Source organism: Crocodylus siamensis, chromosome 8 (genome assembly GCF_052110815.1).
Source record: "Crocodylus siamensis isolate JL-2025a chromosome 8, ASM5211081v1, whole genome shotgun sequence".
Lineage (NCBI taxonomy): Eukaryota > Metazoa > Chordata > Crocodylia > Crocodylidae > Crocodylus > Crocodylus siamensis.
The window spans coordinates 37141545-37213633 of NC_143402.1; the positions used below are offsets into that span (position 1 = coordinate 37141545).

A 72089-nucleotide genomic window follows, 5' to 3' on the forward strand; every position below is an offset into this window, starting at 1 on the left:
CTTTACCCACCATTACTGCACAATGCCAATGGCGCATGGGTCATTTCCAACCCTATGTCACTATACCAGTGTTGCTATTGCACAGGAGCAGCAGCATTACAGTTAGTGCTTGCTGATGCTATGTCACTATAATGACAGCTGTAACATATTACTACAGTGTCTTGTGTAAATGTACCCAGTTTGTATAAATATGAGACTTTCCTAGCAAAGCATCCTGAAAAAAGTAACAGCTCTCTCAAACAGCTAATTCAGTTCTCCATTTTCAAAATGTTAAAATTCAAAGTGGATTCCATGGACAACTGGTTCACTCTTTTTCACCCTTTTCACCCTTTTCTCTTCCTTGCCCTTTGTCTTCCTTCCTAGCTCATCACCCTTTTCTCTTCCTGGACATGTGCTAGACTGGCAGTCATATTTTTACGCACCTATATCCCCACAGTACTTGTGTGTCTTTAAACTGGTCTACCAAAACATAGATGACAGGTTTTTACAGAAAAATATCAGGAAAGTAACAGTTTTCCTCTGGATAAACTAGAAGGGTTAGTCCTGGCACTCTCATAGCCAATAGAAATATTGGCACTGATTACAATAGCCCAATATTTTACCCATTGTTTCAATAGAATACAGCAATGTGAGTAAGCATAGAAATAATAGATGTTACAGAAATAATAACAAATTAGGGTATCTTGTTCCCAAAAGCTTGTCTAGAATCTTTCCCACTTGTATAGTTGATCCGCTATAGGATATTGCCACAAGCATCACCTTGTCTCTCACAAAGTGTTATAAATACCATGATTCTATTAGATTACTAGTGATTTGCTACCTTACATTTGTTCTGGTGTGAAAAACACCTCATATTTTAAAGAACTAGGCATAGTCCTAACTCTTATCCCTTTCATTGAGGCAATTAGATTACTTCCTAATGGGCGTGTCTACATGAGACACGTTACTGTGCATTAGTCTAATTTGCTGCAAGGTACAGAAGTGTGTCTACACATACATGCCCTTACTGCATAATAAAAATGGCTAGTCATGATTAAACTTTATACCTGCAAATGCAGGTATCAAATTTAGTTGTGATTAGTTAATGCTGTGTATATGCAGAAGGATCATCATAAGCAGGGCTTCATAATTTCATAGCTGGTAAGGTCAGAAGGGACCTGAGCAGATCATCAAGTCTGACCTCCTGCCATGGGCAGGAAAGAATGCTGGGGTCAAATGACCCTGGCTAGGTGTCTATCTAGCCTCCATTTGAAGACCTCCAGGGTAGGAGCGAGAAATACTTCTCTTGGAACTTAGTTCCAGATCCTAGCTGCCCTGACTGTGAAGTAATGCCTCCTGACATCTAACCTGAATCTACTTATGGCCGTTATTCTGTGTTACTCCCAGTAGTACTTGGGGGAACAGGGACTCTCCCATTGCCTGATGGCCCCCCTTGGTCAGCTTATAGATGGCCACTAGATCCCATCTCAACCTTCTCTTGTGGAGGCTGAACAGGTTAGAGTCCTCTAGCCTCCCCTCATAGGGCCTGTCTTGCTACCCCCTGCGAGTGGCCCTCCTCTGGACCCTCTCAATACTGTCCACATCCCTCCTGAAGTGCAGTGCCCACACCTGGACTCAGTACTCCAACTGTGGCCTGACCAATGTCACATAGAGGGGGAGGATCACCTCCTTGGACCTGCTTCTGATGTATCTATGATACATGACAACGTCCAGTTAGCCTTCCTGACCACGTCCCCACATTGTTGGCCCATATTCATCTTGGAGTCAATAATGACAGACAACTCCCAATCTGAGGTTCGGCAGAACACAGTGTCTGGTGCAGAGCATCTTATCTCTGAATGGCCTCCACCCAAGGCCCCATAGGGTCACTGGGTCCCACCTGCCACCCTGAAGCAGACCCCAGTCTGTGCCTGGGAGGAGGTCCTGCAGCACCTTCTGCCCACCAGACCCCCTGGGCTGGCTCCTGACCCAGACCTGCTACCATCCACCTGGGCCCAGCCCAACCACTCTCCCCCACATCATGTGCCTGAGGACCAGGTCATGTGTAAGGCCATTGCCTGCTGGGGTCATCATGGCTCCCAGACCCAGGAGGGAATGTCCCAAGGCTGGGATGCTGGGCACCTGCCCAAGCTCTCCCCTCTGTAGGAATAAATTTAGTCAGCTTCTGACCTATTTGACTAGAAAAACAGACAGAGACCAGAGGTGCTGATACCGTTTATTTCAGTTACATGTTTTGAGATAAGGAATCCTGCATGCCTTGGGTTATCCTTAGGTTATCTTGATATATTGCCCTGTGTACAGATAGTTTGTTTAAGTAAACTTCCTAAATTTCTGTGTAATTTACTATTGTTTTGTGTCTCCAAGGTCATATTTTTTTTCCTCTTTCTCTGTCTTAAGTACAAATATGCTTGTAAACTTAGAAAGTGCAAGAAATCCTTTGAAACAGATAAGTGGGTGATTCCCCTTGCTGTGTGGAATTCTCCCTGTGATGACAGTATAGCCCTAAATAAAGAAAAGCTGACTCTGTCAGTTCTGATTCAACCACAATGCGAAGTTTGATTTCTTCCACAATTTGGTGCTGTGACTTGGACAGAGACGCCTGGAGTGATCAGTTGAGACACAGACATCCCTTCACTGAAGCCCTGGCACCAAACAAGGTAAGAGACTTTTTGAAATCTCTACTGGGGCTTTTCAGTGAGAAGCTGTCTCTGTGTCTTCCTGATTCACTGCTTGAGGCTCACCCTATCCAAACTTTTTTTCTGCCAGAACTGTCAGACCCACTGTGTAAGTAGTAGTAACTGTGAGTAGAAAGAGTTAAGGTTAAAGACTCTGTGTTGCTGTTGTCAATGAAAGTATTTCCCCATGTGAACTGAGTTAAGATCTGTAAAGAACTATGAGATATCTCTGAGGCCAGAAGTAGAAACCTTGTCCAGCCACCCCGAAGACAACAGATTTGTTCTGTGTGCTCTTCAAAAGCAAGGGTGCAAGGTGAAAACTCTTAGAGTGTGAGTGTTTTCCACAATAAGCGTTGACCAGGGCTGAGACTAAAGACATGCTCTTGAACCTTGTGCCTCAATGCAGAAATTCCCTTTTGTGACTTGAGAGTGTGAATTGAGAAATATGAGCCACTGACCAGGTCTGAGACCCCAAGGCTGTCAGGAAGGGCAGTTTTGAATACAAGGGGGCCCAACTGGAACCACGTGAACCAGTGAACAGGTTTACCTTTTTCCCACCCTCATAATGAGCTGTGTCTAACCGTGAGTAACTGCATTGTGTGCTGTTATTGCAGTGGAGTCTTGTCTTTGGACATTAGCCACAGCATCTCTGTGTCACTAGCAAATCTCACAACCTGACCGGACACCCTGAATAAGCCTTTCCTGTATGAAAGATGTGCATGAATTGAGTTTAAAGATATGGGGAGTGGAGAGTCTAAAAGACATACTGGCTCTGCCAAAAGGGACTCCAGCATTGTACATTTGCACACACTATGGCCATAAAAGTTGTAAGTTTCTAGAGAAATGGAATTGGAATACCAGAGATGATTTTAGCCAGCAGTTTCCCCTGGAGGGAACATTTGATTTAAGTGAAATTGTTCATGTCCTCAGAGACCTTGAGTTAAGAAGTAGTAATATACCACAGCTAGTTCACCTCCTGAGCCTGTGTTCCCTGATCTTTCTGTGTTGCAAGAAGAAATCATAAAAGCTATCCCTCCATTTCTCTGGTCCCAGCATGTTAATGAAATAGGACAAATCCATACTGCCCAACCTGTAAAAATTAGATTAAACCCAGGTAAGCCTTTACCAAAAGTTGCTCAATACCCTTTATGTCCAGAAGCCAAAGAAGGGATAAGCTTTGTTATAATTGCCCTTTTAAAGTAAAGTATCATTGTCCCAACTAAGAGCCCTTGTAATACGCCTATTCTTCACATAAAAAAACCTGGAAAGAATACCTATCACTTTCTACAAGACCTTTGTGCAGTAAATTCTGCAGTTTTACCTACTTTTCCTGTTGTACCAAATCCAGCTACTATTTTCCTAATGCTTGTCATTTTTGTTAATTCGTGTTCTGCATTTTTCTCTATTCCTATCCAGCCTGATAGCCAGTTTCTCTTTGCATTTACCTATTAAGGACTTCATTATACCTGGACGTGATTGCCCCAGGGCTATACTGAACCCCCTTCTCTTTTTTCTGAAATTCTGAAGAAAGATCTAGATGACATAATATTTAAAGAAAATTCTGTGCTTGTGCAATATGTTGATCATTTGCTCTTGGCATCTACCTCACTTAAAGCCTGTAAAAACAAAGAAGGCTGCACATCCCTCACCTTGGGGACCGTTTGTAAATTTACAATTAGATTTTATTCAAATGCAGAAATGCTGTTCTTATGAATATGTTCTTGTTATTGTATGTATATTTTCTGGATGGGTAGAAGCCTACCCATGTGCAAAAGCTGACACCATCACTGTAAGCAAAAAGTTGCTTAGAGATTTTATTCCAAGGTTTGGTATTCCTTTATCCCTAAACTTTGATAGAGGAACTCATTTTACAGGACAGATAATGAAAGAAGTCTGCAAAATCCTGCAGATCAACAGAACTTTAATTGCCCATACCATCCGCAGGCCTTGGGCCAAGTAGAATGCCAAAATGGCATTCTGAAAAAATAAACTGGCCAAAATTTGTGCTGAGATTCACCTAAAATAGCCACATGGACTTCCCAAAGCCCTTATGAGTATGAGATCTACTGCCAGCTGAAAGACTGGGCTTAGACCACATGAAATTCTAATAGAAAGACCCATGTGGCTCCCTGCCTCACCACCTGTTGCCTCCCACTTTTGCGATATACATTCACTAGAAGATACCATTCTGGACTATTGTAGGGCACTAATTAAGTGTGTTAAGGCTTTTCATTCACAGGTGCAGGCAGCTTTCCCCAAAGAACCAGATGAGCCATGCCATTCTATCCTGCCTGGTGACTGGGTCCATATAAAAGTCCATCAACAAAAGTCATCACTGGAACTTCGCTGGAAAGGCACTCCTGACCACCAACACTGCAATTAAGTGTCAAGGACTCAAGACATGGATCCATGCTTCACACAGTAAGAAAACATCAGCCTGCAGAGACTGGTAGCGAGCCTAGCACCTACCAGCAGGAGAGCTCAAGACCAGTAGTGAGCCAAGTGCCTACTAGTGAAGAGGATTTGCCACTACAGAGCAAAGAGGATGTGCCCCAATGACACCACTATGCTCTTTGGGACAGGAAAAAGGCCTCTACCTAGTTCCTGGTTCCTGAAGTGGAGTTGGTTAGTCATGATTTGGGTAATTCTCAATATTTCTTTTTGAGCCATGTTATATGAAATTGACTCATCAGTTATAAGAAACTCTGTAAACCAAACTACACTTTGGCACTGACAAAGAAGATCATTTCATGAAAATATGTTCTTGTCTTTAGTTAATCAAATTTGGATAGATTTAAATGTCTCTCATTGTTGGAAATGTAGTCATGTCCCTATCTATTCTACCGGAGGAATACCCATGATACCAGTACCCTTGAATGCAACTCAGATGTTAGCGCCTTACTATTCAGATTTTCATAGAAATGAAACTTGGCAGAATGTAAGTTCCAACTGGTCTGACTATGTACGATTAGCATATGCCATGCCTGGAACATTCTCTTGGACCTGTAATAGATCTCATGTTGCAGTAGGGATCAGTAAGTGCGAGGTAGAATTTAAGATCAATGGTGCTTGGTTTTCTAATGGCTATAAATATCTAAGTTGTAAAAAAAAAAATTAGGGAATGTACGAGTAAATTTAGTTGGCTTCTGACCTATTTGACTAGAAAAACAGACAGAGACCAGAGGTGCTGATACTGTTTATTTCAGTTACGTGTTTTGAGATAAGGAATCCTGCATGCCTTGGGTTATCCTTAGGTTATCTTGATATATTGCCCTGTGTACAGATAGTTTGTTTAAGTAAACTTCCTAAATTTCTGTGTAATTTACTATTGTTTTGTGTCTCCAAGGTCATTTTTCCCCCTCTTTCTCTGTCTTAAGTATAAATATGCTTGTAAACTTAGAGAGTGTGAGAAATCCTTTGAAACAGACAAGTGGGTGATTCCCCTTGCTGTATGGAATTCTCCCTGTGATCACAGTATAGCCCTAAATAAAGAAAAGCTGGCTTTGCCAGTTGTGATTGAACCACAATGCAGAGTTTGATTTCTTCCACACCTCCTAACATTCCCCTCTACCCATGGCCCCTCACCCTGGAATAAAAAAAAAAAAGATATTGTAAATAGTTTTCCAATTGTAAATATATTTCAGTTTGTAGGCTGGTTTTTTATTGTTAGTAGGTGGGAAGGGTGGTGGAAGGGCTCTGTGATGAGAGTGATGGGGAAGGGGACTCGTGTGTTGCGGAGGAAGGCAGCTGTGTTTCTTGGGGAGGGAGGGAGGAAGGATGAGTGCAGATGTTGTTAGTGAAATAAAGTTTCTTGTTTTAAATGTGCATGTCCTGAGAATGGTGCTTGGGGTGGGCAAGGGGTAGGTGGTGCGTGGACGGTGGGGCAGGAGGATGGGGTTGGCCAGGGTCTCCTGCATCCAGTTACTGGTGGGTGCATGGCCAACAGGAGTGTAGGGTGCTGGTCATTGCTGGCTAGGGGAAGACTGCAGCAGCAGGTCTCTGGGCATCACTGGCAGGGGCAGGTGTGGAGCAACAGGGTGCTGGGTGTCACTTGCAGGGGAAAGGCTGGAGTAGTGAGGTGCTGAGTATCACTGGCAGGGGCAGGGGCAGGGACAGAGGCAAGGGGCAGGGGGAGGGGCTGGAGCAGCCATGGCATGGGAACAGGGCTCTCCCTAGGGCAGGGCCAAGAAGCCTGCCAATTTCAAGGAGCTAGATGCAGTGGTTTCTGGTAAACTACACCTCAAATCTTGAAGGAAAAACTCAAGTCGTGTGTGTGCTAAGCCACAGCAGGGTAAAAAGCCCCTGCTGAGACCACAAAGCTTTCCAAGTTTCAAGGGGATAGGTGCAGGGGTTTCTGGGAAAATGCACCTCAGGCTGCTGACAAGCAGAACTCATGACACTTGTGTGTGTTAAGACACAGCAGGGTAAAAACTGCATGCTGCTAGGCCCTGCTGTGGCCACAAGTTTGCAGATGTCAAGGAGACAGATGCAGGGGGTTATGGCTTCTGGGACCCTGCACCTCAGGCTGCTGACAGGCAAAACTTGTGATATGGGTGGGTGACACTGTGTGTGTGTTAAGGCGCACCTTCACTGTGGCTGGGACATCTACATGACCTATTAGTGTGCCCCAGTGAGACCTCCTCCTCTCCTATAGCCTCATCCTGGTCCACCACTTTAAATGCCAACAGGTAAGATAATAACTTAGTGAGCAGCAGCACAGTAGCACCAGCAGCATCTCAAGCAGCCTAATTGTCATAAAGCCTTTCTTTTTATAGAAGAATTGAATAGAGGTACTGGTGTTTTATTGCATATATATAAATGATGTGCTACTTGTGGTGTGTGACGAGTTATGTTGTGTTTTCATTTTTATATGTTTATTATTAGAAAAAACCTGAATAGTTAGAAAAATATATCTTAGCAAGCTTTTGGGTTAAAAAACCCTTTGTTGGGCTGAGTAAGCTCCTGCAGTTGGTGAGTCTGTGCTGTTCCAGGATGGAAAGAATAGTAAAGAAGCCAGAAACTGGTATGAAATGCAAACAAGAAAGCCAATAACTGAAAATGGAAATGGATGTGTAAGGGGTGAGGGACAGGCTGGGGTTGGGGGTGGGGGGAGGAGGATGTAGCAGCACAACTAAAAGTGCAGAGATACCCAGCGAGTTAGATGTAGTGTGTCAGAATTCCACTGTCTATATTGAGTTCATGTGTTTCTGTGCTTACTACCTAGGAGGCTGATGAAGTGAAATTCATAGGCCTAGCTCTGAAAAGTGGTTTGGAAATTTGAACAAGCACTGTACCTTGCTAATGTAACCTCATTACCGGAGATGAAGCCAAGTTCCTACAGCTCAAATCACAAAACCTGACCACAATCTGCAGTCCCCTCACAAACTGCACACCAGAATCTATCAAAGACAACAATACCCAACTATCTGTGGGGGCACATTTCTCACAACCCCCCTCAAAAAAACACTCTGTCTCCAGTCTCTCAGGCCTGAACCTGAGAGGGAACAATTTACAAACCACTTTTCATGAACTGCATCATCAGCCTCCTCAGTACAGAAAGTCATGGACTCAATACAGTGGAATTCTGACACAACACGACCTGCTGGACATCTGACTCCTGAGGTACCTCTGCACTTTTACCTGTTCTGCTACATCTCCCTTTCCCCCCACCCCACCCTGTCCCTCATTGACTGACACCTCCATTTCCATTTTCACTGACTGGCTTTCTTGCCTGTGTAGCATGTCAGCCTCTGGCTTCTTTACTATTTCTTCCATCCAGCAACAGTACACAGACAAACCAACTGCAGGTGCTTACTCAACCTAAGAAAGGGTTTTTCAACCCAAAAGCTGGCATTGCAGGCAGCTAAGCTGAGGTCAACTGGAGTCTCACAACTTCATTGCAACCAGCAAGCCTCAAAGACGTGACAGGTCTTGGCTTTCTCCAGCCAGGATTCTGTACATGCATGTGGTAGCTGGAGGTTATGGTGCCTCCTACATGCCTTTACCAGGGATCCTTGGTCCTGGCATTTATGGGGCTGCTGCACCACCAGCAGTCCCACCAGGCCTCCTTGACTCTGGCAGAGTACAGTTTTAGTGGTAATGCCCAGGACCTCGTGTCTCCCCCTTCCCCATAGCCCCAGTCCATACCTCCAATTTTGTCCTACCATGGGAGCTCAGAAGGGACATGTTCTTCCCCTGCTGGCTGGTGATGCAGTGAGTGCCCCCTCCAAATATGAGGGCAGGCAGTGACTGGTGTAAAAATATCAAACAGAAACGGATGCAGATGGGGTGAGGTAGGTGGCATTCATTCCATCTGTACCTGGAGCTTGAGAAACCCCAGCAGTTTGAGGTTCACCTTGAGGAACATGAGCTGCTCCACCAAACTGGATCCAAGCAGGTGCGGAGGGGTGTCACTATGTCCACAGTAGAGTTGAACACTCTATCACTCAGTACACTGGTCGGTGGACAGAACAGATGCTTGTGGACAACCGTGGCCAGATCTAGTCACATCTGGCTATGGCTTGCCCAGTAGGCCAAGCAGTCATACAACAGTGGCTCCACAATCTCAGCAAGATAGACAGGCACCAAGGCTTGAGTGCTACCTGCCTGATGGTGGGGTCTGGTGGCTCTGGACCCCACCATAGAAGCCATGCCCTTGGCACACCTTGGCAGCATCTGTGGTGTAGGAGGAAACTGATGGATGGCACGCTAGCATGGGACAGTGGATTCCCCTCTTCCATGTCCCCCCACATCCACTGTTCTGCCTCCCTGACTGTCGTCACCAGCACCTCCATCCACTGGTTCAGGGTTCGGCTGCTGCATATTCTACCCTTCACCCTTGAGTCACACATGGAGTGTACTGGACCACAAGAGATCAAGCCATTTCCTGATGCCCTCATTCAGCTACCTGACCAGTGCCTGGACATCTGTTGACAGTGGCTTGCCCCAGCCAGGAACATTGATCCCCTGGAAGCACTCGATTTGGCTCCGAAGTTCCCTTATGATGGGGATCACCTGGCTAAGGAGGGCATCTGTAGTGCTGAGGGTCTCAGCTCCTTCGAGGAAGGGCTTGAGGACCACCAAGATCTGGGAGATGGTATCCCACTCACTTTGCTTAATGGGGCCACTGATCCCAATTTCCCAAGCAAGGCCATCTCATGGATGGCCTTCTGTTGCTCCACCAGCCTCTTGAGCATCAGGAATGTGGAGTTCCACCGAGTCTCCACATCCTGCATTATTTTGTGCTGTGGGATGTTCAGTTCTGTTTGTTTGTCCTGCAGCATCTTGCCTTCCTTGATGCTCTGGTGGAAGTAGCCTGCCACTTTCCTGTATTTGGAAATGAGCTTGCTGGTGGTGCTGGCACTGTCACCAGCAGCCCTGTCCCCCTCCAAGGCATCCCTGACAATGAGGTGCAACTTGTGTGTGTGCTACAAAATGGATGCCAACAAAGTTGGCATCACAGACCACCTTAAGCTTATTGGCCCATTGTTGGTAACCATGAACCCAGGGGTGAACTTGCCTTGCCCAGTGAGCCACCCCTGCACCAAGAAGCTGATGGCCCTCATGATCTCTGTTGCTGTGTGGGACTCATCCATCACCTTGGCTTGAAGGAGAGCCCACCAATGTCCTGACTGGTCACACCAGTGCCCTGTGAGGGAGAGGTGGGTGTGCTCACCACCCCAGCTGCTCCAGACATCCAAGGTGAAGTGTAAGGCCACCTGCAGACCTGCCTTTCACAGCTTCTCCCTCAAGTACTCCCTGCATGCCTCCTACAGGGAAGGCACCACCATCCTGCTGAAGGTGGTGAGTGCAGGCATTTGGTAGGATGGGGCCACAAGTGCCATGAGCCACCCAAACCCTGGCCACTCAAATAAGGAGAAGGGCTGACCATCCATAGCAAACATCTCCCCAATGCTCTGGGTGATCTTGCTTGCCCTTGCAACATGTCACACTTTCTGTCTGTCTTTCCCCCACTGTTCCAGGGTGGCCTGCCTCTACTTTGGGTGGACGGGGGCTTTGGAGCAAGAAGGGATAGAGCACAGAGGAAAGGCAGGGGTGTGGTGCTCTATGTTAAAGAGCAATACGCATCCTCAACTATCAGGATGGGGTCAGAGGAAGGGAAGGCTGAAGTGCTCTGGGTCAGAATACAGGGGAGTAGTGGTAAAATGGTGGGGGTCTACTACAGAACTCCCAACCAAGGGGAAGAGCTGGACTGTGAATTCTTGGGTCAGCTTGAGGCACTTAAGTTAAGGGATATAGTTGACAAGGGTAATATAAATTACCTGGACATCTTCTGGGAGGAGCAGTCACCCAAGTCAGGACACTCATCAAGGTTCCTTGCCAAGATACAGGACCTCCAGTTAACCCAGGAGGTGCACAGTCCCACCAGAGGAAATGCCTTACTGGACCTGGTCCTGGCCACAGGTGATGACCTGGTGAGGGGGCTCCAGGTTCTTGACCACCTGGGCAACGGTGATTATCGCCTGCTGGAATTCACCATCCAACAGTCAAAAGCAGTAGCCCTTGACTTCAACAGGGTCAACTTCAAAGAGTTGAGGAGATTGGTAAGAGAGGCACTGGGGTCCTGGAGAGTAGGGGAACTGGGTGCCCAAGATGAGTGGTCATTCCTTAAGGAGATGATACTTAGAGCCCAAGGGGTGACAGTCCCAATGATGATCAAAGAAGGCAAGAGTTCTCAAAAGCCCTCCTGGCTCACCAGGGGCATTTGGGAATGCCTGATTGCCAAAAAGGAGGTGTACACCCAGTGGAAGGGAGGGGCTATCACCAAAGAGACGTATACCTTCATCACTCGGGTCTGTAGGGGGTCTGTTAGGAAAACTAAGGAAGATATGGAACTAGAGCTAGCATCAAGAACAACAAAAGGTCCTTTTTTAAATACATAGGAAGTATGAAGGCACTGGGAAATGCAGGATATGCTACGCAATCTGGTGGTTGAACCAGAGGAAAAAGCAGATCTTTTTAACTATTTCTTTGCGTCCATTATTCTGTGCAGGGCCCAGGACTCCCCCACCGAGATTTGAGATGGACTCGGGAGAGACTCTTCCAGGCCTACGGTCAGGGAGGACTGAGTTAGAGAACTTCTGGAAGGGCTGGACATGCTCAAATCAGCAGGTTCAGATGCTCTCTAGCCCAGGGTGTTGAGAGAATTGGCAGGGGTTATCATGGGGCCAGTGGCACAGCTTTACTAGCCCTCATGGTGCTCTGGCCAAGTGATAGATGACTGGAAGAGGTCCAAAGTGGTCCCCACCTTCAAATAAGGGAGGAGGGAGGACCCAGGCAGAAGTAGGCCCATTAGTCCTACTTCAATCCTGGGGAAGCTCTTTGAGAAGATTATCAAGGAGCACATCTGTGTAGGGCCAGCAGTGGGGATGATGCTCAGGAGCAACCAGCACGGTTTCATTAGGGGCAGGTCCTGTCAGACCAACCTGATTGCTTTCTAGGATCAGGTCACAAAATCACTGAATGCAGATGTCATGGTGGATGTAGTTTTTCTGAACTATAGGAAGGCCTTTAACACTGTATCCCACACCATTCTCATTAAAAAGCTAAGCAACTGTGGCATTGATGCCTACACAGTCAGAAGAATAGAAAATTGGCTCAGGGGCCACACAGAGAGTGGTGGTGGAAGGGTCATATTCAGCCTGGAGGGATGTGAGCAGTCAGTACCTCAGGGCTTGGTCCTTGGCCCTGCACTGTTCAATTTCTTTATTAGCAACTTGGACGCGGGTGTGAAAAGCACCCTGTTTAAATTTGTGGATGACGCAAAGATTAAGGGTGAGGTGGGCACACTAGAAGGGAGGGACAGGATACAGCTGGCCCTGGACAGTTTACAGGGGTGGGCAAATGAGAATAGGATGGGATTCAATACTGACAAGTGCAGGGTGTTGCACAGGGCAATAAGAACCAGCAGCATACCTATAGGCTCTTCTCAAAAGCACAGTGGCGAAAAGAGATCTTGGAGTCATTATCGATTCCAAGATGAACATGGGCTGCCAATGCTAAGGACACAGTCAGTAGGGCATACCGCATCTTGTTGTGCATCCTCAGATGCATCACAAGCAGGGCCAAGGTGATAATCCTCTCCCTCTGTGTGGCACTGGTCAGGCTGCACTTGGAGTACTGTGTCCAGTTCTGGGTGCTGCACGTCAGGAGGGATGTGGACAGCATTGAGAGGTTCCAAAGGAGAGCCACTCACATGATCCAGTGACAGAAGGGCAGACCCTATGAGGAGAGGTGATGGGCCCTTAACCTGTTCCACCTTCACAAGAGAAGGCTGAGGGGGGACCTGGTGGCCATCTATAAACTTACTAGGGGGGACCAGCGGGGATTGGGAGAGACCTTGCTCCCCCGAGCGCCTCCTGGAGTAACAAGGAACAATGGACATAAGTTGTTAGTGTGTAGGTTCAGAATAGACATTAGAAAGCACTAATTCACAGTCAGGGTGGCTAGGATCTAGAACCAACTTCCAAGGGAAGTGGTGCTGGCTCCTACCTTGGGGGTCTTTAAGAGGACACTTGACAATTACCTAGCTGGGGTCATTTGAGCCTAGTTTTCTCTCCTGCCCAAGGCAGGGGGTCAGACTAGAAGATATGTAAGGTCCCTTCTGACCCTACATCTATGAATCTGTGAAATTCAATAATGTATGTGTGGTGCAAAGAAGAACTGTATAAAAACAAATAGAAATGTGCCTTTCTTCCTATATAAATTCTATGATGTATGTATATGTGTGTGCTGCAAAATTTTAAATGTATAGAAAAAAATACAAATGTATTTGCCTTTCTGTATAAATTCTATAGTATGATCCTATCCAATATAATTATAACATTCAAAAAATAAATCAATGAATATAATAATAAAATAAAGGGTCTAAAAGAAAGAAACAGCCAAAGAGGTATTCTGAAATCCCTCTTGCTAGCTTAACCTAGACTAGAAAGTAGGAAATCCTTTAAAAGCCTTCATTGTCTGATGCTGTGCTGCTGGAACACACAGCTCATTATAACTGACACCAAGGAAGAAAGCAGGGCAGTTCAAACAATGCTGACTTTTATGTTGTTTTTCCATCCCTCCCCCAGAGCAGTGGGATTGGAAGGGATCTCAGGGAAGGAGGACAGTCACTGGCCAGCTACACAGTCAATATGAGAGCAGTCCTTCCCCCTCTTCCCCGTCCCTCTCCTTATTTTCTGTTTCCCTGCAGGTAAGCCCAGCTTCAGCTTCAAAACTCGAAATGTTTTGAAAATTCCAAAACATTTTGACTGCCCTCATTTCATTTTATGGCTCTTTTGAAGCCCTCTATTTCATTTCGATTTTGCTGTTTTGACCTGTTTTGCTGTTTTCAAAATGAATTGAAACAGCACGTCAAAATGAAACAGCTGGAAAAATTTTGCACAGCCCTAATAGATGCACCCAATGTCCCATATTTTCCATCTTTTGCTCAAATATTTCTAGGAACCAAACATTTCACAATGGCATGGCTTCAATTTTTTTCTTACTACCTCCCTTTTCAAATCCATTTTAAATAAATAAAGTAGCACAAAGCAAGGGATAGACAGATTAATTCTTAATTAAGATTTGTTCCCTATATTCTAACAGGCAGGCTGTAATATATGGTCAAATTAGGATTTATTTATTTTGAGTTGGAAAGTTTGCTCAGATATAAGTAAAAGATTTTCATATTATGTCTCAGATAGATTTACATCTTATAAATATGGGTTTATTTACTGAAACTAATAAATGTATAAGGAGTGAGTGAACAGGGGCAGCAAATAGGGCAGTTTGCATGCAGTTTGGTGGAAGCAAGAGGAGGAGGAGAAAGAAGTAAAGGAAGAAGACCAGATCCTGCTACTGGAAGGTAAGTGAGCCAGGGTTGTCTGTATGTTTGTGTTTGGCTTGGTGAGTGTTTGTTTGGTTGACTGTGTGTTTGGTCATATGTTCTGAGCAGGTGGTGATTGTTGCCAGCTGAATGATCATTGAGCAATTGCTGCCGGTGTCTGACAATATTTCTAACAAGGGGGTGGAACAAGTCCAGGCCCAGGAGAGTATAAAGGGAGACTCCCTGAAAGACCAAGGAGGGAGTGAACAGGACCAGAAAACAAGGGATCTTACAAGTGAGTTTGCAGGTCATTTTTCCACCGTCATCTTTGAAGAGAAGCCTTTAAGGTAAGTTATTTCTTTAATTAAGAGTAGCAAACCTAGATATTTAGTGTAAGTAGCTACAACTCAGCAGGTAGAGCAATACTTGGGTACCTTGTATAAACAGAGACCAGAAAAAGTGGGGAGTTTTCCAGGGAGTTTGCCCAGAAACATTCTCTCTCTCTCTCATCTTCCTTCACTGTAAGCTTGGTGAGAAGAAGCAGGGTAGCAGGGAAAAGGAAACCTTTCAAAGCCAGGGAGCAGCAGATAGGCCAACTTACAGGGGAGTTTACTAGGGAAGGTCTGTTTGAAGAGATGGGAAGGAAGAGGTAGACAGCAGATTTCATAGAAATAAGGGGCTGGAAGGGACCTCATGAGGTCATTGAGTCCAGCCCCCCTGACATATGTAGGAAGTCTGCTGGAGTCAAATGATCTCAGCAAGATATGCATCCAAATGCCTTTTGAATGAGTCCAGAGTAGGTGCTTGCACCATCTCTGGGGGAAGTCTTTTCCAGACCCTGGACACTTGGACTGTAAAGAAGTTTTTCCTTATGTCCAGTCTAAATTGGCCTTCCAGAAGTTAGACCAAGTTATCCCTTAGGGAGCCCTGGTGAACAGCTGTTCTCCCAGATCCCTTATACTTAAGAGACTCAGAAAGGCTGAAGGATGTTGTAATGCCAAAGCTACTTCCACTGCCAGCTCTTCCTCTGCTTGTACCCATGAGGTGTCTGTCTGGGACTGTTGAGTCTTCTGCACAGATCCTAGTTTGGCACTGCAGCTTGCAGGTTCATTCAAGTCATAGCTAGACAAGGAGAATGTATTCTGCAATGAGTGGTGCCTCCTGGTGTTGTCCCTCAGGTACATGGTGTCCTTCAGGTAGCAGGTTTCCCTGGTAGTGTCTCTCAGATAAGAGGTGGTGATAGAAGGGTAATAAAACACTGGAACATGTTACACAGAGAGCTGGTGGAAGCTCCATCCTATATAAATTTTTTTTCAGTACTGCTCCCCATTGAAAGCTCTGAAGAAAAGGTTTAATCAAAAGCAGCCTCAGCAGGCAGACCATGGAAGACACTATAAAGGTAGGTGGTATTTCTGGTGAGATTATCATAACCTGACTTCACTGTAAAATTACATCTTTGGACTTCCTAGGGAAAACTAACAACGAACTTATTTTCGTTACTGGGATTTAAACCTCCATCCCCTATGCAGTATTTTCTTTGTCCCAAACTCACCTACTCAGACTCTGTAAAGAGAAAATAAGTCCAGCTGTTCACTCTCTCCTGGCAATCCTTGAAACAAAAGGTGGTGTTGTGGTTCAGGCTGGAACTGTGTTGCTTTTGTTTCTAGCAAACTATTTTTTCTTTAAAAATGTATTTTAGTGCAGCAAAAAGTTTTCATGCATTCTGGTCACATTCACCAAGTAGCTTGGGCTGAAACAGTAAGACTTATTTCAGAAATTTAAATATCGTTTACTGTGGAATTTCCACATTCTTTTTCAGATTTTAGGGCAAATTCACAAAAGGCTCTGGGCAACTTTCACAAAAGTGAGGAAAAGCATACAATGCTGATGATTCTCTTGTGATCTATAGCTCAGGGTTCTCAGCCCTCAGCCAAGAAACAGATTGGACTTCTTATCTCTCAGGAGAGTGCCCTACCCATTGGGCTGTAGGGCATTCTGGATGAAGCTGTTTCAGGCTAGGGACAGAAATTTCACATAAACCAGTATAAGTGACTGGTTCAAATCCATAACACAACAGAAGCTCAGTGCACACAAGCTGCCTTCAAAATGGCCAAAACCATTTTAAGATAAACCTGGATGGACATTGTATCAGACCTAACTGATTTAGGTTACACTGAGTTATTGAACTGCTGTCCCAGGTCCCCTTCAGACCTCAGATTCAAGTTAACTCACAGTCCCTCAGTACCCCAAGATGGTTTGCACTTCCCCTGCAACCCCCCCTGCCCTCTCAGGGTGGGCAGCCTAGCCTTGACCCAAGCTGTCTGCTCCAGCCATGCAGGGAGTTGTGCCTTAGGAACCCCCCAGCTTCTGGCCTGGGCCACTGCAGGCACGTGTCTGCATTTCTTGAACCAAAAGCATGTATCCAAAGAGGTGATCCTCCCCCTCTATGTGGCACTGGTCAGGCCGCAACTGGAGTACTGTGTCCAGTTCTGGGCACCACACTTCAAGAGGGATGTTAACAGCATGGAGAGGGTCCAGAGGAGGCCACTCGCCTGATCAGGGGACAGCAGGGCAGGCCTTATGAGGAGAGGCTATGGGACCTGAACCTGTTCAGCCTCCAAAAGAGAAGGCTGAGGGGGGATCTCGTGGCCTGTTATAAACTAGTCAGGGGGGATCAGCAGGCATTGGGGGAGTCACTGTTCACCCATGTACTGCCAGGAGTGACCAGGAATAATGGTCACAAGCTGGCAGAGGGCAGGTTTAGGCTGGATATCAGGAAGCACTACTTCATGGTCAGGGCTGCTAGGATCTGGAACCAACTTCCAAGAGAGGTGGTCCTGGGTCCTACCCTGGGGGTTTTTAAGAGGAGGTTGGATGAACATTTTGCTGGGGTCATTTGACCCCAGTATTATTTCCTGCCATGGTGGGGGGTCGGACTAGATGATCTACTCGGGTCCCTTCCGACCCTAGAAATGATGAAACTATCTGTGCACTTGCTTATTGGTTCAATCTATGCAGCTTAGACAAACCTGCAAAGATTGAATCGATTCAGCCTCAGGCTTTTTGACTGTCTGTACTTAGTCTCTTGATATTTTCTGTTGAAAATGTTCCTCTTTGTATATCTAAATATTCATCGGGGCAGGGAATGGAACCAAGCTGCACTCTGCTAATGACTAATTGAATTCACGAAGTAGAACAGTTTCAATATGTAGATAAAGCTCTACTCTAGAATACCCTGCAGCCTAGTGGTTAAGGTGCTTTTATGAGAGACGGAAACCTATGTTCAAGCCCCAACTCACACCAAACTGGGGAAAGAAAGGATTTAAACCTAGATCTCCCACATTGCAGGTGAATACCCTAACCACTGGGTCGCAGACAAAGAACTATTATTTTGTGATTAGTTGCCAAGTTTCCTTGGCCACTGGTCCATGGTATACCTCTCCTATTTCCACGTTACACTTTTTTCCTGTGTCCACGTGACAAAAATTACCATTAAGCTAGCTAAATCTTGTCTGCGCATCCATGTTATCAGCTGATGTTAGCATTTTAGGGTTTTTTGTGGTAATTTAAAGCACCTATAACATGTTTTATTTTTAGCTTCTGAATTTCTTCCATGAGGGTTATTTTTATCTTTTTAAATTTGTATGTGAATCTGACTCATGCCCAAAAACATTATCCCTGCTTTCCAACTATTTCACCACCAGGTGCCCTTTGGGTTCAATTGTAAATCCATGGAAATCTATGGAAGTTCATCTAATTTCTCCTGCACTATTTCAGCCAGACAACAGGTGCTAATCTTGCAAATGTTTACTTATTATTTTATTGCTTATTTTAGATTAATGAAAGATGATAATTCCAAAACAATGTGTTCTGCCTTTTCACACGCACCTCACTTCTTGCTGTCCTTTTCCCTACTGTGCTGCTGCCACTTATCAGAGGTGGCCAGTCTCAGCTGCATTCCACCCAGACCCCAAACTTTTCTTCTCTGTACTCCTGCCCAGAGTCGGGGGGGGTACCCCAGCCCCAATGTTCCCCTCAACAGTGCCACTATCCCCCAGCCCCACTGTGCTGCCACTTACCACAGTGAGCCGGCCAGCCAGCCTCAGTCGCGTGTCACCTAGACTCCAAACTTTTTCTCTCCTTGCTCCTGCTGGCCAGCCAGCCTCAGCCACTGCTATTTAATTCCACCCCCACCACATGCACACTATTTTCCTGCTCCTCTTCCACCTCTCTTTTCATTTTTCTCAGCTTCAGGAAGCACACAGAACACCATATTGTGACCAAAAAAATTAATAACCAAAGTTAATTTAAATATTAACAAACAAATGATTTAATTTAATCATAGTGTTTTTTGTTGAGGTGTGTGCCACCACAGGTAGTTGGGTATTGTTGTCTTTGATAGATTCTGGTGTGCGTTTCGTGGGGATACTGAAGATAGTTGGCAGGTTTTGTGTTCTGAGCTTTAGGAAGTTGGTTTTCATTCTGGTGATGAGGTTAGATGCTTGTTTGAATGTACAAAGCACTTCAGAGCTGAGCCTATGAACTGCACTTCTTCAGCCTCACAGGTAGTAGGTACACAAACTCATGGACTCAATATACACAGTGGAATTCTGGCACTCTGCAACCTGCCAGACATCTGACTCCCCAGGTACCTCTGCAGTTTTACCTGTGCTGTTACACCCCGCCTCCCCTGACCCTCCCCAACCTAACCTTTCTGTCACCCCCATGATGCCTCCATTTCAATTTTCACTGACTGGCTTTCTTGTGTGAATTGCATGCCAGGCTAGGCTCTGGCTTCTTTACTATTCCTTCCATCCAGGACCAGGAGACGTACCAACTGCAGGTAACCTGAAAGGTTCCTAAGATATATTTCTCTAACTATTCCTGGGTTTTTTTCATAATAAACATATAAACATAAAAACACAAGATAAGCCACACATGACGAGTAACATATATCCAACACAACATCTTTACTTGCTGTCAATTCCTTTATAACAAGAAAGGCTCTGTGACAGTTCTGTTTGGCTTCCTTAAATAATGCTGGTGCTATTGGTTTTGAGTCGCCTACTTTATTTTCACTGCGGCACCGGGCCATGTTGTGCAGAGGCCCCAGCACCAGGAAGGGCACACCTGAACACACACAGTGTCACCCACCCATGTCATGAGTTTTGGCTGCCTGCAGAGGCCCTAGAACCCAGCATCCCCTGCACCTATTTCCTTGAGAGCTGGCAGGCTTTGTCACTGCAGCAGGGCCTAACAGGCCTGCAGCTTTCAACCTGCTGCACCTTAACACCAACAGTGTCACCCATGTCACGAATTTTGCATGTCCACAGCTTAGGTGCAGGGTGTTTGGGGAAACTGCACCTCATCTCCTTGAAACTTGGCAGGCTTTCTGGCCTCAGTACAGGTAGCAGACCTGCATTTTTTACCCAAATGTGGCTTAATACATGCAAGTGACAGGAGTTTTGCTCTCAAGCCTTTGGGGTGCAGTTTCCCTAAACACCCTGCACCTATCTCCTTGAAAGTTGGCAGGCTTTGTTGCCTCAGCAGGAGCTAGCAAGCAGATGCTAGGAAGCAGGGGCTATTTTGTCCCTCCTCTGGCTTAACACATACAAGTGACAGAAGTTTTGTCAAGATTTTGGGGTATAGTTTCCCCAAACCTCCTGCACCTATCTCCTTGAAGCATGGCAGGCTTTGTGGCCTCTGCAGGGGCTAGCAAGCCTGCGGTTTTGACCCTGCTGTGGCTTAACACATACACGACACATATTTTGCTCTCAAAATTGTGGGGTGAAGTTTCTCCAAACTCCCTGAATCTATCTCCTTGAAACTTAACATGCTTCATGCCCTAAGGAGGCGCTAACATTCCTCCAAGTTTCATTGAAATTAGGCAATAAATGACAACACTATAGCCTGTTTTGTCCTTCCCCATTATATCCTATGGGCGAAACATTGAAAAAGGCTTGACTCATGAAACTGTTCTGACAGAATGATACAGAACGGTTGTTTTGACTTGAACCAAAAGTCAAAACAGAACACTGTTGCATCAAACCATCAAAACACTGGTCAAAATGGAATGCTTCCATTTCGCACAGCCCTAGTAAATATCTTTATGTGCCCTTTTTTTGCATGAAAGTTTAATTGGTAGAGCCAGAAAGAGTCCTATCATCAACTTGATGGTGTCTGTCTGTGTGTTTAAATCTGAACACTATATCCAGTCAGTTCCAAGATTTCTGGAAATACTTTAGCATCAATGGTGATTACTTTGATGAAAACTGGAAGAGGGCCATGAGACACACAGGCCTCCTGGTCTCATTAGCAAATTCAGTATCTTCAATAACTCTCTAAGGGTCTGAATATATCACTCAGTTATGACACTAGGCAGTGCCATATTGAGATATATGATCATTGTGCACACGCTCTCTCCCAAACTGGAAGTAGTATAGCCATCTTAGTGCTAGAAAAGATCGTGTTGTATGCAGAAGCCCTATCTGAGGATGATTGGAGTAACCTAGCATGAAATAAAGGGGGAATGAGGGGCACATAGAGCCCATAGTGAGGTAGAGGAATGAGGGATGCTGTTACGGTGGAGAGTGGGAAGAGAATGAAGAAGAGAATTGCAAACTGGGAGGTACAAACCTCCTAAAGTGGGGGAAAAAAGTGAAGGATATGGAGGATATACTGAAATCTGTCTTATGGCCCAGAAGGAAATGGGAGAGCACATGCATTAGTGCTAAGGTGAGGAAAAAGATAAGGAGACAAAGGGAATCCCAGGCATGGAGACTGAATGGGCATCAGTGTCATATGGAAAAGGGAACGATTTCTGGCATAGAGTAAAGGAGTAGAAAAGGTGTTCAGAGAATCCCTTAAACAGATGGTGGTGGGAGTGTGGCACATGCAGATCACATGCAGAGGATGCAAGGAACACAAAGAGTTCTTATTTCTTGTAATGAGCATGGCTAGCAAAAGTTACAAAATATGCTGCACCTTAGCAGTAACTTCTTCTGGAAAAGACACACTGACAGGATAAGAGATGCTGAACTATTATAGGCAGTTTGCCCTAGTCTACATCAGGTTTATTTATCTCAACAGATGATTTATCAGTTAGTTCCATAATCTCATCAATACGTATAATAAATGAAGTATTTGGGGGTTTGTTAATGTTGAATAGGGTCATTAAAATTAGCTGAGAGCACAGACTATGGAAACAAGCCTATGGAGACAAGCAAGTTTTTCTTAGAATATGAAATTAGAAGTTAATTTCGTTATTCTCTGCTAGGACACAGATATGATGGATAAAATCAGAAGGCAGGGCAACAGCAGCTGTACTACAATCTCAACTCTCAGTAGTATTTACATTGCTTCCAGGAAGATTATTCTAAACTAAGTCAGTCTGGATAATTCATTAGGAAGAGGTCGATCTAGGTAATTAATTCTGTGCAGCTACAGGTTCCTTCTTGGAATCGTGCCATTTTGTTCTATATAAACTTGAATAAAGTCAGGTTTTTAGTTTTTAGTTCCAAACAGATGTCTAGCCTGTATTTGGAGAATTCTCCCTTGAATATTTTCCTCAGATTTCTTCCCAACTAGTCCAATTTTTTGGCCTAGAATTACAGAATTGCTATATTTGACCAGCTTTTTTGGAGACTCAATTTCCATTATCTTCTCTGTTACTTCACAGGAGAAAAATGTAAAGAGATATCTCCTTTTGTGATTAGTGCAACAGCTTGCTATGAAAATAAAGATGAAAAAAGCATCTTTCCTTTTACTTTTTTCCTTCTTATACCTGTCACCTACCTACAGTCGTCTGTCTAGGGTAATAGACAGATTACCTGGTTGCCTAGCAAATTCTGCCAAGGCAATTTCTTGGTATGCACACAAAAATGTCTCCTGCAACAGACATAATTTTGTCTGTCTTTTTCTGGAAGCTGAAGCCTCTCCCTCTGGACAAGTTCTGGAAACTCCTTCCCTCTTCTCTTCCACTAAGGGATTTTATATTTGTATAATAAATACAGGTTCTTTTTTTAGCTTTCAAGTGTATTTTGTTTTTGATGTCCCCTGCATTTCATCCTTGTATTAAAATACGTGAACGCAGTCTGATGAATACATGCTCTTAGGGAAGCTATATTTATTGCTTTCAAAACAATCTTTTTCTTTTTATGAAAGTGTGTTAGGAATGGGGGGGCAGGGCCCAACCAAACAAACCAAAAATCAAAGAACAATATTGTCAGGCTAACTTTTTTTAAACTGCAGTTTATCTCAATTTCAGGGTCCCATCTCATAGTGAGTGAGGTGGCAGAGTTGTCATCTTAATGTATCCAACTTCATTTTCTTCCTCCCTTCCCCTACCCCAGATCCCTCCAAAGGTGTGCTGTCACACTGCAGCAACCCTTCCATGCATATTTATGTACTAACTATCAAACATTTTGTAACCTCCTACCCTTGCAACTGTAGTTTACTAGAATGATGAAGTCATGAATGCTGAAAGAGATTTAATAAATTGGGACTTTATATTACAGTTTTCTGATGTTTGTGATTTATGACAAAAGAACTACTATGCAGGAAATAATTTCAGGTCTCCTCTTATCCCATCTCCCTCCTCCCCCGCCCTCCAACTTTAAAAGCTTTATTGAAAATACCTTGCAATGGTTGGCCTATCTATTTCCCTGTAGGGAAGTCTTTTGAACCTGGCCATAAATCCTATGCAAAGTGGTGGTTTTGGAGATGGAATCCTCTTTCTCACACAGGCACAGATGCTCACCTCTATGTAAATGTCTTGTTTTCTGCAAAACTCTGAGGAGTGCTGCTTTTAAATGACATTTTGCAAAGTCATAGAGCATATCTATACCAAAGAAAAGAATTAAAAATCCCTGACAACTAGGGTTTGTCAAAGATTAAAGTCTTTGATTTCAGATGCCGATGGCAAAAGGTCAGATGACAAAGGGTCAGAAGCTAACACAACAAACTCTGTGGTTGTAATTTATGCCTCTGTATTAACAGTGTTGCATATACACACCCCTGTCTGTGCCTCATTTCAAATTACTTGAGTTCCATACGAGAGGGAGAGAATCTGACCTTGACAGCCCAGCACAAAAGATAAACTATCTATAGAAACAAGATTAGCTGCCTTTAGTAAAGTTGTAGAATTAAATATGCTACACGCGCCATCCTGTGACCAAGCAGAACCAGTACCACCCAAGTAAAAATAACCCCCCTTTTTTATGAAACCTGAGCAAACAAAGAAAGCACAAGTGCCAACTCATTAATTATTTATAATTGGCGTATAGTAATTGGTCACCTGTGTCAGATAAAACTTTGAAAGAACTTCCGTCCAAAGCAGAGAACAGAGAACTGCGTATACACTCAAGAAGAACAGATCGTGCACCAATATTTCTCTCCGCCTACGTTATCTTTCTGGCGTATCCCCGTTTATCTCTCTATCTCTGGTGTTATCTTTCTTATCAAGAGCTCTCAGTAACCTGCAGACTGCAACGGCTTATATGAATCGCTCGGAAGCAACTGTCTTGCCCACCCTGTAAATGCTGGGTAACATGATATCTGCATGCTGTAACTGAATGAATAAATCAACTCTACTGCCTATGCTCTAGCCATCAAAAACGTAAGTAAAATAAATCTTTTGTGAAAACATCATGCTGTGTTTAAATTATCCTGACCCCTGCTCACCGTTATCACCCACCTGCCCGGTTATAAATCCCCTTCCTTGTGCCAAGCCGGTCGTGCCGACCCAGACTCGCAGGTCAAGGGTGCACCGGTGTATGGGGCGCGACAGGGTTAATGATATTTGTGTTCCTTGTTTGCATGAGCACCTTAAGGAAAATCATGACTGCCTACAATTATGAACTTTTAAACTTAAAATGAATCTAAATCACAAACAAATATATTTAGCAGCCAGATTCATATATGGATTTTTCCATCGTAAGTGGGAGTAAAAAAATTGGGCATTTTAACTGAGAGATGCAGGATAAATCTCAAAAGCATTGCTAGTGATTTGTTACTTTAAGCCAGGGTAGATCTTCTCATTCTAATAGAAGCAAATGAGTATTTCTACAAACACCTGTGTTTATTAAGGCAGGGCAGATTCTACAGGAGACATGGTGGGATTCCATCTATTGCTTGTCTAAGGGAGGATGGATTCCCCCCTTCCACAGGTTCAATTCTCATCCATTTACATTCCTGGTGGGGAGATTTTTTTCCCAGATTACTTTTCAAAATTCCTAATAACAACAGCATAGAAACATTTAGTACCTCATCTTATATTTGCAATCTTTTGAAACAATCCTTTTCATTTTCATTAGAAATTGCACTTAGAGATGGAGGCACAGTGATGGGTTCAGATTTTAAATAAATCATGTCCAGCTTTACCAATTTGTCTTTACTACATAGGAAATATGAACTGAAATTAGTGTTGCATGAAGAGAGAAATCCATCTCAAGGGGTGTTGGAAATGTTTTAGCATGAGAATTTCTAGGACTTAAAATTTTCCTTACATAAATCTGGCTATTCTTGTAAAGTTAATTATTCACATGTCCATGCTCAAACACTAAGAGATGGACATGATAGACTGAAGTTACTTAATATGAATTGGGACAGCACCACAATTTGATTCACTTTAAATTTATTTACATTGAAATAGCATCTAAAATATTCCCAGTGGCCACATTTACACATGCAACAGACTGCACAATTGTTACTGCATAGTCATTTAGTACTTGCTTATGCAGTAGCTCATTACTACTTTGCAGTAGTGTCACATCACAGTTAATGCCCAGCAATGCTACTGCATGGTAGCAATGAACTATCGCACAGTAGCTCATTGCTACTGCACTGTAGCATCTCATGTAGATGAGCCTAGTGCTTTCCAAAACTAAAGGGAGAAACAGTTCCTACCATAGAGAATGTACAATGAATTATGTGTTTGAAGGACAAGAATGCTTAACTGTTTTAAAGTATTACAAGTTCTATTCAGTGTGCCCATTTTGCTCTGCTTTCTTGCCACTTGACTGAAGGATGGTCACCTTCAAACTTTGCACCAGGATTTGTGTAACTGTAGAACATTTCTAGACTATACTTTACGATGAAGTATTACACTCTGAAGCCCAATGACTGGGCAAGTAAAAACTAAAATAATTTTTTCAAAATAACAGTTTTATAGGAACTATCCCTAATGTCTGTAGCAGCATTGTCTGTCTGAGTAAAATAAATTTTCATGCCTACAGTGTTTGTCTACACAGTTACTAAACCATGCGTGGTTGATACTTACAGTAGAAGACATTCATTTTTCTATAAAGTATTTTAGAGAGCTACTTTATTTGCACAGAATTAATTTTTTTATTAAGTTCATTTTCACTGATTCTGCTGACTGGGGTATTGAACTATTGTCTAGTTCCAAGTATATACTGAAGGAGAAATAGTCATAGCAAGAAAAGACTACTTCCAACAACTTTTGTTGTGGGAAACCAGCTCTTTTAAATCTGTATTATCAAGAGAGAGCACAAGTCTAAAACACACACACACACACACACACACACACACAAGGCCTTTATTGTGAAATTGAAATATCCTCAGGAATATTTTGTAAATTAAAATATTAACTCTTTTGTCATGGATGCTTGATGAAGATTAACTTCAACAATTTAGGAAATTACCTTCCAGCTAGCTTGGGGGTTGGAGGAAGGGTGTCAAAGGTTGGTTGGAAAAAGATGATTGCAGTAATTGATACAAAGATAATTTTTCTGGCAATATGGAATGCTAAAAAACTTCTAAGACTTTCAGTATGCTATATTGAAATGGAAATCACTGTCCCATTTCATTTTGGCTGAAACTGTTTGCAGCTGTTTTGGAATTTCGACGGTGTTTTGGTGTTTCGGCCATAGGCTATAATGTGAATTCACAAAACTGTCTGTAACTTTGTTATTTATTTCCTTATTCTGATTAAACTTGCAGGGATGGTAGCCCCTTCTAAGTCCACAAAGTCTGCCATGTTTAAAGGAGATAGGTATAGGGGGTTCTGGGAAACTATACCTCAAATTATTCAATGTGAAACTCGGGATGTGTGAAAGTGAAGGCAGAGCAGGATGCAAACTGAAGGGATGGTACCTCCTACTGAGGCCATGAAGCCTGCCAGGTTTCAAGGAGATAAGTGCAGGGGGTTCTTGGAAACTGCACCTCAGGCTGCTGGCAAGCATAACTCATGACATGTGGTTATGTCTGTTTGTTAAGGCATGCCCTCACTGATGCAGGGGCATCTACACAACATGGTAGTGTTCCCCAATGAGGTCACCTCCTCCCCTACAGCCTCAGTCCAGCCCACCACTTTAAATAACAACAGGTAAGCAGTGCACTGCAGCACAGTTGCACCAGCAGCATCTCAGGCAGCCAAACTGTCACAGAGCCTTTCTTTCTGTTCCTGCAGGACCTTCTTCTCCAGCACCTGCCAGAGAACTCTCTTTGCCAGCCCCATCCCTGGGGTTTAGATGTGCTCAGTGCCCTGCCTCCTTCCAATCAGATGACTAGGGACAGGTGCTAGGGGTGTAGATTGTAGCCATGTTGGTCTAAGGACATGGCACTGGCAGACAAGTTTCTTTGGGTCAATCTGATATCTTTTATTAGAACAACAAGGCTGAACTCCTCAACGAGTTCTTCGCCTCAGTGTTCCTAAGTGAGAGGCATGACAAGTCTCTCCCTGGGAGTGTAGGGAGGCAGCAGCAAGGCACCAGACTTCCATGCGTGGACCCTGAGGTGGTGCAGGGTCACTTGGAGGAACTGGATGCCTTTAAGTCGGCAGGCCCGGATGAGCTCCATCCGAGGGTACTGAAGGCACTGGCCGACATCATTGCAGAGCCACTGGCGGGAATATTTGAACGCTCGTGGCGCACGGGTCAAGTCCCGGAGGACTGGAAAAGGGCCAATGTGGTTCCCATTTTCAAGAAGGGGAGGAAGGAGGACCCGGGTAACTATAGGCCAGTCAGTCTCACCTCCATCCTTGGCAAAATCTTTGAGAAAATCATCAAGGCTCACATTTGTGAGAGCCCGGCAGGACAAATTATGCTGAGGGGAAACCAGCACGGGTTCGTGGCAGGTAGATCGTGCCTGACCAATCTAGTCTCTTTTTATGACCAGGTCACAAAACGCCTCGACGCAGGAGGAGGGGTGGATGTCGTATACTTGGACTTCAGGAAGGCCTTTGACACGGTATCCCACCCCATACTGGTGAACAAGTTAAGGGGCTGTGACTTGGATGACTGCACAGTCCGGTGGGTGGAGAATTGGCTGGAGGGTCGCACCCAGAGAGTTGTGGTGGATGGGTCGGTTTCGACCTGGAAGAGTGTGGGCAGTGGGGTCCCGCAGGGCTCGGTGCTTGGACCGATACTCTTTAATGTCTTCATCAGCGACTTGGACGAGGGGGTGAAATGTACTCTGTCCAAGTTTGCAGATGACACTAAGCTATGGGGCGAAGTGGACACGCCGGAGGGCAGGGAACAGCTGCAAGCAGACCTGGACAGGTTAGACAAGTGGGCAGAAAACAACAGAATGCAGTTCAACAAGGAGAAATGCAAAGTGCTGCATCTAGGGAGGAAAAATGTCCAGCACACCTACAGCCTAGGAAATGACCTGCTGGGTGGCACGGAAGTGGAAAGGGATCTTGGAGTCCTAGTAGACTCCAAGATGAACATGAGTCGGCAGTGTAACGAAACCATCAGAAAAGCCAATGGCACTTTATCGTGCATCAGCAGATGCATGACAAATAGGTCCAAGGAGGTGATACTTCCCCTCTATCGGGCGCTGGTCAGACCGCAGCTGGAGTACTGCATGCAATTCTGGGCGCCGCACTTCAAGAAAGATGCGGATAACCTGGAGAGGGTCCAGAGAAGGGCCACTCGTATGGTTAAGGGCCTGCAGGCCAAGCCCTATGAGGAGAGATTAGAGAAACTGGACCTTTTCAGCCTCCGCAAGAGAAGGTTGAGAGGCGACCTGGTGGCTGCCTATAAGTTCGTCAGGGGGGCACAGAAGGGAATTGGTGAGTATTTATTCACCAAGGCGCCCCCGGGGGTTACAAGAAATAATGGCCACAAGCTGAAGGAGAGCAGATTTAGATTAGATATTAGGAGGAACTTCTTCACAGTTCGAGTGGCCAAGCTCTGGAACGGGCTCCCAAGGGAGGTGGTGCTCTCCCCTACCCTGGGGGTATTCAAGAGAAGGTTGGATGTGTATCTAGCTGGGGTAATGTAGGCCCAGCACTCTTTCCTGCTTATGCAGGGGGTCGGACTCGATGATCTATTGAGGTCCCTTCCGACCCTAGCATCTATGAATCTATGAAACAAATAGTTGGAGAAATTCTTTGCAAGGTTTTGGGTTTAAAAACCCTTCACGAAGCTGAGGAAGTATCTAGTTGGTGTGTGTGTGCTGGATGGAAGGAATAGTGCTTTGCCTGAGTCTTCTCCTCCTCAGCAGGTAGAGGCACAACAACAGATGGAGCAGACTCAGGCAAAGCACTGCTTTCTTTTTGTTTCAGGGGAAAAAATAAAAAGAACTAATAACAGGATTTATGGGGAAGGGCAGGCAAGAGTAAATAAATAGGAAAGGATTAGTAAATGAAATGGCTACAACTTGGTAGCAAGGTACTACCAAGCTGCAAGCTTACAGAGTTATGCTGCAGTGCTCTCAGTCTCTGCTGCTCCCGCTGAGACAGACACAGCTGCAAAATGGCAGGCTCAGTTCCTACATTCCTCTCCCTCTTTCCCTGCAAGCCCACCTCCAAAACAGCTCTAAAACAGCTCTGAAACATCCAAAATGTTTTGGAAACATCTGAATCATTTAAAAAAATTCCGAAGCATTCTAAATGGCATGTTTCATTTTGGAACAGTTTTGGAGCCCTCTGTTTTGTTTTGGATTCAGTGTTTCAACCACTGAAATGTCCAAATCAAAAGTGAAATGAAACAAAATGTCCGCCAAAATTTCACACAGCCCTAATCTTTAATACTGCAGTATTTAAAGTTTCCAAGCATACTACCTATGTAAGCAGTTCCATAAGAAGCTAGTGAAAACAAAATGTATATTTTTCCACAGTAGGTCCTTATGTAATTTAAGTTGAAATTCAGCTATGTGGAGGGAGCCCACAAAGCCCATGGGACACTGAATCCCTGAAAAGTTTAAGGGCATCAGTAGCACATAGGCTTTGGGAAGGCTCTGTTTAGAGAGCTAATTTCACCCTTGGAGAGGTTTGTTGCTAGACTGTTCTTGTATGTTGCCCCTTCCTTGGACAGAGGTCAAGCTTCCATGCATCTGAGGGTCATCCTTTCAATATCCTGTTAGATCTGTATCTGCATCAACTGGTGACAGTCTCATAAGGAAGCTATTGATGCCACCAACAAGCACAGCTATGACTCATACATTTTATGTTGTGTTGTTGAAGAAAGTAAATTGGAAAGCAAAGACACTCTTCTAGCAACCCTGACTGAAGACTTAATTTTTGAGTTGTCTACAGAACTTCCATAATAAAAGAAATACAAGATAGGAAATAGTTCCAACATTTCTGGAACCCTCTTACAAGGAGATAACTGAAATTATCCTTTCAGAGGGTACAGATACAGGTCATTGGATAGACAGCCACATAAAATAGGTTTCTTAGAAACTACAAATGAAAGCAACAACTGAGAATGTGAAAGCATCTCTGCTGCAGTGTCTATGAGCTAGTGGATATAATATTTTTCTGTGTACTTAAATTATTTACAATAAGTTTGGCAGGCTTTAGACGTTTCTGTACAGAACATATGGCTAGTAATAAGTAATGCTATCTAAATACTAGGCCATAAAAGACAAGTTTTCTTAATCCCTAATCTCTTGAAGCCAAATGTAGCAATATATTTTTTAATACTGCCACACACAGTCAAGTTACTGCAGGCATCTTAATTCTTTAAGGTCACCTATTCATGCTGAGATATTGTTCTGAACACCCCATGAAGGGAAGTATGGCTTGCTTGTTTATTGAAAGAACAAACATAAGCTGTATGGATGAGGAGACATGTAATAGGCTGCAGTCTAAAATTTGCCATATGTGATTACTATAGTTTCTTAGATACCTGCTTGTAAAAACTTGATTACTGCTGCTGAGAGAAAAGATTAAACCACTGTGAGGTAGCACCTTGATTCAGAGACATGTATTCCCGTACTGCATGGAATGCTGAGCCAAGAATCTATCCTCTAGCAGGTATTATTGAAAGGATGAGGCTAATTTATGACCAAAATATGTTGTTTCTTGCTTTTCTTCTCTCATAAAGCAAATGTGATTTTTTTTTTTCCCCAAAGCACTATAATTAAGGCAAGATTTCCATTTCCAGTGTAAATTCACAATGATTCGGTGCTTGACGGGATTGACACATAAGAAAGAGTAAAAGAAATAAATTGCCTGATCAAGCAATGGATGTGACATAATAAGCAAATACAAGTAACTAAAAGGTGTAGATAGTAAAGAGAGAAGAATTGTTTGAAGTGGTACAACCTAGCAGCAATAAGATTAAATTGAAGAAAATAACCTTAAGTAGCATAGCAGGAAAAAAAATTCCTAACTGTCAATTCTAGTAAATGGTGAAGCTGACTCCCAAATGGAAAGGATGAAAGTTTTGTCTCATTATAACTAAAATTAAGCAGGGCAATCACTTCAGAAAAAAACTTCTGCATAGAATGTTGATGGATGGATAAGCAGTATGATAGGTCTTTTAATATTTTAGACTTTTCTACATTTAAAAATGCGTTTAAGAAGCTAGTTCTATTTTCGTGAGAAACGATAAGCTTTTTAGGAGAGGGGCAGTTATGTTTATGATTAAAATTGCCATCTAATTTGGATGTACTCTGGATGCTACTGGAAACGAGGGAAAAACTTGGGACAGCCATTTTGCACATAATATATTGTATCAGACTAAAACTTTTGTGGGATAAGTTTGTGGTTTGGTGGTGATATCTCAACCATCTATGTACCAGAGTTGGACATTCCAAGGAAATAATGAAGAAGTGAGGCTATATATACCATTGGTTCAATCATTTGTGACTGTGGCACAGAGCCTCAAACTATGCAACACCTACTGCAATGCCTGCTGTTTGAAGGGACAGGTACAATGAAAGAATGAACAAAGTATAATAAATGAGCACAAGCATGTGTAACAAAATGGTCAAATGTGGTGTAGAGACACGAGAAGAAGATGGGATGAAATTTCATATGGGCTTTTGTAGTAAGTGAATAAGACTTACCTTGAACCTGAAACCAATTTTTTTTTCATTCAGTACAGAACAGATTGGGCTCCAGTGAATAAGCATCTCCCTTATCATTGTTGGGAATGTTTGGAAATGATTATGGTGAGGAAACAACACCACCTTTAAGAGAGATATTACATTTCTCTTTTATTTTCTAGTAGTTTCTTTCCTGTGTTGTGTTACAGGATATTAAATACAGTTTGCCTCATCCATCTGCACCTATTTTAGTATGGTTATTTCCTTGTGGACTTTTGCATAATGAGAGAAATTGGACATGGGTACTAAAGGGTCATATTTCCTCAAATCTTACAGAACAAGAAGACTTCATAAAGAAGCATGGTACATATTTTTATTTTTAAGAAGTAATTAATGCAGTTCTCAGGATTTTAAAAAGTTGGCTTTGATTGGTATATCTTTGGAAAAATGCTATCTTAGGTCCTGCAATTGGATAGATGTACACTTTATTTGGTAGGTCTCACCTGCCTTATCCTCTGTTTTCTTTGAGGTAACTTGCTAAGGAGTCTAGTCATTTTCTGTTTTGGATCTCACACATGTAGAAATCAGGAGCAATTGGTCTAAGGAAGATGAGAATGATGTGCTCACTATATGAATCAGGGAGACAGCATAAAAGAGGCCATTAGCAAATGAGTGCATATGATTCTTTGAAGAATGAGGAGGTGTTATTGTCACACATGATTAAGACTGACAATTTATTCTACAATGTAAGGGATCGTACAGCTAAATTAGCTTGCTTATTATGTGCATAGTTGTTCTCTAGGGGATTGGAATTAAATTGTTAAGGATTACAGATGCATTGTTGGGGCAGGGGAGGGAAAGAATCCTAGAGGATATACATTTTGTTAACTTGGTAAAGCTAGGACAAATTGACACTAATTCAGTACTGTAGTTTCTGGTTAGATTATTTGGATCTAAAACTGTGTAATTTCCTGTTTGACAAGGTCTTTGCCAAGGATTCTTTTGAGAAAGACAGGGGTATAAATGTCTGATGGATTTAATTTCATAACTATAACCAGCTGCAGATAAATGCAGGTCATGTTAGAACCATTTGTTTTAGATGTAGATCTGTGTGGGGCATGTCTTTGGGAGAAGAGTAAGTCCCCACAAGGTACTGGTAAAGATGGACCAAATGGAATCATTTGGTGGGCTGGATCCAGCCTGGAGGCTGAATTTTGCCCATTCCTGGTAAAGATAACAGTATATTCATTGTGTCAGAATTGCCTGTCAAAATTGCCTGTTCCACTGCTAAACACATGAAGAAATAATTTTTAGTCAGAGGTTTTGTTTTGTTGTTGTTGTTGTTGTTTTTGTTTTTCCCCCCAGTTATAACAGTACCTTACTAGGAGGGGCAAAAACCCCTAAATAATTGGCATTGGACAGTGAATGTAAAATCTTGCATGAGTGAAAATGATAATAAAATGTGTTAAGTGCACTAAATATAAAAAATGGTCACTTTTGAATTTCATAAATGCACAACTATGTACATCTTTAGGGAGAACTATTTAAATTAATTAAATTTGTAAATTTTTTTAAATCAAATTTGTGGATAGGGTTAACCCAGTATTTCTTGTCAATAGGACAAATCAGACATTGTTTTTTTATAAATTAATTTTATAACATTTTAATTGCTATATTCTGTTGCTGAGGTGTTTTTCTTAATATTTCCTTCTTTTATGACTTAAAAAAAGAAGGTGAGTTTGTGGCCCAAGTATCAGCATGCCCAAACCAAAATGAAGTTTGAGAAATGATTAAATTAAGGCTTAAAATTATTAGCAAGGTTTCAAAATGTATCATACACCAATTTAAATTTATTAAATGATATAGGTTGTGTTAAAGATTTTTTTTTCTTCATAGACTAATATTCCAATAACTTTCATGTATATATTACTAAAAATGATTTTTTTCATACGTTTAGCAGTGGAACAGGCAATTCTGACAGGCAATTCTGACACAATGAATATACTGTTATCTTTACCAGGAATGGGCAAAATGCAGCCTCCAGGCTGGATCCAGCCCACCAAATGATTCCATTTGGTCCATAGTTGTTCCTCTGCAAGAGAATTGTATCCCATCCATGGCTGCCCTGGGTTTCCATGCCTCTCACCTTTCTCCCTTCCCTGTGCTGTAGCCAGCGGCAGCAGCAGTAGGTCTGGCTTTTGTAGCCATGGAGCCACTCCCCTCCCTGGCCTGGCGCAGACCACCCTGGCCTTGGTTCCAGCCCTCAGTGTATGTTCCAAGGCAAATAGTGCCGAGCATCTGGATAGGTGTGTGCCAACAAGGCTGTCTGTGTGCAGCTCTGAAACTGCAGGCATTGACAGATCAGATGGCCAAGCCCCTGGCAAGAATCAAAACTCAGGTATGGCTCTCCCCATTGGTGGAAGGGCAGGCTGTGGGGGAAAGAGAGCCAGGACCTAATGCAGTGCCACACTGTGCCCCCATGTGCAGCTTTAGGCTGTGGCACATGAGTGCAGCTAGAGCAGCTGGAGAGGCTCCTGCCTGACCCCAAGTTCCTTGCATGCAGCCAGATTGGTCAGGAGCTGTGGCCATCACTTCCAGCTGTGCCCACATGGCTGGAAGTGGTATGCAGGAATACAGGGACTTGGGGTAAGGAGGTGTTGCCAGCACAAGGTGCCCGAGGGAGGCAACAATTGGGTTCGTTGCCCGGTGTGCGTCGCGCCAAATAAACACGCTGGGAGAGAAGCAGACAGAGTTTATCTGAGCTCAAGTGAAAGGCACAGGGAGACTGTATTGTCTCAAATCCTGCACCCCTAGCCCTGCAACAGCGAGATCTTTATACCCCAGTCAGTTTCACTGTCAGTGATTTTCCCACCCGCTGGCCCCCCTCTCCCTCCTCCCTCCTCCTTTCTCTCTCCGAGCGGTGCCCTTGCATTCCACAGATAACAGTTTTAGCTCGCCTGCTTTCCAGAAGGACAGGAGATTTGCAGGCGCCAGAGAGAAAGGGTTGCAAAGGTTGGGTAAGGGGGGGCTTTGGCTCTTCTGAGCCTGGAGCAGAAGGACTTCCTCGACACTCATGGTCTTCCATCCCTCTGAGTTACCCAGGGTTATGCCCAGTGTCACCAACAGAAGGGTTCAGGAAATGCTGTGGGGAGCTCATGTGTGTGTATGCATGTGTGTGTCTGCAAATGAGTGTGTGCGCATGCATGCATGTGCACGTGTGTATGTGTATGGTTGTGAGCATGTGTGTATGCAGCCCTGAACAGCTCACCAAAACTTGTTAAGTGGCCCTCCAGCCCAAATAATTGCCCTCCTCTGTCTATACTCTTAGAACTTTCATACATTACAGATCTTGATCAGTGGATACTTGGAAACTCATACTCCTTACATCTATAGGCCTGTGCAAAACTGCAGATCCTTGGTTGTATTATTCTTTTAAAAAAGCAGAGGTAATAATATGTTGTTTGAATTATTTTTTCTAGTAATATTTCTTATGCTATTTAGTGTGCTGGAGATCAGTGGTTGTTATTATTTGGGAGTGGAAAAGCAAGGGAATCACTGGAGTGACCTACTTGAACTTCTTTTTCTGTCCATGGTGCTGGGTTTATTTTAATAGACCTTTCAGAAGTAACAACCTTGTAGCAAAACCCCAAGTTTTTCTTTTTTATATATATATATGATGCATTCCCTTCCCTTCACCACATATTTCTGACTTCTCTTTCTCTCCCTCTCTATTCCCTATAGACAAGCATAAGCGAGCTCAGACTTAGGATAAGCTTTAACATTTTTATTTTGGTAGCAAATTTTTGGTTTTAGATTTCCACTGTTTTATGTTGTATTATTATTAGGTTTGTATTGATTCTTACTGTTGTATATTGTATTATTATCATTTTCATATTGATTTTTATTGTTTCATATGGATATCGTATGGTTTAGGCCTGTGTTTGTGAGTGAACTAAAGTAATATCAAATTTCCATTTGTATGTCAAGTCTCCATCTTGTGTCCTCTGCCCAGGCATCCCCTGAGTCACATACCCCTGCCATGTAAATTGGTTCCCAGATGAATGAGAGTGATTGGGAATGATTGAAATACAATGGTAGTAGGCCTCTACTGAATGGCCTGTAATGACTGGGCCATCACCTTGCATTGATTCATCCAGGAACCATGGACATCACCCAGGAACAGAGACAAGAACCCAGCATTTGAAAGACAAAAGACCCTGCAGAACCAGCAACTCTACCATTTTACCCCACCATTACAGACACCCGAAACTACACATCCCTGCATGGAGCACACATGCTCAGTACACTAGGGGCTGACCCTTGCCTGGGCATGCCTCCTATCACTAGGGTCACATAAGACAGACCCAGTGGGATGCCTTCTCCATTTGGACCAGCACCATGCTACACCACCTATCCACCTAGAGGCCCTGCCAGCGACTCCCCTCTGGACAACACCTACTGGCCAAGGACCCCTTTCCAGCCTGCATAAGTAGCTATCAGCCCCCACCCCCTCTTCAACCAAGGACTTGGCCTCTGCTTCTCTTCCCTACATGGACTCCAGCCCTTCCACTGAGTCTCTTTCTCCTGCTGCCATTGTGAGTGCTTGTGTGTGTGTGTGTGAGAGAGAGAGACAGAGAGAGAGAAAGAGAGAGAACCAATAACTTCATGGGTCTGTGTAGTGTGTTTTCTGTGTAATAAAACTGTTATTTGGACCCCTAAATTGGGTTTTGCTTTGATTGGTTTGGCCCTGCTCCAATCTCTGCTTCTCACCCCTCTAACTTCTGTCCCATTTCTCCCTCTCCTACTTCTGGCTCACTGCCGCCTCCAACACTTGTCCTGAGCTCCTCTCTGCCTCCAAGCCCTCTGTTTCTTTGCCACTCTCTTATCCCCACTGCCTTTTCCTTTTCCTCTGAGCAACCAGGTTTCTGCCTCAGTTTCTTTCCTAGCTGTCTCCTTCTTGCTACCACTTATCTGCCCCCCCCCCCAATATCTCAGCTGTCTGCCTCAGTTTCCAGCCCTGGTTTACCTTAAGTAAACCCAATCCTCAGTTCCTCAGCCAGCTCCTCTGTAGTCTACTGGTTCTAATCCTGGTTCTAGCAACTTTAACTCTCTCTCTCACCTGAACCTTCCCCCAAGTATCCCAAGCATACACATATACACTGTACCATCCAAGTTAGGAACTTACCTATGTGTAGGTAGGTTGTGTGTATATATATGTATGTGGCATTTTGTGTATGATATACGAATTAATGATCTGTGTCTAACTTTTGGGGCATATAGTGTATGTGCTTGAATTTGTGATAGGTATGCATGTGCCTAGGCTGTTTTGGCTGTGTATATGCCTGAGCTGGTAGTGTGTGTGTGTGTGTATGCACCTAATTGATTTGTGTGTTTATATATGTGAAATTGTGTCACACCCTCCTGTCTAACAGTACAATATTGAGATCATGAAAGTTGGCCTGACCCCACAGGGCTACAACCCAGTCATTAGAAATACAATGCACTGAAAATATGCAAAATGGCTAAAGGCAGAAAAACAGTACAGTCTTGACAGGAACTGTGGCACCATTGATTTTAAAAAGCACATCACTTGGAGATGAGAATAGCCATTTTGAAGAATACAAATACTCTTTCACACCCAATTTTAATTCAAAACTCTGTGTGTCTAATCATTTACTATAATTATTGCTGGTTCCTAAAGCCACCTAATCAACTAGAATAAAACATGAAATTGTAGAAAAAAAAACAATCAGAAAACCTCCCATAAGTCTAAATAGTAAGGATAATCATTTCTTTCTACTTTAAGTTCTAGGACAAGACAGCAAGGAAGGTTAAACAACACATGTTTTTTCCTTGGAGCTCTGAGGAGATTGTTTGACTGTACTCAACAACCAGGCATACAGGGCTCAGCAGCTCTTATTTGAAAAAATGTGTGTGCATCTGTGGGTGTGTGCATGCATGCATGCATGCATGTGTGTTTTTGTGGTTAGGAACTGGAAAGAAAAAATGGAATGGGATAATGTCAGGAATTTTCTAATGCTGATCTACTTGTTTTATGGACATTCAGTATTTTAGGTTTGCAGTAACAAAGTGCTTTTCTTTAGCACAATAGACAAATCTGAAAAAAAGGCATAGGCATTCCCTTCCCACTGAACATCCTATAAGAAGCTGCTCCCACAGGGTTCACAGAACATATTATAAATTGCAGTACTACAGGTAATATACACTATTAATGTTTTATTGCTGCCCAAGGTTATGCTAATTGAACATCTTGTGACCAGTATTTCATATTTCTATCCCTTTAATTGTGTTAATTAAATAAAACTAGTCATGAAATTCTTTGGACCCTCTCCTTATGACAATCTCTTTCCACCTTTGGCCTGTAAAGCAGCTAAAGTCCTAATAGCAATGGATATGATATGTATGTGGAAGGGCAAAAGAAGGGGAGGAGTATGAAGGCATACAGTTTTAATGATAAATTACTTAAGAAATTACTTTGGTAATTCCCAAGACTCAAAATGTGAGAAAAGTATATCCTACTGTTAAATCAGATGAATTAGTTTGATATCAGTGAAGAAAAAAGAGAGGCAATGGGGTGTTCCTTTTATTAAATATTTATTCACATTTGCCAAATCTGTTACCTTTACGCACAATGAATAGTGCCTTGTTCCACTTATTACAGTAGGACTGCTTACACAGTAAGGTGCTAGTCAGGGTGTGCAAATGTGGCAAATCCTAACCCTCAGTTATCATTGAGATGTAATACCTTTTCTGTCATGAACAGGATTTACATCTTTATCTATTCCACTAGGCAGGTATCTTCTTGAATCTCATATTGCTGTCATTGATGACCTCTTTATTTCCCAGAGTGATATTTTATCACCACTAGACAGGACAGCCATTTAATTTCTGTGCCATCTAACTACACACTGTGTGCAGAGTACATTTTTGTACTACATGTGATGTAGTAACTGATAAAAAAGCCCTGTATTGCAATCAAAATAAAAGCTGTTAGATGTTTCATATGAGAGAGGTTAATGGATTTCAAGAAAGAAATGAACTGGAGTATTTTGTCATTCAATCATAGAGAGGTTTGATTTCTTTTATCAGGGTCAGTAATGACTGTAAGCACTTGCCCTTTCCTTATCATTATAATTTAAAATAAAATAAAATGCTGGGGACATTTCATATTAGCTGAGAAATAATAGGTTGACCACTGACTTGCAGATCCATGACCTATTTGCTCTGCATTTATTTCAAAAGAGTTAAATAAATATAAGAGATTGATTTTATCTGTTGTGAAGAAACCAGATTTATAGTGGAAGTAAGATAAGAGTTTGCCAGCATCACTAATCCTAAAGGGTTTGTGTGTCTGTCAGCATTTAGAGTGTTCTCAGAGGCTCTTTGGAATGACACAAATGGTTAAAGGAGTTTCTCTTGTTATCATCCCCAAAACTACTATAAATATTTTAATTTAAAAAATTGTAGCCAGGAAATTCTGACCTATAAAATTTAAACATTGGTCATTTTATGGAATTTTTTAAACATTGGAAGATGAGTCTTAATATTTTCATAAGCTGAAATACTCTGATATTTTCTTTCACTTTGCTATGACTCAGAAATTGCTGAGGGGCATTTAAGAAAAAAAGTAACAACAGAAACCACCAAACATTCTTTTCAGATATAGACTAGGTACAAACGTTCAAAAAGCCTGTGGCAGTTTTGATCTAAGTTATGCAGTTTTCTATAAGAAGTGTAGTTTAGATCAGTACATTTGCCCTTTGATGGCGGGGGAAAGGGAATCTTAGACTGGGTTACTTATAATGGTAAAAGTGTAAAGTCTGTACCTGGGCCTTTGGGTATAAAATTGCAATTCCAAAGGAAGGTTTTCCAACAGCTATGCATGTTTCAATAAATTTATAATGAAATAACTCATGAAATTGATGAACTACTGTAAATACTGTAATAAATATGCATTTACCACTGGCAATAAAACACTTCATTTCCAGGTTTTATATACAATTGTACATTGCTAGTAAAAGCACGTTCCTAATAAAGCTGAAGGTCTATCCTTCTGACCAACATATCAATGCATTTTCCAAGTTATGTATATTTAATTTTTATGCATAATTGTACCTTAAATAAACCTTGCTTGTATAGTTTATATTCCTTGCAAGGTGAATCTCATGCATATATTAGGTTTTATTTACTACTCTTTTTTTTCCCTAAATTGTATGGATGGATATTCAGAAAGATGTCTTTTTAAATTTTCTGACAAATGCCTTGAATTACAATGTTCATGTCAGATTATATCAATCTTACAAGGAAACAGAATAAGGTATCATAAAGAAAGCGAGCAATTAAATACCTTCAGTTATATCTCATGTTTGGTCACAATATCAAAACACAGTTCACATATGTGTTTGTTTTGGGGCTAGCAAGGAGATGGAACCAAAATGTTTTGAGAATAGTTTTAGACATGGTTCCCCTCATAAGATACAGTGTAGACGATGCTAAAGGGAGTAGGTTTCTTTCTTTTTTTTTAATTTCCTAGTTATAAAAAAAACAGGAGCTAGGAACCAGACATTTTAATTTTTATTCTTCACTTTGGCACTTATTTTTCTATGCCTCAATTACCCTATTTGTTAGACTAAGAACAGAAATTTAATGCAGCAAACAACCTAAAGGAAACTTTCCTATGTGTTCCTGAATTTATTAAGTTTTGCTTCCCTTTCATGATAGGCAACTGAATTTTATCAGTTCCTTGTGTGGCTGTTGAAGACCATTTTAGTGTAAAATGCCTAACATTTAAGGTGGTTTGAAACTTCATTTGTAAGAAGAAAGATAGAGTATTAAGCCCTATTGTAAACTGGCTTAAATTTTGTCTCCTCTGCTGACTTAAGTGTTTCCTTACTGGATGATATCAAACAACTATTGCAGTAAATACTTAGGGCCTCACTCACCCAAGGTTGGGACTCTATTGTGCTGGGAAATGTACAGACAAATAGTAACAAACAGTCCTTGTTTTGAAACTTCAGAGCTTAAATAAACATGACTTAGTTAATATTATACATCCATGGTAAAAAAAGAAATAGTAGCCAGGTCCTTCTTTTCCCTCCAGTTCAACGGGAGTTACTCAATGATAATTGATGGCTTTTCTTATTTCTGCTAACTAAGCTGTTACGGAAATATGTTCAGGTCTTTTATGGAATGTAATAAAAACACATAAGGGATAGTGAATAACATCATGAAAAGACCCCCTCATGGGTATAATAACAGATTGGGTTTATAAATATGGGTTTTGTAAATATTCATAAGTCCAACGGATCAATGGTTATCTCCAGGGTCAGCTGTATCTAAGGATACAATGCACAGACCCATATGGCAAATTTGTGTGCCAGTTGGTCAAAATTAATACAAATAAATCACAAGTACTTTTCATAATCCAACAATACAAAATTATAAGATTTATTTAATCTAAAAAATGAAAAAAAATATTTTTTCAATCAGTTATAGTAAATGACCAACATCATACAAACACTTGTTGTTAGGTGGATGTTTTTGTTTTTACTCTTTTTTTCCTTCTTAAACCCTAATATGTCTCTTCAGTGATTTCTGATTCATGACTAAGTGAAGAAAAGCCTGTGCACAAGCCTGGCAACAGAAAATGCATTTTCATACTTGCATGCGGTGTTTTCCCTTTTATACTCTGTGTTACTGATTAAAATAAAGATGACAATAGGTAACCCTAGGAAAATTGTGGTCTTGAAGCAAATCCGAGTTTCACAAAAAGGTACTCTGGGTTAGATTCAAACCATGCTAACATTGAATAGGACCATATCCTATTAGACAGTGTTACTTCTGAATGAATTAAACAATGGAATGTGAAAAGGTTAATTTTCAACCCTAATGGAAATATTGAATATATTGTGCTTAAAGTTTGTTTTTTTTAACAGTTGATACAGTTATACAGTATTTATATCTTTCCTAATAACATTTTCTTAACTGAAATAGGGAACCAAAATCAGGGAAACAAACACAAAACCAGGCACTAGGGCTCTCAAATTGCTAATCTCCAAGTACTCAATCAATCAACTAAATTCTATATTTGTTAAGAAGGTTAGCAATTCAGTGGACAAATGCTCTTCACTTGCTTCTGTCTTTTGTTAGCCTTGCTACTTTATTTATACATAATCCATTCCAGTCTTTTATGATTTCATGCCATCTCTTCCTTCGTCTTCAGGTGAACTGATCCCCAATTTTTCCTGTCCTTAATGTAAAGGAAGATGGAGCAGCCATCTGGATCTGATTCTATCCTGGAAATGCACTGTAGTGAATTCAAAAAACAAATAGTAAGAATTCTTCCCTTTACCTATCCCTACTTTCATGATAATAAAACAGACAGAACTGGCCTCCCTGTACAAACCATGACACAGCACACTTTGACTTTGTTTTCTTGAGTGCTTTAAGCACCATTTCCTTTCAGTCAAAGGTCACTGGAGTCATGTCCAGAGCTGGGGGATACAAAAGGTGCCATAAACCAGAATTCCTTCTATTTATAAATGGTAGAAAACACATGAAGGCAATATTTATGCTGTTGGAGACTGGAAGTACCACACAAAAAAAGGGGGAAAGGTGAATCCTTCAACATATTATTGGAAGTTTGTATGTAAAGAGTGACTTAATAGTAGATTGTGAAAGGTGGTTTAACAGGTTGGGAGACAGATGCTATAATCTAGCAATAGGAGACAGGTGGTGTAAACTAGATGAAGCACAGGCTGATGTTAATAACCAGCCTTCCAGATTAACAAATGAGACTGTATGAGACACTACTGGAAAAAAAGAACGGAAGTAAGGTCACTTGAGACAAAAAGTATAGGAAGGCTTTATGGATTTGACTATGATTTTGTAGACCTGTATTCAGTGCCTGGATTCAGTCAGATTTCTATTGATCAGGCTGATTAACCTTTCTATACCTTCATTGTCCCAGTAAATTGGGAAGTATAACCGTTTTCTATATTACAGGGATCTTGTGAAAAGAAATACTTTAATATTTTAGGTACTCAAAATGTAATAGGCACCATGTAGGTAACCAAGCATATTACAGGATGAGATTAAAATTTGGCTATAGTCTGCAGTCTTTACCCTCTAGTCCTTCCTTTGCAAAATGCTCTGATATAGTCTGATTTTATGAATCAGAAGAGATTCATAAGAGAGAGGTGGCATTGTTTAACTCAGTTTCACCTCTCTACTGATTATTTATTGAGAATCAGAATTAGGCCTTAATTCTGGGTTGGACTTTATGAATAACAGAGAATTTATTTTATTAGAAAATATGCAACAATTAGCACCTTTGTAAAAAACAAACAAACAAAAAAAGCTCATTAGCTGATACATGGTCCAAACACTCCTTTTCATCAAAATGACTGACCAAACTAGAACTCAGGATGTGATCACAGTAGCTAATTGGGAGGAAGCAACAGTGTGAAGATCCTACCATATCTTCATCGATGCTTCAAGAGCTGAGAACAGAAAAGCAACAGTTTTTAACAATGGAATCCTGAACATCAGCTGCAGAGGGGCCTCCGCAAAGAATCAGTCAGAATATGGTTTATATGAAACAGAAGAAAAAGGACAACTTCACAATACTGTACCTCAATTACTGGAGTTGGGACACTTCCTGAGCTCTGAGTCTGCTTACTTTTAACAAATTAAAATAATAAAAAAGTATAATCCAAGGGGAATTAGTAAAGAGAAGAAATAATGAAATTAAAAAGATGAAATGAATGAATGCAGGCAGAAATGGGTGACTTTCATTTTATTTTGTGTCTTTGAAACAATGACTTACTCCATGTGGAGAACACATAGTGCCTTATGGGATTTACTGGGACACATGAAGCTTGTAATAAAAGATAGGCATCTCATATGCTTTCTTGTTCAAAATACCCAAAGATGAAAGCTGGTAAAGAGAACTACAAACAGAGACAATGACTTTGTAAACCCTGGGATAAGATTTTTTTTTCTGTACCTTTTGACAAATGCAGCCACAAGAAAGTAGAGCTAAAAGGCATATTTACTAGGGCTGTGAAAAATTCTGCTAGCAGTTTCATTGTAATGTTGTTTTAAGCTCTAAACAGTGAAATTGAAATGAAACAAAGGGCTTCAAAATAGCCTCGAAATGAAATGAGGGCAGTCGAAACATTTTGAAAGGTTCAAAATGTTTCAAGTTTTGAAGCTGAAGTTAGGCTTGCCTGCAGGGAAATAGAAAGCAAGGAGAGGGAGGGACAAGAGTGGGGAAGGACACAGCGATGGTACACCTTAACATACATGCTGGAGAAGAAGCTCCTGCAGGAGAAGAAAGAAAGGCTCTGTCACACTTTGGAGGCCTGAGATGCTGCTGATGTGAATGTGCTAGTTCTCACTAAATTATTTTATTACTTGTTGTCATGTAAAGTGGTGGACCAAGCTGAGGCTGTAGGGGAAGAGGAGACCTCACTGGGGCATACTACCGTGTTGTGTAGAGGCCTCAGCACCAGTGAGGGTGTGCCTTAACACACACACAGTGTTACCCATGTCATGAGTTTTGGTTGTCAATAGCCTGAGGTGCAGTTTCCCAGAAACCCCTGCACCTATCTCCTTGAAAGCTCGCAGGCTTCATGATCTCATAAGGGGATACCATCTTGGCTGTTTTCATCCAAATGTGACAAGCAATGACAAATTTATAGGCAGTTTCATGCTTCCCCATTATAGCTTATGGGTGAAACGTCGAAAAAGTGTCAAAACAGCGAAACGGTTTTGATTAAACAAAACGGAACAGTGCTTTTGAAACAAAATGAAACTCATAATGATGCACTGTCCAGTCAAAATGGCAAAACAGAAGTCTAAATGAAACAGTGCTGTTTTGCACAGCCCTAATTTTTACATGTGCTCCAGGGATGGGGGGGTGGTATTTAGAGCAACTTCAAAAGTAGCTCTAATTAAAGGACCTACAGAATCTCATGTATCATCACCCATGCACTTCAAAATGGTAGTGGGGGCAATTTAACTATAAAATAGATAGATTTCCTTTCACAGTCTCTTAAATCTAGATAGATAGATTTCACTATCAAAGGAGCTTTAGTTAAAGCACCCTTGCTGACATTCTGAAGTAGAGGGACACTGATACATGAGACAGAGACTGCTGACTTGATTAATTGAGTCTCCTCCGATGTGCTGTAATTACAATGCATTAAAGCAGCCTCCCTGCATATCTACAGGCACCCAAAGAGAATTTCTGGTATTGTTGTGTCATTCTGCTTCTGGGATACCTTTCTGGGTTTCCACCATCTATCCTTTAAACTGCCAATCCCATTCACCCTCAGGCACAACCCTATGAGCGTGCCTGCAGTTTAATCAAATCTGCTGAAGCATGCTAATTAAGTTAATTCAATTAAACACCAGTGTAAATCCAGAGTAACTTCATGAATGTACATGGTGTTATGCTAGATTTACACCAATGAAGCAGAAATTATAATCTAATTTTGCGTACTTGGTTATAACAGAAGGACTAGAATCAGAATTCCTGGGCTCCGTTCCTTGGCCCATTACTAATTTGCTGTATGTCTTTTTGTCATATTTTACCAATTTAAATAATAATCCTTAAATTACTTTAAAGTTTTTTGGGGTTTGTCAAATGTGTTTTGAGATCCTTGGATGAGAGATGTACACTATGATTATATTTTGATCAGTATCAGCTGGGGAAACCCTGATTTCACTATTATTGTTTACATCTATATTCCTTCCCTTGTCTCTCCCTGCCCCACCCCAACCCCCATGCAAAAGGGAATCTATTTTCAGCACAGTAATTTATGACAAACAACAGGTGTTGTGGGTGATTCCAGGTTAGTGTTTGCCAGCAGGAAAATACATAATCCAGTGTCTGACTATAGGGACAGCCATTTTTTGCCATTAATGAAGTGTAAAGCCTTGGCTCACATGCTTCCAAACTGCCAAACTGCATTCTGTTATGCACACATGGGATTTTAGCCATTGTGCAGTCTCCAAACAAATGCATGTGCCTGTCCAAATGTATTGTTAAATTCTTCAAAAGGGAAAGAGCTTAATTTGGAAGCCTTGCCATTTCCCTGTAATTATGAAATAAGCAGGACAGACAAGGACCTGTGTAATTAAAGCCTTTGTTTATACAAAAAAAATCAAACGTGATTAATTTACATGTATTTCTGAGTTCAGTTTGTGGTTTTGGGAAATAAGGGATAAGGGATTAATTCTTAACCTATTCAGCAGTGCCATGACTGCCTGGTGGGTATCCTTGCAACAGTGTGAACTTCAATGTTTATTGAATGCTGAATGCTGTTTAAATAAATTGGGCATCCATGGGGGTACAGGTCAAGGAAGGAAGATATGATTTAAACACTGTAGGCGCTAATATTAGACTGTTAACCTGGCAGAGAATGGTATGGTTCTGGGGATTAGTAATAGGTCATACATGATATTACAGAAACTAGGGACAGAATATATAAATTAACACTTCTGATCTAGTTCCATGGCAATTGAGTCTTACTGGCCATATTCTTGATATTTTGACCAGTCCAATTTTAATTTTGAGAGGGTACTCCAAGTTCTAGATTGCTTCTCATTCTGTCACTTTAGCAACCTTCACCAGAACCCAGAGGGGCATGGAAAGACTATGTCAAGTGTCAGGATTGAGAGAGAAACCTTGCAATAACAGTGGTGATATTTTGTAAAGAGACACTATTAAAAAGGAAGCCTGCTGTGAGATAAAAAGGGGGAGGAAGTCAGGTAAAAGAAGCTAGGTTCATACAGTATGTTAGGGCACTTTAACACATAATTCCATTAAAAAGGATCTGCATAAGACCAGCTGCTGCTTAGAAAGAGTGGTGCATATACTAGCACGCATTTTTTTTACAACATAGGGCTAACCAGCCTGTCTAGCCATCTTGCTAAATCAATTGAAATTTGCCTGCATTTTTCATTTTTAATGAAATAGGAAATTATCCAGCCTACCTTATAATACAATATTGCAGCCAAATTCAAAGTGGTTGGCACTACATTACTGGCTTATATCATGACTGATTTTGTCTAATACCTTTTATTCAAAATACTACCATTTCTACATAACCCCTTCTACCATAACTGCATCATCTATTCAACTATGTTTTCCTTGAAAAGACAAACCACCAGCATTTAAGGGCTCAGTTTTCTTAATTTTCTCTTGCTTTTTATTATAGTGATATCTATACCTTCATTACTATTTTTGACACTTGTCCGTGATTACTCTATGGCTGTGTCTCCCAGATATGGAGGTGTGTGGGATGTCCCTCAGCTTAGATGGGCTCTCAGCAGTGTAAGTTTGCTTCTTGACAGTACAGGGGAGCCCAGGATTGACTCCCCTTGCACCAGCAGTAAGGCGCAGTGAGCCATAACGCACAGCCCCACAATCATGCATGGCACGTGTGGCATGGCAGAAGGCAAAGTTGTGTGGATTGCACATTACATCCCATCGCACTGTTAGTCTTTAAAAAAGCACAGAAAGAAACAAAGTATGTTAGTAGACATCTGTTCAGGCATTGGCAGAGAATTTGTAATTGGAAGTAAAGAGAAACTTAGTTCTCTCTCCCTACCTCTCCAGGAACAGTGAAGAGTCTAAAAAGTTAAAGGTTGTTAACAGCTGTGTAAAAAAAAGATCAGTGCTCAGAAATACTTTGAGTGACTCTAAGCAGGGAAAGAGGAGTAAGCTTATCAGCAGCATGTTTTGTTTTGGTTTTCTCTGCAAAGACATAGTTTAAAAGCTTCCTTTTTAAGGTAAGAAGAGTTTTCCTGAAGAAATTGTGTGTAGTGTGTAATTTGTCACCCACAGTCTTTCAGGGAAACTTTCTTAGTCCTAAAGTAGATCTTGCTGAGCTGTACAGCTGTAAGATAAAAAGATTTAATAGATTGAATAGTTTGCAAAGAGCAAGGGAAAAAGGGGCCACTAATAAGAACAAATTGTGAAGCCTGTAGCCCAGAAAGGATATAGTTAAGATCTGTTAAAGAAAAAGGAAAACTAAAAGTTAAGTAAAACCTAGAAAAATGTTAGAATTCTAGAGAGTTTCTAGAGAGTGAGAAAGAGGGGGAAAAAAGAAAAAAACTAATAAAGAGTCTGCAGAGCCTAAAAAACCAAGTGATCTGGCAGTCCAGAGAAGGGGCACAATCTCAACTGACCCGGAGGGGGGGGGGGCAAAAAAACCCAGAAGTCAGAAACTGTGCCCATAAAAAGTAACGAAGATCAAAGCAGGAGAGTAGAAAGTTTAATCCTAAGTATAACCTGAAACTGCCACCTTCTTAGGTGTTGTTGGTATAATATAGCTACCTGCAGCGGGGTAGGCTCTACAAAATGCTGCATAATAAACACCCTAGAAAATAGGCAGAGACAAATATAAAGTGCCTTAAATCCCTAGCTCCCACCTCCTTGTGAATTATTCTTCATTAACAAAAGACTAGGGGGAGCATACTTCAACAGAAAAACCCTTGGTGCAAGAAAAAAAGAAATGTGGCAGAAAATGCCCTCCACTTTAAGATAAAAACACTGCTGTAAAAGCAGCCTCTGCAAAGTGCAAGGAGGACACATTTTTAAATGAGTGCCAACCTGGCTATAAACCAAACAAAGCCAGACACAATGTATAAATAAACTAACAAAAAGGGGTGATCCCCTCCCTTTTTGTCCTTGTGTTTTACAGGATAGACCCACCATTGGAGCATCATAAAGTTTGCTGAAGACAAGAAAAAATCAAGCTTGACTGTGTTATGTTTAATAAATGTGTTTTATTATGTCTGTAAAATGCTATTATTATAAGTAACTGTGATGTCAGCTATGCTAAACTGTAAAATGTAAAGCAAAACTTTTTAATGAGGTATGAAATACCTGAAAAGTGGCTACAAAAATAATAAATCATGCAAAGCATCACCTCCATAACCTCACAAAGTTCAGCCATGCCAAAGATCAAGCAGGCTGACTAAATTGTTTGTTTTATTGTCATCCTTTTTTTCCCTTTCCCCCCTGTTTTTCTTTTGTTTGTGTTAAAATTCATGTATTTAATTTGGATAGTAGAAATAGTAATGTGGTTTTATTAATTCCCAGAATTTATGCAAAGATTTAGAACACAAAATAAAATGATAAAATCCTAAGAAATACCAGAGCCTTCCTGTGTAAACAGCATACCTAGGTTCCATGGCAAGTTAAAAAAATCCTAACCCTTCACATTTATCCAGACTTTTACAAGATAGAAAGGCACTAGTAGTGCTACAATAATAGCACAAGCATCCAATTAACATCCAGCTGCATATTCATGGCAATGCAAAAGCAAATGTATCCCTATGGTACCACCATCCCAGTTCCTGGCTCAGTCCCAGGCTAAAAAGCAAGTTGCCTAAGCACTCACTCAACCATTTCCAATGATGGGCAAAAAATGTCAGTCCTCTGTCCAAGTAACACAAAAGCACCATCTACCTTGCCAGGCCCGAGGGATGCATTGTGTGGAGACAGCGATGTCCTCTGGAGAATTGGCTGGGTTTTTCTTTTGCTGCCGATACTGATTCTTTGAGGGAGTGTTAGGGTAACTATACATGCATTTCTGGGGAAGCACTGGATCTGCAGTTGGAACAAGGCTTTAATCTGTGTCTCAGCAGAGCTGCTGGTCACAAGGCAGGATGATATGTTAAGACTAACCTTGCAAATGCTTAGGCAAGCAGTTTTCTAACAAGGTCATAGTGTTAGAGCCCATTGGGTAAGAAGAACAAGATGCATCCCACCAGCTATCATCAAAAGATAAAGCAGATACAAGACCTTGGAACTGAAGAAGAAGTCAGCGAAAAACCAGAAAGAACCACCAAGTGACCGGAGGAAACAGAGGTTCATGGCCTTACGCAAGCACTCTTAGCAGAGAGGCATGTAAATGAAGGAAATGCATAGGCAATTCCATGGTAATGAAGTAAACAGTAAACAGAGGCAGAGCTTGAGATGGGAGGAGAAATGGGTGGAACAAAAGGAGGGACAAAAGTGGAGTAAATGTTAATGAGTATGAACCAAGTTGTATACAATGTGAAAAGAACTAATGTTCATTGCTGCTCCCCATATTCATAGACTGGGTGTCTGTAACGGAGCTCATCCAAAGCTGTCTCCATTTTGAATAAAGCTGTTGCTAGCAATGTGTGCTGGTGTTTGCTCTCTGCTTGTTCTGGCTAATGAGTAACAGGATCCATGAGCAATTGGATCACTATCTCCCTACTCGTTGGGCACCGCATGGAGTTGGGGTCTAACACTCACCATTACCTGCAGGTGTATACCAAAGTGCTACAGTCCCCCCCTCTTCACCCCTGTTTACCTTGAGATTTATTTCAGCTTCACAAACATCACTAATGAGATTTAATGGTCTCTTTGGGTTCAGGCTTTTAATGAAATATTAGAACAGGAGAGTTTTGACTGGTTTTATGTTCTATTACTATGGCTTTGCAGTATTTAAGGGAACCAACACGTTTAGTAATGATCCTTGCTTAGAGGATTGGTATTTTTTGTGGAGTCAGTGGAGACTCTTTTATTTACTGCAGAGAGCTTTGGACCAGATCTTTAATATCTAGGTAAGACTATACATGTCAAAAGCTAAGTACATTTTAAAAACACTAATGCCAGGCTAAATTATTGCAGGTTAAGCTATTTATTGTCTCTCTTTTTTTTTCACTATATACTTCACTGCATTTAAAAAAATTGTTTTGAATACATATGTGTTAGACCCTGACTCCATGTGGCGCTCAATGACTAGGGAGATCATGATCCAATTGCTCAGAGAGCAAACATCTGCACCCATTGCTTGCAACAGCTTTATTCAAAATAGGGACTGCTTCAGGCCAGCTCCAACAAACCGGGGAGCTGTGCTGAACATTAGTTCTTTTAACATTTATACATCTTGGTTCATACTCATTAACATTTACTCCACCTTTGTCCCTCCTTTGTTCTACCCATATTCCCTCCTATCTCAAGCATATTCCCTCTGTTTACTATTTACTTCATTAGCATGCATTTTACTCATTTACGTGCCTTTTTGCTATTAGCACGTCTAAGACTTTGACCTCCGCTTCCTTCAATTACTTGCTATTTCTTGCTGATTCTTTCATCTCCAAGATCTTACTTCTGCCTTATCTCCTGATGATTTCCTTTGCATACGCAGACTCCCCACCTCACCCCCACCAGCTTCCTTGTCACTGGGTGTGCTGTCTGTCCCAGGGGAGCAGGCAGTGAAGGGTCAACCTACCTGCCCAGTCACTGCTGCTCTTGTCTGAGATAAGCCTGGCCCAGAGAACAGAAGTGGCAGTGGTGGCAGAAGCCAGGCAGGTAGGTTAATTCTTTCCTGCCTTCCTTCCAAGATACTAGTAAGTAGGGCTGTGCAAAGCTTCAGGTCATGATTTGATTCAGAGAAGATTTGGAGGTCAAATCTCCAAATATGAATTGAATTGTTAGAAGCTTAAAACTTTCTGAATTGATTCGGAGTCTCCAATTTGATTTGGAAAAGATTTGGAAAGGATCTGGTGATTCAGAGACTTGGAAGGTAGTCTTTGAGGGGAAACAGAAACTTAGAAAGAGGGAGGGAAAGCAGGGGGGAGGGGGAGCGGGGTGGAAGGACTGACATCTCTAACTGGCCTGTAAGTGTGATTTCTTCCTGAGTCCCCTTCCAATCACAGTGTCTGGGAGAGGGACATAGAAACAGCATAAAAGCTTCTGACTCCAGGCTTTCTGTGCCTTTTGTGAGCTGGTTCTGAGCAACAACGTCAGAAAGGTACTGGACTGGCTTGACTTCCTAGTCAGTCACCTGCTCCTTTTTGTTGTTAAAAAGGCTTGGATAGGATATAAATTAACTTAGTTTAGCTTAGAATCTCTATACTTTACTAATCTAATTCATTGCTTTCAAATTATTTGTTTGGGTTTTTTTCAATACTTTAAAAAAAGAAAGCTCAGTGTTTTCCCTGGCAGTGTGATCCATCACTGTGCAGGGAAACACACATTACATACACTCACACACATCCTAGAAGAAGTCAGATATTCATAGAAGAAGAAGAGATTGTATATAGTTATTAGATATGAATATTATTAGTTATAGTTAGTTTTAATAGGTTACAGAACTCAGAGTCCTAGAAGAGGGAGATATATTATTTTAGGTACACAACACAGAAAAAGAAAAAGAAGTAGTAGTCACACATTCACATTAATAGCACATCACAAAAGAAGATGGCATATATATTTATTAATCAATAATAATCATTATAGCAGATTCAACATACAACACAGAAAAAAGAAACACGCAACACAGAAGAAGAAAAAGAAGTCAGACATTCACATTAATAAACATAGCAGAGTCCAGTACACAGCACAGAAAAAGAATGAGTCTCACATTCATACTTTTAATTCATATATTACAGCACAGAAGACAGCATATTAGTTATTAATAATCAATCATAATCATAGCAGAACCCAGACACAACACAGAGTAAAGAAACCACACAAGACAGAAGAGATCAGACACACAGCACAGGAAAGATTAATATGAAGCATGCTGGAAAGGCAGGTGCCAGTTCTTCTGGCAAAGGGAGGGAGAAGAGCTAGAGGGAATATGGGGAGAGCTAAAGCTGTAAGTCCCCTACCACTGCCTCTCCAAACATAGACACATCCTCTTCCCGAGCAGCCATGAGGCTTCTGCTGCCAGTAGAAGCAAGGAGGTGGGAGCAGTACCTGACCTCCCTGAACCTGCACCACCTCCCGTAACCCCAGAAATAGACACCAGCAGCAGAATGACTGTCTCCTCCACCCCAATTTTGTCTCACAGCATGCGCCTTCCACTGCCAGAGGAAGAGCTGAATCTGGAACCAGGGGACCTAAGCACCTTGGCTCAAGCAATTCTGGGAACCAAGGAGGAATCAGAGTTTGTGCTCCACATAGTTCCCCTAGACCCAGGTCTCCTTCTCTGGAAAGCACCTCAGAGGAGGTTGAGGAGGTTGTGGAGTCTCAGGCAAGTGGCTCAGCTGAGTCAGCTCCTCCTGCTGTTGTGCCTCAGCCTTCTGAGGAGGTGGATAAGGCAGGATCCCCACCCTCAACCCAGAAGTGAGGGAGTAGCATAGTGTGGGAGCATTTTGAGGTAGTAGATGAGCCCAGGTTTGCCAGCACTGCTGAAGGCAGATGAGCAGGGGCAAGAAGGTGAAACACGTCACTGTGGCAAAAGTCCCAGTTTTTCTTCTTTTTTTCCCTTTAAAATTCATTCCCTCCCCTTCCCCAACCATTTCTGACTTTTCTTTCCCTCTCTATTCCCTATAGATAAGTACAAGTGAGTTAAGACATAGGATAAGATTCAGCATTTTATTTTGGTGGCAAGTTGTATTTGTTTTGTTTTTTCTCCTCCTTTATATTGTATAATTATTATGTTTATATTGATTGTTACTGTTCTATATTACTGTTTTATTGGTACTATATGATTTAGGCCTACATATGTAAGTTAACATAAGTCATGTCAAGTTTCCATTTTCTTTGTCACGTCTCTATCCTGTCCCCAGGCCTGGTTGTGTAACCTATGACTCATACATGCCCCTCCTATGTAACTTGGTTCCTGAATGAATGGGGATGAATGAGGGGGCTTGAGAGACAATGGCAGTATGTCTAAAAAGAGCTTCCTCTGAATGACCAAACTATCAACACCAATACCTGGACCAACAACCCAGTCCTTGGAACCACCCTCAGCATTCAAGAAACAAAAGATGAGGCAAGCCACCACTGTGCCAAAGCTGCACACACTCAGTAAGAACACCTAAAACCCTCTAGAACAGGATTGACATTGCCTGGACAGGCCCTCCCCATAGGAGATCATTGGTAGTCTGCCCCAATAAAAGGGGTAGTGAAGAGTGACTCCTTGGGACGCCCTCTCCATCTGGACCAGGACCATGCCACATCACCTATCCACCCAGAGGTCCTGCAGGATACACCCTTCTGGACAACACCTACTGAACTAAGAGCCCTTTCCAGCCTGGATAGGTAGCTATCACCCCCATCCCCTCTTCAACCAAGGACTTGGACTCTGTTTCTCTTCCCTACCTGGACTCCAACCCTTCCACTGAGTCTCTTTCTTCTGCTGCTTGTGTGTGTGTGTGAACCAATAACTTCATGGGGCTGAGCAGTGTGTTGTCTGTTCAATAACACAGTTATTTGGACCCCTGAGTTGGGTTTGCTTTACTACAATCTGGCCCTTACCAATCTCTGCTCCTCGCCCCCCTAACTTCTGTCTTATTTCTCCCTCTCCTGCTTCTGGCTTACTGTGACCTCCAAAACCTGTCCTGCAAACCCCCTTTTTCTTTGCCACTGTCTTATCCCCACTGTCTTTTCCCCTGAACTCACAGGTTTCTGCCTCTCTGTATTTCCTGGCTGTCTCCTCCTTGCCACCGGGCTTTTTCCCTTGAACCAGTGACCTCAAGTAACCCTGAGGCCACTTGCCCTTAAATAATCCCAAGCCTCAGTTCCTTAACCAACTTATCTCTAGTCCACAAGTTCTAATCCCTGTTCTAGCAACTTTCACTCCATACACTTTAACTCTTTCTCTCTCACCTTAACCTTCCCCCAAGTATCCCAGGTACCACAAGCACACATGTACATACTGTACCTTCCAAGTTCGAAACTTACCTGTGAGTATATATAGATGAGTTTTATCTGTGTGAACTGGTGAGTGTGTGTGTATGCATATATATAAGTGAGCTCAGACTTAGGATAAGCTTTAATATTTTTATTTTGGTAGCAAGTTTTTGGTTTTGGATATCCACTATTTTATACTGTATTATGATTAGGTTTGTATTGATTTTTACTGTTGTATATTGTATTATTATAATTTTTGTATTGATTTTTATTGTTTCATATGGCTATTGCATGGTTTAGGCCTGTGTCATGTCAAGTTTCCATTTTATATGTCAAGCCTCCATCTTCTGTCCTCTGCCTGGGCATCCCATGTTGCAAGGGTATGAGTCACATACCCCTGCCATGTAAATTGGTTCTCCAGTGAATGGGGATGATTGGGAATGATTGAAATACAATGGTAGCAGGCCTCTACTGAATGGCCTGTAATGATGTGCCATCACCTTGCATTGATTCATCCAGGAACCATGGACCTCACCCAGGAACAGCAACAAGAACCCAGCATTTGAAGGACAAAAGACCCTGCAGAACCATCAACTCTGCCCTTGCACCCCATCATTACAAACACCTGAAACTGCACATCCCTGCATGGAGCACACATGCTTAGTACACCAGGGGCTGACCTGTGCCTGGGCATGCCTCCTGTCACACAAGGTCTGCCCCTATAAAAAGGGACAGTGAAGACAGACCCAGTGGGAATGCCATTTCCATCCGAGCCAGATCAGTTTCACGTCACCTATCCACCCCAGAGGCCATGCCGGGGACCCCCTCTGGACAACACTGAGCTAAAGGAGATGCCTACTGGCCATCAAGGATCAACTTCCAACTTTGGATAGGTAGATATTACCTGCACACCTCCTCATACAATTTGGACTCTCTCGCTCTCTCTTTGTCTCTCTCTCTCCTCCTGGAATTCAGTGGACTTCAGCCCCTACACCAAGCCTTTCTAACCCCTGCTGCCATTGTGTGTATGTGTGGGTAGATGGGTGCAAGAGAACCAATAAGACATTGTGTCACCATCTCCCCGTTCAATAAAACCACTGTCTTTTGCAACCCTGAGTTGGGTCATGTTCTACTGAATCCCAGTCACTTACCTATCTTAAATTCCAGCCTTGTTCTCTCTGTCTCTCTATCAGTGCCAACCACGCCCTCGCTAGTTTCCTGATCTCCTCCCAATTCTGTCTCCCTTTTTCTGCCAAGTTGCAGCCTCTCCTTGGTTTCCTTCTGTCCCTGCAGCCTTTTAGACTCCCATGCCATCTACTGCCTTTTCCCTATGACTTTCTGCTACCTTTCTCTGCTTTCCTGCTGCCCCTGCCACCTTTCAGTCTCTCCTGCCACTTTTCCTATGATTTTCTGCTCTTCCCCTGCTCCTACTGCCTTTTCACTGTGACTTTCTGCTGCCTTTTTCTGCTTTCCCACTGCCCTGCTGCCTTTTAGTCTCTCCTGCCACTTTTCCTGTGATTTTCTGCTGTCCGTCTCTCTGTTTTCAGGCTTCCCCTGCACCTTCTGTAGTCCTCCCCCCAACAGCTTCCCAGTTCCTTGTGGCTGTCCAGCAGTTTTCTCCAGCATCTGGAGCCTTTGTCCAGCTTCCAGCACCTACTGCTACTCCCTGCAACTTCTCTAGCTGCTCTGGAGATGTCTTCTGGCTCCCCACACCTAGAGCCCCTCTTTAACACCCACACTTTCTCTTAGTCTCATTTTCCCTCTCCCCACCTACCTTTTCAGCTTTCCCCATAGTTCTGGTTCCAGTCCCAGCCTCTGTGCTGGCATTGCTTCCCTGTTCTGCAGGCTTTGGGCATTGTCTTTTAATCAATTAAGATCAATAACCTGGGCCCACTGCACATGCACGCAATTTAAAAGGGCCCACCAAACAACAGAAAAAGCCCAGTTAGGCTCCGGAGCAGTGAGAGATGTGCGGGTGAAAGCACACCATGCCTCCTCTTCCCCGAAGCCCCCCAGACACCCCAGACACCTCCCAGCAGCTGCAGAGCCCCCAACACAGCTGGAGGCAAGCAGGGAAGGGGTTAACTCCTCTCTGAGTGGAAGGAGGCGGCTGCGTGGAGCTGGGCTGGGTCAAGCTCCCGCCAAGACCCCTACTTTGCCCAGCCCCCCAGAGAGGCACGTGACTGGAGCCACATGAACAGGCTGTGCAAACAGGTGCGCTTGTCTGCCAGTGCGTGAGTTAACATGGAGTTCACATGGGAGAGGGTGAGGGAGGGCCCGAGACCCTGCCTGTGAACCCCCCAGGGTAGGCAGTCCCAGCTGCAGCCAGCCTACCAGAGGCATGACATGGATGGGCATGCGCCACACCCTGAGGGTCCCCTCGGGCTCTGTGGCCCCCCTCCTTGGGCACCACAGAGACTGCAACCCAGATGGAGCCCATGGTTCCAGGCTCCACCCAGACAGAGCCCCTGGCTCTTGGCTGTGGGGGCTGCCTGTCCTTTTTTCAGGCTCTGGGGCCCAGGAGCATGATCACCTCCCCATGTGGGGTCTGCTCCCTTTTGGGGTCTCTGGCACGCCAGCTGGAGGAGCTCCAGGCCACAGTCCAGATACTACATGCCATCAGGGACTGTGAGCAGGAGATCTACTCCTACTGCCAGGCCCTTCTCCCCCGGAAACTGGAGGGTAAATCACTGTCTCCGTCCAAGACAAAGGAGGACTCCGGGACCTCCCACTCTGTCTGGTCTGTCCAGTCAAGGGCATGGACCAAGGTAACCAAGGGCCCTAAGGCCCACCGCACCAAGGCCCCTGCCCCGCTGGAGCCTAGCAACAGGTACAAACCTCTAGCTGCTTCACCAGAGCCTGCTGAGTTGCCAGCTCCCACAGGCAACACAGGCTCATCTGCAGCTACCGTCCCCACTCTCCCCAAGACAAAATGTAAGGTGTTTGTTGTGGGAGACTCCAACCTGAGGGGAATTGAGGGGGCAATCTGCTGCCCCGAACCCTTAGCCTGGGAAGTCTGCCCCTTCCTGGGAGCCCACATCCAGGACATTGAGGAGAAGATCCCAAGCTCCTCCAGCCCACAGACCACTATCCTATGCTCCTTATTCATGTGGGCACCAATGACACGGCTGGGAGCGCTCCCAGCTGGGTCATGAGGCACTACACGGATTTGGGAGTGGAGCTAAAGGGTCTGGGAGCACAGGCGGTGTTCTCGATGATCCTCCTAGTCTCGGGGTATGGACTGAGGAGGAAGAGGAGGAACCACATAGTCAACCAAAGACTGCGGTGCTGGTGTCATCAGGAAGGCTTTGGCTTCCATGACCACAGCCCGCTCTTTGGCGAGAGAGGCAGTGAGCTGCTGGGAAGAGATGGCCTCCACCTCTCTCCCCTGGGGAGGAGGCTCTTCTCAGCTGGACTGGCTAACCTGCTACACCAGGCTTTAAACTAAGCCCGCTGGAGAACGGGGGGACTACCGCCACTGCTGGCCCGCTGATCAACCCTTACAAAGCCAGCAGGCCAAGGCACTTAAGGGAGTCCACCCTTGCCCCAGCCCTGGTACAATCTGTGAGCAAGGCAAGAGCCCCCAAAGGGACACTAGCCTGCCTATACACAAATGCCAGGAGCTTGGGGAACAAGCTCGTCCTCCTTCTCAATGCAAATAATTATGATGTCATAGGGATAATGGAGACCTGGTGGGACTCCACCCATGACTGGACTATGGGTATAGATGGCTATACCCTGTACAGGAGGGATCGTGTAGGTAAAAAGGGTGGGGGTGTAGCTCTCTATGTTAAAGAAAGCTACATGTCCCTGCAAGCTGATATTGGCAACCAGGGTGGACAGCTAGAGACCCTCTGGGTTAAAATCTGTGGGGAACATGGCACAGGGCACACAACAGTGGGAGTCTACTACAGACCTCCCACCCAAAGTCCTGAGCTTGACCAGGAGTTCACCTGGGAACTGGCTGAGGCCCCATGCTCCAGGATCATGGTTGTCCTGGGTGACTTCAATTACCCAGACATCTCATGGGAGGATCATTCAGCAAAATATGAGTGGTCACAAAGCTTCCTCTCGTGCATGGATAACCTCTACCTGACTCAAGAAGTCTATAGTCCAACGAGAGGCAAAGCACTGTTCAACCTTGTACTGGCTACTGGGGATGACCTAATCAGTGACCTTGTGATCAATGGGAAGCTAGATGGCAGGGACCATGAGCTGATCGCCTTCACCTTCTGCCATAAAGCTGGCAAGTCAGTCAGCAACACAGAAGTCCTTGACTTCAGAAAAGCCAACTTTGACAAGCTCAGGAGGCTTGTCTCTCAGGCCCTAAGGGACCATTACCCCAGGGAGAGGAGAGTTCAACAAGAGTGGTTGCTCCTCAAGGGAGTGATCCTCAATGCACAAGCTAAGTCTACTCCATCTCGAAGGAAAGGCAGCAAGAGGACATAGCAGCCCCCCTGGCTCTCCAGGGACATAGCAGACCTCCTAAGGCTAAAAAGAAAAGCCTACAAAGGATGGAGGATGGGATTCATCTCCAAGGAGGATTATTCTGAACTGGTCCAGTCCTGCAGGGAGCATAGCAGGAAAGCCAAAGCTGCAACTGAACTTCAACTAGCTTTGAGCATCAAGGACAATAAAAAAGACCTTTTTTCAGATATGTTGGGGGGCAAAGGAAAAGCAAAGTCAACATTTGAGCCCTGCTGAACCAGATGGGAAAACTGACACCTGGCACCCAGGGAAAAGTGAACCTATTAAATGGGTACTTTGCATTGGTCTTTCATCAGTCCCATGGGATGCCCATGCCCACCACGGAACAGGGAGGTCAAGGTGGGGTAGATCCCCTGCCTTCCATCAATGCTGACCTCGTGAAGGAACATCTTGAGAAGATGGATACCTTCAAGCCAGCCGGCCCTGACAATCTACACCCCAGGGTACTCAAGGAGCTGGCGAGCATCATAGCTCTGCCCCCGGCATGGATCTTTGAAAACTCCTCATGCTCTGGTGTAGTGCCCAAAGACTGGAAGAAGGCCAATGTGGTGCTGATCTTCAAGAAAAGGAGGAAAATGGATCTGGCTAACTATAGGCCCGTTAGCCTGACTTCTATCCCGGGGAAGATCTTAGAAAAGTTTATTAAAGAGGCCATCCTTAATGGACTGGCCAATGCCAACGTCACCTGGATAAGGAAGAGATTAATGTCATATATCTTGACTTCAAAAAAGCCTTCAATCTGGTATCCCATAATCACCTTTTTGCCAAACTGGCCAATTGTGGCCTTTGGTCCACCATGATCCGCTGGCTGGGAAATTGGCTCTGTGGTCAGATCCAGAACGTTGTAATTGATGGCAGTTACTCATCATGGTGTCCTGTGACCAGTGGGGTCCCTCAAGGCTCTGTCCTTGGACCCATATTGTTCAACATCTTCTTTAATGTTGTGGACACTGGAGTCAGGAGTTGTCTGGTCAAGTTCACCGATGACACCAAACTTTGGGACAAAGCATCCACGCCAGAAGAAAGGTGGGTGATCCAGGCTGACCCGGAGAGGCTCAGCAAATGGGTGGACGGGAACCTGTTGGTGTTTAACACTGAAATATGCAAGGTTCTCCACCTTGGGAAGAAAAACCTGCAGCATCCTTATAGGCTCGGCAGTGCTACACTGGCTAGCACTATGGAAGAAAGAGACTTGGTAGTCATCATTGACCACAAGATGAACATGAGCCTGCAATGCAATGCTTTGGCTACTAAAGCGACCAAAATGCTGGCTTGCATCCATAGATGCTTCTCGAGCAAATCTTGGGACATCATTCTCCCCTTGTACTCGGCCTTGGTGAGGCCGCAGCTGGAGTACTGCATCCAGTTTTGGGCTCCACAATAAAAAAAGGGTGTGGAGAAGCTTGAGAGAGTCCAGAGAAGAGCCACGCACATGATCAGAGGTCAGGAAAACAGAATTTACAATGACAGGCTGAGAGCCATGGGACTCTTTAGCCTGCAAAAGCGCAGGCTCAGGGGTGATATGATGGCCATCTGCAAGTTTATCAGGCATGACCACCAGGATCAGGGGGAACGTTTGTTCACCAGAGCGCCCCAAGGGATGATGATGCTGAACGGTTATAAACTACTGCGACACCATTTCAGGCTGGACATAAGGAAGAAATTCTTTACTGTCCGAGCCCCCAAGGTCTGGAACAGCCTGCCATCAGAGGTGGTTCAAGCACCTACATTGAACACCTTCAAGAACAAATTGGATGCTTATCTTGTTGGGATCCCCAACTGACTTCCTGTCCTTTGGGCAGTGGGCTGGACTCTATGATCTTCCGAGGTTCCTTCCAGCCCTAATGTCTATGAAATCTATGAAACCTAAAGTTACCTCGAGCCTCAGTTCTTCAGCCCCAGCCCCTCTAGTCTACAGGTTCTAATCCCAGTCCTAGTAACTTTCACTCCCAGCAACTTTCACTCTTCTACTTCCTTACCTTAACCTTTTCCCAAGTACACGAAGCACATACATACATACATACCATGATACCCAACTTAGGAACTCATCTGTGTGTATGTGTAGGTGGGTGGTATGTGTGTGAAATGATGAATACACATATATAGATATAATTTCGTGTGTGTTCTATATGAATTAATAATCCACGTATGTGTATTGGATGTGCAGGTGTTGGTAACTAGTAACTGATTCTGTCTAAATTTGGTGTGTGTAGCGTTTATGGGTTTAAACTGGTAATAGGTGTGCATGAACCTAGACTTGTTATTTTGAATGTGTGTGTATCTGAGTTGCTAGTGTGAGTGAGTATGCCTAGTAGGGGTGTATGCACCTAGTGAGTGTATGTGTGCTTAATCGATTTTTATGTGTGCATGTGCAATTGTACACCATGCCCTCCTGTCTAAATGCACAATATCGAGATCCTGAGCATTGGCTTGACCCCTCAGGGAAACAGGATGAGGAGACCTCATTGGGGCACACTACTGTGTTATGTAGAGGCCCCAGCACCAGTGAGAGCACACCTTAACACATACACAGTGTCATCCACTGATGTCACAAATTTTGCCTGTCAACAGCCAGAGGTGCAGGGTCCCAGACTACACCTATCTCCTTGATATATGGCAGGCTTTGTGGATGCAACAGGACCTAGCATACCTGAAGTTTTCACCCCCCTGTGCAATAACACATGCACAGTGTCACCGATGTCATGAGTTTTTCTTGTCAGCAGCTTGAGGTGCAGTTTCCCAGAAACCCCTCCACCTATCTCCTTGAGTCTTAGCAGGCTTTTTGGCCTCATCAGGGCCTACCATCCCTGCAGATTTCACCTCACTGTGGCTTAATACCCACATGTGGCACAAGTTTTACTTGTCAGGAGCTTAAAGTACAATTTCCCAAAAACCCTGAACCTATCTCCTTGAAACTTAGTAGGCTTTATACCCTCAGAAGTAGGTTACCATCCCTGAAAGTTTCATCTGAATCAGCCAAAAAAATCATGAAACTATTTCATTGATTGTCCATTATACTGTATGTCCAAATCTCCGAACATCTCTGAATTGGTGCCAAATCTTCTGAAGTCGATTCAGCCAAATTGATTCAGGAAAACTATCCAAGTCTATTAATCAAATTTCTCGCCTCTGAATTGGCTGAATCTGAATCAAATAGTTGTCCAGTTGCACATGCCTACTAGTAAGTAGGGAATGGGGCATGGGGCAGTGAGCAGCAATCTGGGGTGCTAGGGATGGCCAGGGATGGCAGTGGGGCTGATCTGGGCCAGTGGGGTATGGGTGGGTCAGGTGTTTACATTAAAGTGTAGTATAGATTTGTTGACAAGGTTCTTTGGATAGATGTGTAGAGTTGCTGCACCTTACTGTAATTCAACCTGGGTAACAGAGATAATTTTTCCCTGGAGTGGTGTAACTTTGATCAGCATAACAAGTGCTTAAAATTAGTTTTGGGTGTTAATGTGAAAATTATCAAGGGGTTAAGAGTTCCAGGAGGTGTTCAAAATTACTGTGTAACAGCCCTTATATTTTAGTTTTCCTTCAGACTTTTTTTAAGAGAGTCTGACTTTGATACATCCATTCATTTCCTAAGTTTTTGCTTTTTTTTTTTACTTAAGTGGTACACTAAAAGAGGCTAAAAACCAGTCCACTAATTTGTAGACTGGTTTTTAACTTCTTTTAGTGTACCACTTAAAATTAATTCATTGATCCAAAATTACAACTTCCCTCCTCATACTTATCCAGATATATGCTGAACAACATGCAACTTATAGTTGTGCATGACTTTGGCAGGCTTCTTACAAAATGGAGTTTTAATATGAAAATAACAAAACAAAACAAAAATCCACCTCAGATCCTTAACCTACAATGCTTAATGAGCCAGCACCTGTTTATCTCATAACATGAAACCTTATATCTTTTTCTGAGCCCTCAAAATTCTTCATCCTGGTCTCAGAAGGATACCATCATGTGGAATAAAATAATCATTTTATTTTTCCACCCCTTATCAATGAAATACTCCTCCAGACTCTCCATCCACATTGCTAAGAATCTTGATTAAAAGGAGCTTACTTAGAACTCTAATTATTCTTGGCAGGTATATCAAGATATATCATTTTGTTAGTAAAATTTGTAAAGTGCATTGTGGAACTGGGTTAAAGTACTATATAAATAATATCCTTTAGAAAGAAATATGACATATTTTGAAAGAACTTTTAAAGGGCAGTTTCTCCCAATCTCTTGATATTCTTCTTTTGCCTTGTTCTGCCAATATGAATAATGACAAAGTGGCACTTAACTTGATGGGAAACTAACTTAGACTTAAGTGAAATGCTTATCTGTAAGGAATTGTATTAAAATGTTTTGGAAGTAAAATATAGTTTTTTAGTACTGGGTGAAACTAATGTTGCTTGTTTTTTTGTTTTTGTGTTGTTTTGTTTTTTACAAACTCCTTTATATTTTTACCAAGGTTAAAATATATAACCATATGGAACAAAGAAGAACATCAACTTCTGTTAGGTTTCCAATTTTTAAGAAATGTATTTTGTGTGCATCGGAATGTATATCTCAACATCTGCACTATGTACTACTGTCTTAGTATTCTTCATGCCAAAAGAAGCCTAGCTACTAATTATGTACACTTAATGTTTTGGAACAACTTATAACTGAAAAAATCACCACAAGGGTGCAAACCTGCTACCTTCAAAAATATGCAACAATATCAATTTCAGTACTAAAACTTGGTCAATATGTGGAGTAGCTATTTAAAATTCTGGGAGGAGAATGTAAATATTCAACAGGAATTGAGCAAACTAATGCCCCTTTTTCTTGTAAAATGGGTTTTGAAATTTCTGAAGATAGTCTACACATCCAGAGTTAAACTCTACATCCATAGATCTGTTTTTAATGCAATTTTGTTGCAATAGACCATTTTGATGCAAACTGGTCAAAATAGTGTGTTTTTTTAAGATTCAGAAATTATTTGGATGTAGATTAACTTTTTGTTAGTTTGAAAGTATCATTATTTTAATCAGATTTATCATTCCTAATAGGGATGATCTAAATAAGTAAGATGGCAAACTGAGGGAGGGGAGTTACCATACATTTGGGTTTCCTGGACGTTTCCTGTTTTTTGGTGGAGGGGTATAGTGGGCAGTATTCGATTCAGGTTTGGATTTGGCTGACAGTGATTCAATTTGCTGATTTGGATCACTGTCCCGATTTGATTCACCTGACTCTGAAAATGAAGATTTGATTCTGATTTGGGGAATCAGTGATTCGTCCATAGACACAGATTTGTTTTTTTCTATGTACCTCAAGATACCAGGTCCAGCTCATGAAGTCTGAGATCATGGGGCAGACAAAGCATCCCACAGAAGTACAGGGAGGGGGTCCCCCACATGCTCAGTGGCAGACCCAGAAGTGGACCAAGGCTCCCCCTCCACCCACCCGGGGGGCACCAGTCACCAAGCCAGGGGATGGGGGCATCCCAGAAGTCTATTGTAAGTACTTCTAGTCCACTTCTGGGTCCACCACTGAGCATGCAGTGCCCCCCCGACACACTTCTATGGGATGCTGCATCCAACCCACCATCTCAGGTACATAGAAAAAACATATAAAGCTATGTCTATGGCTGAATTGTAAAATCTCTCTGAATCTCTCTGAATTGAATCAGAGGCTTCCTATTCAATTTGGAGAGATTAATGAGTCTCCTGATTTCATTTGGATTTGGAGATTTGGCCACCAAATTGGGCAAAACTCCTCCGAATTGAATCAGCAACTGAAGTTTTGTGCAGCCCTATATTTTTTGGTCCCCTGTCTCCATCTGGGTAGGTTTTTAAAATGCATTTAAATGTCCAGGTTTTTGCTCTGCCTCTGATTTTCCCTGGCATTTTCAGCTTAGCTGATTTGGAATGGGGGCAGCAGGGAAAGTTATTGGCTGTTGGGGGATCATGTGCTCTGCATGTGGGTCCCAGAAGCTGATGGCAGGTGGGAAACAGAGACAGAGACAACTGTGGGTCAAGAGTGAGGGGCACCAGCAGGGGAGTGGGAGACAGGGCTGTGGGTTGGGAATGAGGGGTGGGGAATAGGGTACAGTGGGTCAGATATGAGAGGCAGCAGCAGGGTTTGGGGGACTGTATCTTAGGAGTAAATGGCAGAGGCAGGGCATGGGCATATCACTCTACCCCCACCCAAACATCTATTCCTTCTCCCTCTCCCCAATTCTCCCCTCCACAGGCATCCTCTTTTTTGATAGTGAAAATATGGTAACCCTAGATAACAAAAGAGTTTGTCAGATACCTTTTGTGCGTCTGAATTAGTTCAAGTCATGAGGGCTGGAAAACCTTCATCATAGAATCCTGAAGGAACTTCCAGAGGAGATCTTGGCAATGATCTTCATAAAGTTGTGGGAGAACAGGTCATGCACCAGAGGACTGCAAAAGAGCCAGTACAGTGTCTGTCCCTCTTTAAAAAAGGCAAAAAGAAGGACCCAGGTAACTACAGATCAGTTAGCCTAGCCTCAATATTTGAGAAGTTACTGGAGCATATCTTAAGGAAGGCCATTTGCAAGCATCTGGAGAAGAAAGGCTGATCACAAGCAAATTATGAAAAATAAATCATGTCTAAAAAATGAGATCTCCTTTGACAAAATAACTACCTGGGTAGATGAAGGGAATGCTGTGGATATAGTGTATCTGGACTCCATCAAGGTTTTTAACCAGGTCCCACATGACCTACTGTAATAGGCAGGGTCTCAGTGCTGGCCGCCTGCCTGTTCAGGGCTAACCTCTGCCCTGAAATCATGCTACGCCTTGATGATAAACAATATCATCAAGGACACCAACTGAGTGTCCAAGATGAGTGGTCGTTCCTGAAGGAGATGATCCTCCATGCCCAAGGGGTGACAGTCCCAATGAGAATCAAAGGGGTCAAGAGTACTCAAAAGTCCCTCTGGCTCACCAAAGACATTCAGGAACACCTGAAAGCCAAAAAAGAGGTGTACACCCAGTGGAAGTGAGGGGCTATTACCAAAGAGAAGTAGACCTCCATCACTCGGGCTTGTAGGAAAGCTAAGGCAGATACAGAACTAGGTCTAGCATCAAGGATCAAGGACAACAAAAAGTCCTTTTTTAAATACATAGGGAGTATGAAGAAAACACCAGTTTTGCCTCTCAGCTACATGTTTTTGGGGAACCCTGACACAGGATGCAGACTGTCTGACTCACAAAGAATTCCCCCCCGCCCCGCCCTCCCCTCCTCTACCTAAACAGAAACTGATTAAAATGCAGTGAGAGACACACCTAAAACCCTCCAGATAAGGGTGACAAAAGTGAAACAACTGCCCTAGGTCTCATTTGCATCTGAGATGGGAACAGATGACCATTCATTTACATGAGAGATGGAGAACAGAAAGCCTGAAGCAGAGACTACAGTGAATTCTGGGATCAGTGAAGCAGGGGAGCACTGCATGATGGGGAAGCTGTGCTCCAAATTCTAGTCAACCCCCACACCCAGCTCAGCATTTATCAGACCAGTTCTAATCTGGACTTACAAAGGACTTTTCCTCCCCCCCCTGCCACACACACACCTCTAAGCAGAAGTAAGTTTAATAGGCATCTCGGGCCGTATGTTCCCCGGTCCCACTATGGGAGGCCTATGTAAACTTAATTGGCTACAACTCAGTTGCCAGGTTAGGGAATGCTGAGGCAATAAACTGAGTCAGAGGGGTATGGGCAACATTTGAACAATGGTACAGGGTTCATCACAGCATCCAACCCGTTAGAGCCCTGTCCACGAGTGCTGTCATACTTTTCCTGAGATGACTGGTGGAAGTCCTCTCCACAACAGGTTATGAACACTCCAATAATTGCCATAAGTCTGTTAAAAGACTATAGTAAGATCTAGAAAAGTCATGCTAAGCTGAGGCTTGTTCGCAGCAAGTAAAAATCCAAAACCCTGATGCTGCAAGCTATCTATTGTTTCTGAAGATGCCAGGTGATGTCCCATCAAGTATATCTGCTGTCCATAGGAATGTGAAGCTGGATCCTAAGTATGTGTTTCCTGAGTATCAATCAGTTTCCTGAGATGTTCCAAACAGATAACCCCTCGTCAATAGAAAAGACAATTTCATTTACACTATTGAGAATGCTTGAAAGAAGCTGAACTGAGGGTATAAAATTCTGTAAAAAAACAGCAGTGTGTGCTGACACCACCCGCTTTCTTCTGGAGAGGCTGAAGGAGGCAGATCATTTCCCTTCAAGGATCGTGCTGAGAACTTTAACCTGTCAGCTTTGCAACCCGAGTGCCTTGGACTGGTGAGATCCCAGCTCTCCCTCTTTTCTCTTCTCTCTCTCTAAGCACAGATTTCTGAACCTGAACTGTATTAGTTAAGCTTGAGCTAAGTTTCCCCAAATTTTCCTTCTTTACTTCTCCTTCCCCACTTGCTCTGCAGCAATGCTTCTTTTACCTAAGCTAAAGATCCCTGTGTAGCCCAAAAATACTGTGGGGTCTGCTCATCAAGAGGCTAAAAGATTGGGACGTGCTGAGTTTGAAACACATAAGGGGATCAGCTTGTACAGGCTGATTGACCCAGTTTGGCTCAGACATGCCCTAATGAACTGAATGCTGACCCATGAGGGTGTCATCTGGACACCCAGCCGGATTCAGAGGTCTTCTGTTTAACTGTGTGTTTGTGTCTGACTGTAGTTATTGTTGCTCTGATGAACTGTTTCTTGGCATATGAGGGTGTCAGCCTGTCCATGCTGATCAACCTGGCCAGGTCAGAAATGTCACATTAATCTGTGTGTGTGTGTGTGTGTGTGTATGACTGATTTGGGGACTGGAGGAAACCAGCCCCACTGAACTGAGTCCTGCAAGATAGCTCCATTGGGGGTGAGGGCTTGGAGAAGGGAGAGATACAGCTCTGTATAGAAACACAAGTAACACAAGCAGCACAATAATAGAATTACCAAGACCCTAGCCTTAATAAATGAGCACACCCCAAAGTAGCGGGCAAATCTGGTAACACCAGGTAATGTGGGGCCCCTGCAGGATATGCTAGGCAATCTGGTAGTTGCACTGGAGGAAAAGGCAGACATTTTAAAGATTTTCTTTGCCTCCATTTTTTTGTGCAGGGACCAGGAATCCCCCACTGAGATTCAGGATGGACTCAGGAGAGACTCTGACAGGCCTACGGTTGGGGAGGACTGAGTTGGGGAATTTATGAAGGGGCTGGACATGTTCAAATCAGCAGGTCCAGATGCTCTCTGGCCCAGGGTGCTGAGGAAATTGGCAGAGGTTATTCAGGGGCCCCTAACATGGCTTTACAAGCACTCATGGTGCTCTGTCCAGGTACCAGATGAATGGAAGAGGGCCAATGTGATCCCCATTTTTAAAAAAGTGAGGAGAGAGGACCCGGGCAACTATAGGCCCGTTAGTCTTACTTCAATCTTAGGGAAGCTCTTTGAGAAGATTATCCATGAGCACATCTGGGAAGGACTGGCAGGGGGGATGATGCTCAGGGGAAACCAGCATGGGTTCATTAGGGGCAGGTCCTGTCAGACCAACCTGATTGCCTTCTATGATCATGTCACAAAATCATTGGACGCAGGTGTCGTGGTGGATGTAGTCTTTCTGGACTTCAGGAAGGCCTTTGACACTGTCTTCTACCCCATTCTCATCAAAAAGTTAGGCGACTGTGGCATTGATGGCTACACAGTCAGATGAGTCACAAATTGGCTGAGGGACTGCACCCAGAGAGTGGTGGTGGATGGGTCATATTCGACTTGGAGGGATGTGGGCAGCGGGGTCCCCCAGGGCTCGTTCTTTGGGCCTGCACTGTTTAATGTTTTTATTAGTGACTTGGATGAGGAGGTGAAAAGCACCCTGTTCAAATTCACTGATGACACCAAGATCTGGGGCAAGGTGGTGCACTAGCAGGGAGGGACAGGATACAGCTGGACCTGGACAGGTTTCAGGGGTGGGCAAATGAGAATAGGATGGGATTCAATACTGACAAGTGCAGGGTACTGCACTTGATCATTATGAACTAGGACCATACCTATAGCCTGGAGAACTCTCTCCTTGAAAGCACAGTGGCAGAAAGAGATCTTGGAGTCATTATCGATTCCAAAATGAACATGGGCCACCAATGTGAGGACCCAGTCAGTAAGGCCAACCGCACCTTGTTGTGAATCCACAGATGCATCACAAGGAGGTGATCCTCCCCCTGTATGCAACATTGGTCAGGCCACAGTTGGAGTACTGCATCCAGTTCTGAGTCCCACACTTTAGGGGCCAGCATCGAGAGGGTCCAGAGGAGGGCCACTCACATCCTGCACTGAAAGGCAATACTGCACCCAACGTGAGCAGCAAGCAGCAGGCTGCACTCTTATGGAAAATCTTCTGTGCTACCCAGGAGCAAGTGTCCCATGGTAAATCGCATCTGACTTAAATGAAGAAATAAAAATTAAACCAGGAACAATTCTAGTGGGTAAATGCCAATTACATGGACAAGCACCCTCAGAGCCCAAAATGGCGGCCAGACTTTTCAAAGAACTTCTCTCACATCTAGGTAAACAGTGAAAGTCAGATAGTGGTGACTTGGTGGGGGGAGGGGATCCTTCTGCAGTTGATCACGCTGATCCAGAAGTGGCAGTGCCATTGCCACTTCTGGGTAAGCCACTGTCACTTCTGGGTCAGCACAAGCAGCCATGGGGGGACTGCAGGGATCTTTTGTCCTGGTGCCCCCGCTCTCCGGCCAGTGCTCTCAGGCAGGGCACCAGTGCTCTCACCTGCCCCGCCCCAACTGGAAACTGGCTTTCAGGGGCTGCACCAGTGCTCTCAGGGGGTGTTACTTGCACCCCCGTGCACCCCCTACACATCACCACTGACCCAGCAGCTTCTATTGTGACACAAAGCACCAGACTTCCAAGACAGCCCAGTACACAACAGACAGTGCTGTTAAAATCAGGACTGCCTATTTTGTTGCTTAAATGGAGTCAAGTTCTTTTGAAAATCTGACCCATTTAAAAATGGATATTTGTTAAATGACATAGAACAAACAACCGATGGCCTAGGGTAATTTTTGTTGTATTCTATTACTCTAAAAAGGAATACATGAATTTTACATTTATTATATTGCTCTCAATTCAAACCTTTCTCTATAATTAAATATATCCTTTACTTAAAAGTGTTTCAGTTTTAACTTGCAACATCATTTGGTATTGCATAATATATTGCAGAGTGCCTTTGAACAGCTTTCCCTTGTTTTACTGAACAAACAAAGCCATTAGCCTACGAGAAGAGAAGACCAGGCCAATAATAACCTGAAATGAGACCTTACAGTGAATATACATCTTGGACAAACTCTTGAAACTATTCTAAACACCTAATCATCTTATTGCCTTCTGTGATATGGTAATATACCACATCTCATGGTTCCTTGACTCTCAAATTTATTTGGAGCTACTTTGGCACATCTGTATTTTACAGCAGGGGTGTGCTTAATGGCAGACTACAATGCAGACTTTGTGTATGTTTATAAAATAAAAAGAAAATCATCATTATGAACACGCTGTGTCTGCTGCTGTTTTATGAGTACATTATAATAGTTTTATGCAGCTCCATTTAACAAAGACTTAGAACTGAAGCACGATTTATTCATTAGACAAGTGATGCACTGAGCTTAAAATAGAGTTTCAAGCATGGTATTTTGGATTTTAAAAAAAATCAGTTCCAACAAGAAACTGGGATAGAAGGAACTAATTCAGTTTTGCCTTTATGGGGGGGGGGGTGTGTTTGTGTATAAAATGAGCATATGTATAAATAAATTTATAGTGCTTCTTAAGAGAAATCCCTTTGTCCTTATCTGGTATTCATCCTTCAGTACAATAATTTTAGCCTTAGAGTTACTCCGAACATTAGCCAGCTTAACAGGCTCAGTATGATTCAATATAGTACAGTTACAACTTAAACTAAATTTACAGTTAAGTATTCATGTCTGCTCTACAGCAAAACACTGTTTTGAGCAAAGAAAGCAATGACATGCATCTGGTCCCTTTTGAGGAAGATGGAAAATTACTCTGTCTTAAGCATCAACACTGCCTATTACTGCATTCAGGAAGTAACTATAATTGAAGAAAGGTTTAAATGAAGTACAGTTGATAAGCCAAATGTTTACTACATGACCTGTCAAGGGGCCCAAGTTGAACATTATTTATTTTTGCTTCCTTTGGGTATGTCCAGATGAGTGTGCACATCCCTCTTGCAGCATCTCAAACCTGTTTAAAATGTTGCAAGACACACATGCTGGAATAAGAAAACATGTCCCACACCGCAAATTTGCAGCACAGGGGCAATATTAGATCCCTAGATATCCAGGGGTGCTCTCCCTTTGATTCCTGCTGCCTCCCTCCTCCAGAGCACCTTCCCTTGGTCTCTGCCATCTCCTGCCTTAGAGCTTGCCTTCAGCCCCTGCAGGATTCCTTTGCCCCTCCTAAGGCTGATTTTGGGGCTGTTTCAGCCCCCTCCCGGTCCCCAGCTTCAGTCTGAGGCTTTTTTTTTCTGCAGCAGCCTCTGTTTGAGAGTTAACCCTCTCCTGCCTGGGATGGCTGCCAGAAGCCAGGGCACTTGGCATGGGGATGACTCTGTGGACCTTCTCTTCAGCCATGGCCTGTGGGTGCATGCCCCTCTTCAAATCAGGGTGGAGGCCTGCACCAGAGCTCTGGCAGACCTGCTGGAACTCCGGAGCGTCTGGTATGCTTCCCAGGTAAACTCAGTGCCCGTCATATACTTGAGCTCTCCCAGCCTGGTGAGGGAGGTGTGTGCAGCATGGCAGGAAATCTCAGGCATCCACTACTTGGTTACGCCCCTAGAGAACCTGGCAGTGCATGTGGTGGCCTCCAGTGTCCCCCCACACCTGCCAGACTGGGACCTCACCAAAGTGCTCGAGTGCTATGGTGTCCTCATAAGCCCCTCACACAGGCTGACCATGGGGAGCAGGGACCTCAGGCTCAGGCACGTCCTGTCCTTTTGGAGGCAGGTGTTCATGTAGTATTCCCAGCTGGCGGCAAGCAAGAGCCACTGCCTCACCCAGGAGCTGGAGGCAGCCCTGCTCTGTGCGGGCAACAATGTGGCACTCCTTGAGAGCCTCTGGTCCCACAAGAAATGCCTGCTTTAGCTGGCGGAAGGCACAGCCTAA

General features: G+C 43.2%; 1 long non-coding RNA gene across 1 annotated transcript; it reads left to right on the forward strand.

Annotated features, from left to right (window-relative positions):
* The first annotated feature begins 23668 nt into the window (after positions 1-23668).
* On the forward strand, positions 23669-51361 carry LOC149858264 (uncharacterized). Its single transcript, XR_016443825.1, has 3 exons — positions 23669-24121; positions 41990-42098; positions 48483-51361. It is a non-coding gene; the product is annotated as an uncharacterized LOC149858264 (long non-coding RNA).
* The last annotated feature ends 20728 nt before the right edge of the window (positions 51362-72089 follow it).